Source organism: Platalea leucorodia, assembly GCF_965183815.1.
Source record: "Platalea leucorodia genome assembly, chromosome: 17".
NCBI lineage: Eukaryota > Metazoa > Chordata > Aves > Pelecaniformes > Threskiornithidae > Platalea > Platalea leucorodia.
The window spans coordinates 6,097,103-6,164,970 of record NC_138839.1 but is presented as its reverse complement, the minus strand read 5'-3'; the positions used below and the strand labels follow the sequence as shown (position 1 = coordinate 6,164,970).

The 67,868-nt window shown below is 49.7% G+C and overlaps 1 protein-coding gene across 3 annotated transcripts; it reads right to left on the bottom strand.

Annotated features, from left to right (window-relative positions):
- Window positions 1–18,274: 18,274 nt before the first annotated feature.
- DISP3 (dispatched RND transporter family member 3) lies at window positions 18,275–62,821 on the bottom strand. 3 transcript variants are annotated; one of them, XM_082329047.1, is made up of 21 exons: window positions 62,739–62,821; window positions 40,222–41,158; window positions 38,720–38,939; window positions 36,946–37,082; window positions 36,377–36,511; window positions 35,992–36,152; window positions 35,486–35,625; window positions 34,555–34,751; window positions 32,887–33,048; window positions 32,297–32,458; window positions 31,742–31,864; window positions 30,987–31,123; window positions 30,120–30,301; window positions 29,533–29,663; window positions 29,250–29,422; window positions 28,092–28,218; window positions 26,784–26,929; window positions 26,262–26,421; window positions 25,778–25,891; window positions 24,619–24,785; window positions 18,275–23,886 (listed from the first exon to the last, which is right to left on the bottom strand). In XM_082329047.1, the coding sequence occupies exons 1-21, from the start codon at window positions 62,787–62,789 to the stop codon at window positions 23,524–23,526; spliced, it is 4,125 nt and encodes a 1,374-aa protein (XP_082185173.1). In that variant the 5' UTR covers window positions 62,790–62,821; the 3' UTR covers window positions 18,275–23,523. The 3 variants fall into 3 exon arrangements, with proteins under 3 accessions (XP_082185173.1, XP_082185174.1, XP_082185175.1); XM_082329048.1 differs by having other exon boundaries at window positions 29,250–29,425; window positions 34,555–34,700; XM_082329049.1 differs by having other exon boundaries at window positions 34,555–34,700.
- Between the last annotated feature and the right edge of the window lie 5,047 nt (window positions 62,822–67,868).

Sequence of the window (67,868 nt, the reverse complement as noted above, 5' to 3'; positions counted from 1 at the left end):
AGCTTCACGCACAGCTCTTCTCTGCAGACGGACTCTCAGTAGAAGCACAGACCTGCACTTCAAATTGCCTGCAGTGCCACAGCATCCATGGGAACTTTCCAAAAACCTGCAAAAACCTGACAGACCCCAGGAAGGATGCACGCATGTGGAGGGAGCTGGGCAGCAGCAGAGCCAGCTCTACAGTGACTCGCACAGCGGCCGCCTCACCAGCCAGCTCCAGCCAAGTCCCTTTCCCCAGGGACCGATGTTCTGTGATCACACAAACATGCTGAAGCCAGCAAAGTTCAGGGCTGGGGCAGCTCCACTAATACAACCACGTTCTGCTCCTTAGTGACGGTAAATCAGAACATTAAGGTCCCCTTGAAGAAATGTCACATCCTGAGTGGTTTTTATTTACTTGCCTGCGAGCCATTGGTTGTTTAGACAGACATCCAGCTTCATTTGTTTACAGTGGTACAACTGGAGGCATATTTCTTTTGTATTGATGACTTAAGTTAAACCTCTTATTTCTTGGACTTTCTCGTTTGCGTAAAGAAAATGACACTTGCTACATTAATACACAGAATGAATTCAATTTTGTGATCGCACAGAAGCGCATTCCCCCTTCCCCCCCCCCCACCACTGTAACACTCCCACGCAGCAACCGCAGCGACAGTGGAATAAGAGCCTTTTGTTCCCACAGATAAACTTCATGTAGGGTTTATACACTGGGCCCCAACTCAGAAAGCACCCGAACCGCAGGCCCAAGGGCATGTATTTGAAAGCAACATGGCATGGAGATGAACACCAGTGGAAAGGTTGGCTGCACGATTACCAAGGTCACAGCACTACATTTGTTTTTAAAATGATTGACTTGCATTCATACTAGTTGTTGAGGGCAACAGGACTGACTTGCATGTTAAAAGTGAGTAGCTTTTCAAATGCCCTGCTGAATGATCACATATATTTCAACTTAGAAACGAGCACCAGTTTGGAACAGCTCCCACCCAATCTACTGGAGATAAATGTTTTGATTAAACTGAAGGTTTGGGTGATTATTTTCATGATGGAAGGGATTTATTTTTTAGGTTCAGTTCTAGAAAACATGAGTTTCAAAAAGAAAAAAAAATGATGATTTGACTTCCATTTGGAACAAAATAACTTAAAATACATGTCTCCGTTTCCTGTGAAATTCTCTTTCCCACTTTTGACCTACTTGAATTTGAACACCTTGCTGGCTTTGCTCACATTCACCCACACGCTGCCTGCAAAGCCTTGTGCTCTACTTGAAAACTTTTGCCAGGGAAGCTAAATAGGTTACAGCTGAGATAGTTCAGCTGCAGAGGTACAGCAGTGGAAGTCTGAGGGGCCCTGGCACAGCAGCAAGAGGGACCACACACAAATATAGCTGAGCCTACTCACAGTAACACTCAACATTTAGTGTAAGCTTGCATTCAGACCAGGAATAAAACCTGACTCTTTTAAATCACATCTGGGGTTAAAGGGGATGAAGATTTTTCTTCTCTTCAAGTCATTCTGACCAATTGTCAAGAGCCAGCATTACTGGGGGAACCTGGCTCCCACCTGGCCTCTCCATACATTGAATTTTCACAATAACACTCACTCTAGCCTGGCAACTACAGCAGAGCACTGATTGAAGCCTTTGCCTCCTTCACCCCATAACAGAGCAACCCTTGATTCAGCAGCAGGGACGAGGTGCTCCAGCTCAGCTCATCAGACAGGAGGTCAGGCCCCAGGTCCTTCAGCAGCAGAGCCGCCAGCCAAGTCCCCAGAGAGAGCCACTCCTGGGCTCTGCTATTGTTCTCACCCCTTTTTGCGTCTGTTCCTCTTGAAGCAGGATCAGACTCCGGCAGCAGCAGCGCGACAGCTCTACACCTCCCAGGGAGACCTTTCCTCTCCCCTCCTAGAAGAGGTCACTGTTAGCTGTTCCAGGGCTGCCAGCCAAGAGTGCACCCCACACAAGGCTCTACACCGCTGAAGGGAAAGGGTGCATTGTTTACATGAAAGCCTGGCTCAACCTTACATTTCAAATGCTTTTGCTCACTTTCAACAGGCTACAAAGTTTTTCCCCTTTAAAAGGGTAGCTGTTACAATAGGAGTCACCCCAGCTGACATCGAGCCAAATAAAGCAGGCTATGCGCTTAAAGGTCCGATTCCCACCAGGCCCCACTTTGCACAGTATCAGATCGCAGGCTGGCTCTCCAGCACCACTCGCTGTAGCACCAGGCGGATGCCAACCTTGGCCTTTACACCAAAGCTCCTGACAGTGCTTTCAGGAGCTGGACTTGGGTAAGGCACAGTGTGTTCAGCACAGCTCCCACCAGCCTCCTCCAAGCACTGAAGGGGAAAACCACAGAACAAACCTTCCTGTCCTTACCTGCTTCACCTCAGCACTACAAGGAAGGGCCAAAAGCATTTTGATTATACAGAACATTTGCAAAGCTCAAAGCATTGTTATTACCTGTAATTAAAGTGTCCCATTCAGCCCACAAGGACATTCTCTTACGTGCTTTAACCAGTGAAAGCGTGTTTCTAGAGGTGTCTCTTGCCTTACTAGACAAGGACCTTTTAAAAGCTGTTATTTGCTGAATTCTCAATTAGCACATCATTCCCTTCCAAAGCCTTGCTGGAGCCTCCTGAAGCAAAGCAAAGCCCAGTAAAGTCCAAACAGTATATCAAGAGCTACCACAAACAACCCTTCCAGCTATTATAATGCAGGTTTACATTCTGCACATTCAGCAGAAACTGCATTTGCTGTGAAGGTTACAGTTATTAAAATATACATGCATTGTCTATTTAGAGCCCTGAAAGCTACAGCCTTGACAACTCACATGCAGTCAGATGCTTACTGCTGCTACACCAGCACCGTGCTGGTGCCACCCTAAATTTTAGTATAAAGCTTCCCAGGTATGCCCTGGCATAACGAAGATCAGCCCCCAGCCATGAAGGGAGACAGAACAGACGCAGGTATTTTATTTATAAAGCCTCCCACTCTCTGCCTCCCTGCAAATCACGTATCCTGCAAAGTCACTGCACACTGAAACCAGAATTAAAATACAATAAATTATCTTAAGAAAGAAGTGCTGAAATTTCATCCTCATAACATTTCCACAGACAAAGACAATTGAGTACAGAGGATCCAACTAGGAATAAAGAGAGAAAGGCTCAGAAGAATGATAACACTCAGGGAAGCAAAGCGGCCTTTTAAAGGGCTACATTTGCACACAGAGCACACTACTGGCAGGACAGGGGAGCAGCCTCTGAAGGTGGGACTGCCACCACGAGAAGCAGCAGGCGCTGGCTGCCCTACAAGTGCGGGGGGGATAAAGAGGGGAGCTTAAGCCTAGCTAGGGTCATTCTGGCAGTGGAAGCCTGGACACCCCCACCCCCCCACCAGGCAAATGGGAAAACTGCTTTACCACTAACTTCCCTGGGTGCAGGCTAAGGCCACTCCAGGTTAGAGCTCCGGGCCAAGACCCCAGAGCAGCTCGTTCCTGGCTCTCCCATCAGTCTTCAGGATAGGCTCAAGACAGATGAAGGGCAGAAACCTTCTCATGGCACCTCTTTATGGTGACAAATACCATGTAACAGTGTCTCGGCAAATTAACAAAGCAGAGCCTGCCCAGCATCTCGCTTCCCCTGCACAGTGAGGTTTGTATCTCTGTCCCTGGCCAGTCGCATCCACTTTGAGTGTAATCCTTCAAACCAACTGCATCCTTCCCCTTCACAAGGGCAGCGGGCAGCACAGGGGAGCCCTGATCTCAGCCAGGCCAGAGGAGTTTCCAGAACAAGTAATAATGCTGTAGTCACAAAGCATATTGCTCTAGCAGCAGATGAAACCCCACATTAAAAAAAAAACCTCTTGCAGATCCCACTTGCCCAGAACTACACCAGGGGAACATGATTGCCCTTGAAAAGTCTGTGATCCACTTTGCATGTCGCTCTGGAAGGCTATTCCTCACCCAAGATAAATAACCCTCTGCTCAGCAGGGCATCAAAGTGTTTACAGATGAATTTTTTTCTAAAGAACATCTACTCCATAAAACAACAATTAGCTGCACTCTAAATTTATGAGTGTAATTTGCAATGCTGTTAAAGCATGGGCAGCCGTGGCTTTCACGCAACGGTAATTGTTTGCATTGCTGTGAAGGAGCCAGAACAAGGCACACCACTGGCTTTTTGGGGGGGTGCCGGAAAAAGGAGAGACTGTTGTCCTTCATAGGAGGAAACTTCCACCACCTTCACAGAGGCCCAGGGCACACGCTGGTACCATTATCACCTGCAGTGGTGCAGTGACCACCCCAAAAACATTTTATTTGATTTCCAACACAGAGAGTGGTGGGAAGGATTTTGTTGTGGGTTTTGGCTACCACATTAGTCAGGTTGGGCTACACCAGCAAGAACCAGATGAGGCAACAAGGACCAAAGGTGGAAGCTAAACATTTCAGAGCAGGAATAGTAATTAAAAGACTTCATATAATTTAGAAAGGAAGGAAAAACATTAGGAGTGGTGTCTCCTCCATCAAGCTACTTTAAGTCACCAGAGTCCGATAAGAAGTTTTTAACTTAGATGTCTCCAGGGGAAACACAGGTATTAAGAGATGAGCCTTGGAGTTAATGGTGTTTTCACATAGCCAAGATCCCTAATGAAAGTGAACTCATTTACATATCCAACCACTCAGCACTAGCCTGTGCCAACTAACCAGCAGCCTCCTACAAGAGGTAAAAAAGGACAGAAGCACCAAGTTTCCATTCCACTTTTTTCCTCTCTCCCGAACAGGGGTCTCAGCCATTGCAGCAAGGAGCCGCTCTGCCCGTGACCCGACCCAGTGCAGCTGACCACATGCTGCTCAGGGCCAGCTCCAGGGTACCAGCAGGTTGGCTGGAGCACTGGCAGATGAAAGAGGCAGTTTTAACATTAGTCAGAAAGCCTGTGAAGCCAAAAGGCTGTTTTCAAAAGGAAGGGAAAAAAGGCTTTATAATTCGTAGCTGCAAGGTATTTACCTTAATGTTAAATGACAATTGCTTGCAAAACAATATTGCAGAAACTCCCTGGAGGCATTAATCAGAGGTTGTATCTCACACTCTCACTAAGCATGGAGAGTGACAGATTCTTCCAGATAGCACCGCGGGGCAGGGGCTTTCATTCACAGGCTGCCAGCAGCAAAAGCATCAAATTCCCATTTGGGTTCCTAAATTGGGAGCCTTGGTGCCTTTGTGGGTCTAGACGCAAAGCCTTTCCATGGGTTTCTGAAGATGATGGCCAAGGCTTCAACCACAAGAAATCACAGGTCTGTTATCAGACAAAGCCCCTCTGAAGCCAGGTGCTCCCAGGTCCGTCCCCAGGTCCCCGCAAGTGTGGTCTGCTACGGCAGCAAAAGGCCCTGCAGCTGCTGGAAGAAAACGACGCTGCCTGCCAGATCACTCCCGTGACCAAGGGAGGGTTTCCAACGCAGAAAGGAAACAAGTCACTCTTCCCAGCCATCTGCAGGGAGAAATGATCAGTCTGACTCCACTACAGCTGCCCAGGGTAATGGGAGGGGGTTTTTGTTTGGTTATTTTTTTTCCTTTGCTTCTCCCCCCCGCCTCCCCTTCAAGTACCAAGACAGCAAGGAGGCATGGGGAACAGCAGCATATGGGAGCTGAAGCCCTCCTCCCCGGCCCCCCCCACCCCTCCTGCCTGCCAGCAGGCTGCACCCGCAGGAACAGATGGTCCCTTCAGGTCACAGCTCCTCCAGACTCATAGTGTGCCACCAAAGCCAAGGAGGCAGCAATAAATAGCATGCAATTTAATGGGAAAAAGGAATTTCATACAGAAAAGGCCAAGCCCCATCTGGCCAGAGGAAACACCAACAAGTCGTGGAGCACTGCTACAGCCAGCCAGCACCAATGTGCCTTTCTGCAAGGAGGGTCGGGGCTCCCTCCATGCCACAAGGGTGGCATCGTTGCTTCTTGCTTATAACAGACTTCAGCAGCAGCAGCAATAAGTCTGCGCTTCGAGTCCTGCATCCCTCCTGCCCCGTGCAAGAGGCACGGCACTCGTGGTGGCTACGTGAGGAAGACCACATTGCTGTGATGCCAGAGATCTCACCCTGAGGTCCTTCCAGCCTTCTCCTCTCTTGCCACCCTCCCATCCTTGCCCTGTTTTGGGTCTCTACCTCGAGCTGCTGCTCACCTCCACTATCACCATCAGCCCACTTCGCTTTCATTTCCCACCCCTCATTCCACCTTCTCTCCCCAAACTCCTCTCAAGATGTGCTGCTATATCTGCTTTCCTGCAAAATACATACAAAATAAAGTCTATTCTACCAAGATGAGGCTTTAAATCTTTATTCCCTTCATTGTACGCATCTTAAGGCATCATTTTTAAATGGTAGAAGCATGTCTACAGATTTATGTGCATCTTTAAGGTTTAATTTACATAAAAAACAAGTGCAGAGTACTTCTTAGCCCCAGGGCACAGCAGATACAAGGATAACACCTAATGAATTAAAAAATGTTTGGATAAAACTTATACAAACTCTTACATATGCTAATAAGATGAAAGGCTATAATTACAAGCTGAATTGTGTACTGACACAAGTAGCTCTGCGCAATAAATGACAGAATTTCAGTGTCCTTGAATCCAAAATAACATATTGTGAGAAGACGATTTCCCATAAATCTATCTCTGTAGGTTCTTTTCAACACCTCTGGAAGCACAGGCGATGCTAAGGGATGCAATAACAACTTCTCAGTTGGTATAAATTTCATCTTTATAGGGATCACCCCCTATTTAAGGGCACCTTTCCACTTCCTAAAGAGCGCTGATAGAAGGTAATTATAAACCTTATCTCGCACGATTTGGATCATCAGCTGGCATTCATAGGAAAGGTACATCTAAATGAGGTGTGTATGTGCATGGAGGGGGATATTCTCACCAAGTTTCAATATACTGATCTTTTCATCCAACATAAATTTTTAATGCAGGAGAAATTTAATTTTGCAATACAAAGCTTGGAAGCAATAGAGTTTGTGTAAACAGCCAGCCACAGGGAGACTGCACTCCACAAATATGTACTGCCAACAAAATCCATTTCCACAGCCGTTTAATTCATGAGTTACCGTCCGTTGTGCTCAAAACATAATTCGGCACTCAGCCTTTCCATCCATGGCACAGAATAACAACGCCCAGGGCACTGCTCAGGGTGTTGCCAATTTAGACTGTAATCTCTGTACGGTGCTGTCCTGCCTCGATAACCTGACGCTGCGAAACACACCCATGTAAAGTGGGGCTTGCAGAAAGCAGCACCACATCAACAGGAGGGAAGCCCCTTCTTCCCTCTCCTGACCTCAGGCGGGCATCTCTCCCCATGCCAGTTACTCAGCCACACGGTAGGGACGGTAGCTCCTCATCTCCCAAAGGAAGAATTCATTAGCATTTCTTATGCCTCATGCATTGGGGTGATGAGACACAAAAAGCCCAGATCATCAATTTATTAATGCCAGCACTACAGAAATGCTAACCAAGCCAGTGGAGTTGCTCCAACATGACACCAGTCTGCACCTCCTGGCAACTAACAGTTGACCAAGCTGAGATATCAATTGCTGACCTTCTGCTAGCACCTCAGGGCTCTGACCTTAGCTCCCTGGGCTAATATACACAAGCCAGTCAGGCCGTTCCCTAAAGTATTTACAACCTTTGCAGGCAGGACGAAATGACAGAAGAAGAAAAATGAGGGCAAAGAAAGTCACATAAAGATGGAAGCTGACACCAGAGTGATGGCAAGGCTTAAGACGGGCGTGAGGGCCAAGCTTGCAGCCTGGCCATCGCAGCAGCAATGAGAGCACTTCACCTCCCACTCGGGTTGGTCTCAGACTCCATCGCCCCACTTTTAATCAATTTGGAGACATATTGTTCCCTTACAACTATAATTAGAACTCAGCTGAATATTTTTTCCAGTACTATGAACTGCAATGTTATTTAACAATACCAAATCAATTGGCTACCTTAATGTACCACCTGGAGTTAACGTGTACCAAAAGAAAGTTATTATACAAGAAATATGCAAAGACTGCAGTCTTTCCCAGAGTCCTTTCCTACCCTCTCTTTGCCACAGTGATGGAGACAGTCAGCACTTTTTTTTTTTTGCAGATCAATACTGCACTTGAATGTGACCACCACTCCAATTATTGCCTCAATTACAGAGGCATGAGTTTGCTCCTGCACACCTACCCCTTTATTGAAAAAACACCATGCATATGCTGCCCATTGAAACGATACCTGTGGGAAATCATTAACCCACTAGTTTGAAATCAATTTAAAGTCCATTTGCTTAATGACATGAGCACTGTAAATTATCTATAAATTGTTAATTTATGAGAAAATGACATCAGAATTTTTGTTTTATTAATTGGCTTTTCCAGATGCAAGTTATTTCTAAAGCTTTATAATCCATGTCTCTTGGTGAGCAAACATTAAAACCTGCTTAATAAGACGCCTTTTATGCCAAGAAAAAGAGTAAAATGAGTAAACCCGCTCTTGTGAACACTTCAGTATAAGGGTTTATGCATTCATCCTAGCAATTAGAGAAGGAGAAGTCATGGGGAGAGTGAAAAAAAGGTCCTTTGAGTGTCTGTTCACGTTCCTGAACAAAATTGGTTCCAACCACATTTGCATTTTTCAGAGGCAAAACTCCTCTGAGTGCAGAAACCAACACCAGCCCAGGTCACCTCTCCCATCATCCTTGTGCCTCCTTGGCAAGGACTCAGCCAGGCGCAGACTGAGCGAAGAACCTCACCTCTCAGCAAATATTTGAGCGACAGACTTGCTGGCCAAAGCATTAGCAGGAAATGATTGTCAAAGTCTGCATCCAGGGACCAGGTTGTGATTTCTCTACTGATACAGAGGTATTAGAGACTAACTTTTCCTAACAACTCTAGTGCATTTACTGGCAATGCAGAGTCCTTCTTCAGATTATTTTCTTGTAATATCATGTACCTAGGTCCACAAAAGTAAAGTATCTAGTCAACTAACTCCCATTTCAGTCTCTCACTCCAGCTGGATCTGTATCCTTGATCTCTCATGCAATACTCCAGGTCCTGAATTTCCCTCCTACGCCATGCAGCTGCTTGGGACTTGCTTGTACACCCATAGAAATCAAGTCCATGCAGTTTCTCTACCCCATGGTAACTAGGCAACATGACTAATTTTCAAATATCGATATCCACCAACAAAAACACAAGTGTTAAGAAATTGAGGTTTGATTTACCCAAAAAGCAAATGCACCTCAGGAAAATGCAGCCTGCTCCCGGACAGTCACTGGGCACAGATTTATTGCAGATGAGTTTCTTGGTCTCAGCACTCACCTTTACTGAACAGTCAGAAATAAAATCTCCAAGTGCACCAGGATCTTGACAGGAACAAAAAAGGGAGCACAACGATTTTGGCTGCAGTCAGATGTCCAAAAAATCTTTCAGCACTGGATTCTCCAATTTCAGTACAATTTTAAGGGAAAAGACAGCACTTGAGCGAGGTAATGGGAGCTCAGCAGAGCTTTCCTTCAAAGCCCCAGTTTCCACCCAGGGAAAAAGTCAAAGCCACAAAGTCTTTCCCAGATAATGTGTCCAGCAGCAACTTGCAGATCACCAGGTCAGGCTGCTTTCAGCTATGTCTGGACAAAGCCAAGCAAGCCCCAAAGCTGGCAGCAACACCGCTCGTTCCACCATGGCAGACACACATGAGGCATGGGGTAAGCCAGCTCCACTCCCTCTTTTCTCTTCCTGATCCTTTTAGGACCTGATCCAAAAAAAAACCCAAAACAGCATGAAGACTCTCAGGAGTGCTTGTGTGCACATCAATGAAAGCTCCTCTGTGCAGGGACCAACCACCCCTGCGCTCGAGCAGCAGCCGGCACACACAGAAAGCTCTGTTCTTGCCAAAATAGAAAGCTGCAGCCTCAAACCTTCCCTCTTCCATTAATGATCTATTTAAGTCTGTCTTTGAATCTGCCTGGATTACAAACCCACCTCCTCTCAGCAAACCCCTTTCCCAGACAGCCCTCCCCCTCTTCTCTGCTAAATAGATACTAAATATAAATATATACCAGGGAGAACTTTTTGGGAAAAAGAGGACTGGGATTTTTAAAAGCTCCCCGCTCCTTCATCTACTCCACAAACACACACCAAAACAGAGCTGCTTTGTTGTTTGCTTTCATGGCTCCCAACTGAGAGCTCATCCCTCCGCCACCATTCATTGCCACAGCTCCTGCTGCAAGAGTGCAATGCAATCCCCTTCCCCGGGGATATGCCAAGCCCCTCTGCTGCTCTCCTCTAGCAGACCCCAGCAATGCCCCAGCAGGTCAAGTGATGAATGCAAGCATGCTGAAAGAAAAACTGGCAGCTGAATGCTGGCCCTATTCCCCGATCCCCTAGTGAAACCAATCCAGTCGGAAGAATTCCTGCCTGCTGATATGCTAATATTTTAAATGAGCTTTAATTGGTTTCCTAACACTACCCATGTCACTCGCACACCCATGCCAGTCCTCATTGCTGTCAGCCCTGTTGTGCTGCATCTGCACCCCGCACTGCCACCCATACAGCCCAAAGAGAGGAGACACTGGTTCCCATGGGTCTGTTCTGCTTGCCCCACTTGTGCTCTGAATATATTTATTCTGGTGTGAAATCACAGCACCACCTGTTCTGATCATTTCATAGTTCCCATTTAAAAGAAAACACCCTCAGAGTAGGGGAGAGCAGATAAGAAAATCCAGCAGTCCTTGTGCTGGCTGCTCTTAGAAACAGCACGAGGGGAAGGGCGCGTGGGTGAAGGTATGTGTAGGAGATTAATGAGTCACACGCCATCTTTAGCCAGCCAGAATTCCTCTGCAGCTCTTGCAGAGCTTGATCCAAGAGTCCATGGGTATCTCTGCAGCGACCGAGTTGTAGGTAACATACCTGCACGGGGTTGAGCTTCGCTGCTGCAGCTGCTCAGAAGCAGAGGTAGCTGATCAGACTAGCTCATCTCCTTTCCACTGAACACAACTCCTCCAATTTTGTGCTGGCATTAAACGAGCATATCATTTGTTCCAGTTCTCTGCTCAGAGAGGCTATGGCTTACAGTCCTCCACGCAAGTCACTTGAAGCAGCAGGATGATGTGCCAGGCCCTCTGGAGGACCTTGTCCCCACTCCCCCCCTCCCCTCAAGCCATAAGCTTGCCCAATAATACAGCCCTGCTTCAGGCTGGATCAAAATGACACTGTTCAACCTGTACTGCCTTATGATCAGACAGCAGGTAACGTTACCAAGGACAAGACCTCCACAGTGTTCCCAGGGAAGAGACCAGTTGTCTTCAGCTCTTGCTACACCCCATGTTTTTGACCAGCACCTCCTCCTCTCCCTCCCCGAGTTTCCTCCCCCAACCACCACGTCCCTCCCAGCTCATCCCTCCTGGAGAGGAGGCAGCAAAACCGATAGCCTGATGCAAAGGCTCTTGCAGTTAAGGCACCAGAGAACCTCAACACTGTCTCTTCCCAGGTACAATGTGAGGCCTTGCCTAGATCCCTGGGAACATCTTTGGTTTTATGTTTATTTTTCAGTGTGATCATCAAGCAAGACAGCAAAGAGACTCATCACCATCCATCACGAGCTTCATTGTTTAGTAATAAGATGTATTGCCCGCTTGCAGCAAAATAACACTCCAGCCAGAGCTCCCATTTGTTACGATCTGGCTGACTGGGACAGCTGTTCGTGTCAATGCTGTAAACACTCCATTTGGAGCAGAGACAGCAAATTTTAAGCACTAATAAATGGGATTGCAGGCTGCCGAGCGCGCATGAGGTTAGCGGCTGGTCACCATTAGCCTTCCCCAGCCAGGCTCCTTGAGCAGCTCCAGTCCAGCGCTGCCTGCCCACCCCAACTACCAACCCCCTTCAAACACAGCATGGGGAGCACGGCCCTGCCTGCCAAGCAGTCCCAGCTCTGTCCCACACGTCCCCGAGCCCCTGGTTAACCTTGCTGGGAGCTGCCACAGCACAGCTACCATCACAGAGTGCCCCCAAAAACCAGCTGCAAGGTGGGCAGGGAGGGTTTGTTATCAGAGCCAGGAGGGTAAGGTGGCTTTCTCAGCTCGGCAGGAATGGGATCAGAGCGGCAGTGCTGGAGGAAGAACTTACTTGTCTTCATGCGCCAGGGAGGAGCCGAATCTGCTTTTCTGTAGTTAGCTTTATTAGAAATGGCCTCAGCAGATCAGACAGCAGAGAGAAGGCTTTCTAGAGAGCACTGGTGGACTTCTCCGGTAGCACACGATGATAACCTGCAGAGGACAGAATTAATGCTTAGCTGGGTGTCTCTGACCTGATGCTCTCTGTGCTTTCCAGGGTTAGAGGCATGCTCTTATCTCAGGTTTATTACCAGCTGCACAGACTGCTCAGCCCTAAAGCTCCAAAGCAGCAAAGGGCCAGCAAAACTCAGCCTCTGGCAGCAGCAAGAACATCACTGCATAGTGGGAGGTCAGAGATGATCTGTCACCACACCAGATGCCTAAACACACGCTGTGGCAGTTCAGAGCATGCTTTCTCTCCCCACATAAGCACCACTGCGGCCAGCGTAAGCCAGGCCCCAAGTAAACAGCAGCCTTCCTGTATTCCCAGCTAGCGGAAAGAGCCCCAGGACACCGTGAGGGTGCCTGCACAGCGGCCGGCTCCGCAAGGGCAGAGCCTCTGCAGAGCAGCCTTAGATGATGCATGAGGGCCTTCTGGCAGCATCCATCAGTGGATTTCACCAAGATCACAGCCTCGCACATTAGACACAGATGTCACTTCCACTTTTACATCAGGAAAAATAAAGCTTAAAGTCCTACAGACAAAGCACTCGCAAGATTTCATGATTTATCATCACTGTCATTCCAGGCATTCACAACAGCCTGGGTTTGCCCTTTGGCTCCCTTATAGAGGCTCCTTTGAGAGGTATGTGAACACCAGAGGCAGGGGACAAGTCTGCTGCTCGTTCACACCTATGTCTCTGACAAACTAGAACCCTCAGGAAGACTGCAAGCGTTTAAAAAAAAAATAAAAATAAAAACCAGCCCACCACCCTCTGCAGCCAGCCTGAGAAACTGTCATCAGGAGCAGTTTAACCCCAAAGAGCATACAGTGGAAGCACTGCACACCATCCAGAGCCAGTCAATAGCACTTGCAGGAAAAATAAAAAGCTGATCTAGTTTTCACAGAATTCAGTCAGACCCCCAAAGTGTTTCAGCTGTCTGCAGGCAGCACAGTGTCACCGTGCCAGAGAGCATGGATTGAGTCTAAAGATAGGAACAGGTAAAGGCAGCAAACATGACCAAAGCAGCACCTCACCACCACCTTCCCTTGAGCAGCCTTGCAGCTTAAGAGCGAGTTTCTTTTGCCAGAAACTTCCCCTTCTCCACACAAAGAGCTGGAAAGAAAATACCACAGGCAGCAGATCCTGCAGCACTCTTGGGCCGTGTCTCATTCAGGAAATGACCACAAGCCCAGGTGACACTCACGGAGATGAACCGCCACTGCTTACCCTCTAGTGACAAAACTATATTGCCCATCAAACAAAAACTTGAAGCAAAACAGAGTAGCTGTGGCAGGCAGCAGCAAACTCATCATGTTCTTGAATGCCACCGAGGGACAGCTCATGGCTCTCATCACTCCGCATAGGATGGAGCTGTTCTGACAGGCAGTGCTCAATACTGAGACAACAAACTTTGGTCCAGACTCAGACAGCCATTTGTGGGCTATCAGCTTATGCACCGACTGCTTGATCAGCTCGTCTCCTCATTTTTCCAACTCCTTTGTTAGCCTGAAAAAAGCCCAGGGGAAGCCCAGGCCATTGCATCTTGGGAAAGGCTCCCAGGAGCCTGCACAAGCCAGCCGATGGGTTTGGGAATGAGTTCGAGAGAGAATGCCCAAGTCCCTGCTGCCTCTTCATATGCCTCTGTCCAACACAACACAGCCCTGGGAAGCTCAGCTGGACAGAGGCCACCACCCAGAAAGGATTCAAAATCCTAGTGCAGATGCACAACCTCCCCTTGCAGTCATCTTGCACTTCTCACTCAGCACCAAGAGATTCAACTGAAAAGGTCATTAAAGTTTAAATAAAAAAAAGCCACCTCTGCACAGCTGTTTTAAAAGCTCACCCTGAGTTTGCCCTGCCCCAGGCTGTAAAGAGTCCCATCCCTTCTGTGCCTGCACTCTCTGGGTTCAGTCTGGTTAGGGAAATAATCTCAGATCACCTCATTTAATGTGGGAACTTCTTAATCACCCAACACCCATCACCTGCAGTGCTCCAACAAGGCTGCAGAGCTCTTTGGTGATGGGGAATGAGACATCAGTGCCCACACCTGTAGCTAAGATGAGCCTAACACAGAACATAAGCTAACAAGCATTAAAGTAAAGGAGTCATGGCATAGCAAGAGCTGCTTGCCTTCCTGGCAAAACCAGCCAAGCCACAATGCTCTCAGTGCCACATTTCAGCTCACCCCTTCAGCAACTGGATGTCCTCACACTCACCCTCATTCTGGGGACTCTGAGACTGCCACATCTTCAAATCAGCCACCCAAAGCAGCACCACAACCCTTCCTCTGAGACATAGCCCCTCTTGGCTAGTCCATATGCAGGAGTAAGCCATACCTCCTCCCTGCCCTTATTCACCCCTTCGCAGCCCCCATTCTTGCCTCACAACCTCCTTTTCCAGAAGCAGAGCCTTTCATGTTTAAGATGGAGCACACTTCTACTGTCTGCCTAAATCACAACCTATTTATAATTTAATTCAACCTCCTCCACTTCCCACCACAAACGGGTGTTTACAGTGCTGTTTAGCAGCTGCTGCCTTTCAGCCCAGCCATGGCTGCACTTCACCAGCACATTAGTCAATCCCCCTAGACTGACACAGGCACAACCCTGCCTGGCAAAATAGCTTCTCTGCTTCAAATCCGGGTTTGAAACCAAATCTTTGGCAACCTTTCTCATCCCAGTGCAATACACTTCAGGTCTTATTCCTGCCCAGGCTCCTTCATTGCCTTTCTCTTTGCCAAAACACCCATCAAGGTGCTACCGAGCTCCCTGGCCCTCCCTACTACTTATTGCATGCAGCAGTCTGAAATGTGTTTTCACGCTGATCTGCTGGGGCAATGAACTTTCTCTAACTTAAGAGAAAAAAAAAAAAGGCAACAAGAAATAGGCATCATGGGCCAACACTCAGAGAAGCATGATCCAAACCTTCCAAGTTCCCACTGTTTTGGGCTCACTTCAGCTCCTGCACTGGCTTACAGTGAAGGAAAGCCTGGCACTCAGCCTCTCTGGCTTTTGCTCATCACCATCCTCAGGCCTCGGAGAGCGCATAATAGCTGAATAAACAGCCATGAGGATAAAAAACCAGCATCCTGTAGGCACAGCTCCCCACAGGCCTGCCAGAGCTCTGTTCACCGCTTGAGGAACCACTAAGATGTGTCATCTGCAGGGTGACAAATTGCTAGGGAAGGGAAGAGAGTGAGTCATCCTCTTCGACTGACCTTTGTGTCAATCATCAGAAGGAGAAGACTGTTCCCGAGCTACTCAGAAATGGGCAAAGAGCCATACAGGGCTACTGTTCAACACAGGGCAATGCCCCCCCCAGGCACCGTGTGCGGGGCAGGGCGCTTGGGGGGGGGGCAGGTGAGAGACGGCGAGCACAGCAGAGGGGAGAAAACCACCAAGGAGCAAAAACCATGCTCAAGATTCAGGGGGGGAATAAAATTTAAAACCCAGAAGACCCTTGTTTTCATCAGCGTGGCTGCGTCAGACTCGTGTAAGATTTAAAATCTCCCCGTCTGTGCTAAGTCACTTGCAGCTGAGGGGAGGGGGGACAGGGACGGCGTTAACGATGGAGCGGAGGGGACGGGGAGCGGCGCTGCTCCGAGGCGGGGCGAGACGGGCTGCCGCTGCCGCCCGGCACCGGGGGCTGAATCCCCCTCGTAAAGCGCCCCAGAGCTGAGGCCGCCCCGCAGCTCCTCACGGTGGGGCCCTGAGGGGAGAGACACCCCCCCGCTTACCTCCCCGAGCACCGCCCCACCACGGGGAACCGCCGCCACGGGGAACCACTCACCCGGGCCAGCGGCGTGGCGTGGCGTGGCGAGTCCCGTCCCGTCCCGTCCCGTCCCGTCCCGTCCCGTCCCGTCGCCGCCGTCTCCCCTCAGCGCCCTCCCGCAGTTGCGCCTTAACGGCGCCCTGACGAGGTAACGGCCGCACCTGAGCCCGCCCGCACCGGTGGCTCGCGCCGCGGCCGCGTGCGAACGCCTCGTGCGAACGCCTTGTGCGAGCGCCTCGTGCGAGCGCCTCGTGCAAGCGGCCTGGTGCAAAGGCGGGAGGGCTCGTGCCGCCCCCCTGCACACACCCACGCCCCCCGCCGGGATTTTCAGCCGTTTTAGCACCTTCTCGCCCCCGACATGAAGGGCGCTGAGGAGCCCGGCCCCGCTGGCGCTGCAGGGGGGCACGTCTCCATCTCTCCGTCTCCCCCAAAAGTCTGCCAGGGACGGGAAGGTGACTGAGGGCTGAAGGCACAGTGACAGCATCCTGCAGAGGTGGAAAGGGCAGGCTCTGACATGCATTTTTTTCAGAGAGAAGGTGGCTTTTGCCTTTTAAAGCCACAGAATGGGGGCTTAGGGTTTGGTTTCGGGGTGGGAAGGAGCCTGCGGGAGAAGGGGCGCAGGGTGCAGCTGCTGCAGCACCCTGGGGTGCACTGGCAGAGCCCCTAAATGCTGGCAGGGTGCTGGGGAGGCAATGGAGACCTTGCTGTGCCACAGTTTGACAGAAGACTGGGGGGAATTTCCCGCACATGATGAAGACTTCACACCAGACTCACTCACCTGGAAGAAGGGATGGGGCTCTGCCAGATTGCAGGCAGTGGGTTTCGGAGCGTGGACCGTCGTGTTAGCACGGGGCTGAGCCAGCAGCCCTGCATGGACAGGCTCCCACAGATGGCAACGCAATTCCTTTCTGCCTCTGCCAGCTTGAAACGAATAGTGAGCAGCTGTTGCCCCATCTAATCCATCCTCTGAGCCCCTTCCCCTGTGCCAAACCCTTCCCCAGCCCAGCAGCCATTTTCTGAAGAGCTATGGAAACCCTGCCCATCTCTGCCTGTGTCTGCAGCTGCCATACCCCAGGGCACCCCCTTCCTGTGCCCCCATCCCCACATTGGCAGCCCTGGGCACTCACCACTGCCAGGTGGTCCCACAGTCCTGCAAACTCAGAGAAACGCGTGCCTCCTCCGTGGCCTGCAATCTGCACACAGCTCCCTGCCAGCATGCAAGAGAGTGCCCATTGCACCTGCTCTTGGGGCAAGGGGCTGAATTTGCAGCCAAAACCAACCCCCTTCCAGCCTTCCTTGCTTGGCGATTTCCCAGCAGCAGGTTTGAGCATAAACCCTCCCCTACCTGCAATCCCCAACTTCCCATTAAAGGGGCCACATTCCTCCTTCCTGTGGATACTGCGTATTTTTCTTATTTGTCAGACTGTGACCCTGAGCCTTCCTGGTATTTATTACAACAGAGGTTTCACCAGTAACTTTGGCCCCATCTGTAGAAGTGAGAGCTTGAAAACATGGGAGGTTTTTGCCGCAATGTGCTGTTGGTGCAGTCCTTCCCAGCAGCGTTGTCGCTGGGTGCAGCGTGAGCACATCCAAATGAGAGGGTGCAGGGAGAAAACCTTGCTCAGCACAGCTGCAAAGAGAGGTAAATGCTTGGGTCCTCCTCCTATTCTGCGGCTGGCCTCCGCATGCGTTGGTTCAGCGTGGTCTCGCGAGGTGCAGAGTAGCACTTTGCTCCTGCAGCACAGGACGCAGAGACAAAATGGTGACCAGTTGTTCACGCCAGGCATTGTGCGTTGCGAGAAACTGCGATGCCGCAGGAGCAGGCAGATGAACCCCCTTCTTGTGGGGTCAGCACAGAGGTGCAATCTTCATGCACTCCAAGTAGCACAGTATGGAGTGGAGGAATAGAAGGCCTCCGCAAAACTTGGATAAAGCTCCCACTCGAGCCAGCCCTCTTGCAGACCTGCGTGGGATCCTGGGCTGGCTTTTCTGGACTGTCAGCTTTTCTGGTTGTGCTAAGTTGCTTTCAAGGGGCCCGATTTCAGCAGCAGGAACAATCCTGTGCACGTTGGGAACCGGTGCTGTGGCCTCATCCCCACTGCGTTACACACACCACACGTCAGTGCCACTCCGGCCAGCACCACGCTTACATTGCAACAGTGACACAGTGACGAGTGAAGGATCCAAAGGTGCGAATGTCAAAATTTTTTATTTACAACAGCCTCCAAAAATCAAGGAACACTGAAAATAGTGAGGGTAGGAGACGACTTACAAAAGTAACACGTGTACGTTACGTCAGGAATTGTGCTACATCACTCTGAGAACCGACAACCTAAGGTCTGCACACGACATGGTGAAACGGCAGTGCCCTCCCTCCTTGGGGTGTTTGCACCTCTTCTCCCCTTGGCTTTTGAACCATCCTCCCTCCCATTTGTTCTCTTCTGCTTCCCCCTGCAAACTTTTCTGCTCATCTGCTTGTAGCTCTGCCTCTGGTCCTGGCCATCGCCCTCCCGTCTCCTCCAGCAACTGCCCAAAGGAGGAGCGGAGAGGAGAAAGCCAAACAGCCAAACAACTACGTCCTCAGGATGGAGACAGGATTTGAAAGACTTTTAGCTCCGCAACCCTGGGTATTAAGCCAGAGCACAGCCGTAAGCGGAGACCTTTGAAAAAGTGCAACCTGTGAACTATGGCTTGTGTGCTATCTGGGGTGAGGAGTGATTTCGGAAGAAATAACCAAGAGACTGTGAGTTTGTCCTGCCTGGCTGCAAATCAATCAGCACAGCTTCCTTGGTGGACAGCATGGGAGGATTTATACATGTCACAGGGTTAAATAAAAAGCCTTTTATAACCTTCCAGAAGGGCAGGCTGCTCTGGTAAGAAAATTCAGTGCAGGACAAGCAAAAAGAATTAGATGCTATGTCATAAAGCAACATCCCAGTTTGCTCCAGCAGAGACAAAGCTGGGGGTCTCTGGAGACCATTGCATCCAGACGACTGTATCAGCAGTCTCAGTAACTCTGCAAGCATGCCACATGTCCTCTTTGGGGATATTTCCCCGGCTGGCTTTGCTCTGGCATAGCTTCAAATCTAGCAGGGATTGAAAAACACAGCCCAGCTCAGCCACTGATCCCCTCCCAGCATCTGCAGCTTTTGAAATTGCCGACGTCGGTGGCCAAACCTGACGCCCCCGTTGCCTGTACAGACCTGCATGAATGCAGCACCTCAAGAGGCACCACGACATAAGGAAATAAACAGAGCGAGGAGACCTGGGTCTATTCCTTCCTCTGACACTGATCTTTGCAAATCACATCCGCTCTGTTCCTCCTCGCTCCAAAGCTGATTTTGACAGGGCTGTTGTGAGCAGAGACTCTCTCCTTGAGTGTGCACAGCCATGGGGAACCTTAAACTCAGCAGCTCCACTGAAGGCAAGGAGCAGCAACACCAGCTCTGTGCATTTTTCCCAGTGCTTCAACACTGGGGAGCAGTGCCCTTCTGCGGCTGCCCTGGGCTGGCAGGGAAAGAGCTTCTGATCAGGACAGGACCCACTCCACTTTGCAGGAGACTGCACACTTTCAGAATGACCTCCATCCTGAAGCATTAACATCAACTTTTCAGAACATAACCTGCAAAACAGGATTTACTAGAAATAAAAGGAGTGGGCAGTTAACAGAAATACTCCATTGCAGTGTGCTGTAACTGAGAACTCGCCTAAGTTTCTTTTTAATTGCAGCAAGATTGTTTTGAAATGAAAAATCGGAGCATTCTCTTCCAAGCAAGGCTGGTCTGCTGTGTTCTACTGTTTAAAAACATCAAAACTGACAGCTCCCTATGAAGCATTTTAACTCCCTAGCTTCCTCTGCCTGAGAAATTCTCACCGAGACAATCTCCAGCCACTTTTAGTCCAGACTCTGTGACCATCTTAGGCATGAGCAGCTACCACAGAGAAGGCTAAACCTTGCTCAGCAAGATGACAGAGCCCAAGAGATGGTCTGGGAAACAGAGGAGTCATCAGAGAAAGAAGATAGGCAGAGATGTAGGAGGAATTAATTTAGGGCGAGCATCTGCTCCCGGAACAGCGCCAGACAGGTAAGGCCTTGCTTTTTATTGCTACAAGCATCTGCCTCGGAGCACTGATTCCCAGCAGGGCTATCAGCCCCACCTTCGCATTTGCTCAGATAAACCCATCCGTTTTCTTACCTCTACAATTTTATGAATATTTTCTAATCCCAAGGAGATTAGAAAATATTCATAAAATCCTACATGGAGATGGATGTACACATCTGCTACTGATTTATTGTCTCCACAGATGCTTGGGGAGCTCAGGGTGCTGTAAGCATTCTGGGGAAGGCTGGGCCCCACCTCTAAAGCCTCTTTCACTCTACAGCACATGGAGAAAGCACCAGCCACCCTGACCACAGAGCTGTGCAGAGTGAAACGGTGATGGAGCAGATGTCTAGTTAGATCTTAAGGCAAGTGTCATGACTATGTTTAATCAAGTTTTCAGCTTACCAACATACAGTGGGTCCTTGCAGTGAAAAGCATCACCTAGGATCACCTCCCGGCTCTTCTGCCATCCTACTACAACCTGGAGTAAGTTCCTCATCCTCTCCTTGCCTCAGTTTCCTTGCTGGAGGGGCACAATCTCCTCCATATGCCTTTGTGAATCATCTGCTACAGCTCTGCACTTATCTCAGTCTCTCATTTGCCTTTTGGAATCGCTCCAGCCACTGCTCTCCCAGTACCACCTTGGACAAACAGGGGCAAGGTGATGCCCTGCTCCTGCTAGTACCAGCCAGCCCTTCTGCACTGAGTGAGCCTGGGCTGGCCAGAGAGGAGGAGGGAAAATGATAGCTTGTCCTTTCCCCTGCCTGCTCCAGAAAACAGGACAGATCCTGTCAGGTGCCAAGAGCTGTTATTTTTGTCTGCAGATCAGACACTGCCAGATCAGACCCAAGAGACATAAAGGGTTTTCCACTACTTTGAAATTAATCCTTGCCTTCCAAGAGTCACTGAATGAATGGTCCCAGCATGGCGTGTCCAGAATCACTCTGGAGGTGGGGGGCTTACATAGCCTCTTTATAGTGAGCACAAACATAGGACGCCAGGGGCTTAAATGAGCTTTAAACTTCGCAGGATTCAAAGCAGATCTATATCTTGCCTTAAAGACCTTTCAAGGCTTCTTCATGCTCACAGAAGGAGAAACTTCCTCTAAGGGTGCACTCAGCACCTTATTCTCTTGTCTGGTGACCTGGAAATATCCATCAGCTTTAATCACCCCAAGGAGTCTGAAGCATTAGCTAAATTCAGGTCAAGCCGCCAGCCAGAGCATCCTTGGCAGCAGCACTAGGGCTACCTTGCTCTCCCCTGCAGCACCCACACAGCCACGTGGCTCTCATGGGGCTGTGTATCATCAGCACACTGCCCTCTAAGCTTGTTGCCACTTAGGAGTGCTCAGGGCACCACCAGTAATTAAATTTGGAGAACAGACATAGGGAAAAGCATGGCTTACAGATCAATATTGGGGCTGAACTGTGCACAGCAGCCATCAAAGCAGCACAGCTTAAGGATAGTCAAAAATCCTTTCCAGAACCATTTATTCATGGGCACAGGGTTCATTCTGAAGGAACTGGTGCAGATCAGAGGTAGGTGCCAAGAACATTTAACATTCTGCAGAAAGGGGTAACTCAGCTGCACCATGGGATGGTGAGGAAGAAACCAGGTCTGTTCTGTTCACGCTCTCACCACCCTCACTGCCTGCAGCAGGATTGCTCTGGATTTCCCCTGGCATCAATGAGAATCCTGTCCTAGCACTCCTCTCTCCAGCTGACACCTTGGGGAACCTACTTTAGGGACAAACATTTGATCCAGTTTCACAGGGATGACACGATGTGAAGCTGTAAGACTGGCAGGGATCAGAGCAGGGTTACACTGAGCCAAGCAGAAGCAGCTGCTGGTCTGTCTCAGCAGCACAGTCCCCAGAACTTGGCTGGCAACGGGGATGGGCTTCCTGGAATTTCCATCTGAAAAAGGGGGTCAGTCCAGACAGAGAACACAAAGCCACAAGGGACACGGTATCTCCAAACAAATGGAGTCAGGCTGATTTCTGGCCAACCCCCTCTATTGGCATCCCTGTAAATAATGTTTAATGCATCTCCCAGTGGGCCCAAGCCCTCCCCTTCTGCCGAGGGCCGGATGTGCTGCATATCAATGCACACACTTAGCTATTTCAATTTTAAATATATGATAGAATCAGTGATGCTTAAAATGTACTTGTTAATGGCACCAGTTTGCAATTTCATTTTACTTTAATATAAATCATCTGAGCAGGCAGCAGCCACAGGCTGAAGCTCCGCTGCCCTCATGTCTCCACAATGGAGGGTGTCTCTAAGCTGTCACAGAGGATGCACCACTGTTTATTCGTGCATGCCACCAGGCACGGGCTCTACCTGGCCCCAGCAGTTCGCTCGTCCTCAGGCTAAGAGCTGACTACCATAACCAAAAGGCTCTGCAGGGACCTCAAGGCTGTCTGTTTTCTCTCCACCATGAAGAGCAGAGGCAGTGACTGGTGAGGTCACACACTGAGCAGGAGGTGGGACTGGGCATCGATACTGCCTTGGCCTCACTACTGCGATGAGGGAGAGGATGGCAGGCCACTGAGGGCACCGATTGCATTCCTGATGGCTGTTCACAGACCCAAGAGATCCCAGCAAGAGGTGCGCTGTCCCTTCAGAAAGAAGGGGAAAGCCGTGTGTCCTGACGCCCCCCATGAATGATGAAAGCCGGTCACCACAGGTGGTGCCACCCAACATCTCTAGTTTGGATCCCACAATAAGACCCATAAGAGCTCCTGTGCAGCAAGTTCACTGCGGGTCTAGCTTGGGCACAGGGCATGGCAAAGGGGTCCCGACAACACTATTTCCCAGGCCTGTCTAACAGCTCACTGCTGTTTTCAAAGGCTCAGAGAGTGAGGCACAGGCTTGGCATGGGGGTAGGACATCACCTCGAGAGCCATCGTTGCAATGCTGACCCCGGCCCAGGGGAGGGGAGGGACAGAGGGAAGGGTTTTGAAAGGGATCAGATGGCCTTCCCAATTTCTCCCCTTTTAGCTTTGTGGTTCCAGAAAGCTCTGTTCATTTAAAAAAAAAAAATAAAGGAAAAAAGAAAAAGAAAAGCAGAAAGAAAATTGAGAGGAGACCTCCTCCCCTCCTACTCAAGGGCTGAGGTATTCCCTGGGCAGCCCTCACTGTCCGTCATCCATCCATCACTACTGAAATAAATACAAGTTTAGAGCAAAACCCATTAGAAAATAAAGTGCATCTGGAGTTGAAAAACTTCTGGAAAAAAGGGATTTTTTTCCTCTTTTTTTTTCTTACAAAAAATATCCTTTAAAAAAAAAAGAAAAAAAGAAAGAGAGCAAGAGGACAGAGCATGTGGCTCTTGGCATAGGGTCTACAGGGCTGTCCCATTAGGCAGAGGGATCTTAAATCCACTCTTCAGCAGGGTGAGGCAGATGCATAGACCCAGCAGGCCAGCAAGAAGCACCCCCACCACAGCCTTGAGGCACGAAGTCCTGCTGCGGATGAAGGTGCCAGGCCCCATGATGCTCAGCAGGGCTGTGCTCACAGTTAATGTGTACAGGATGGAGACTCCTGTGTTGAGGGCCACAATCTTCCCAAACTTGGCAAAAGGGGCAATGATGCAGAAGAACAGCGGGACGGTGGCAATCACTGTAGTGACGGCACTCGAGACAATTGCCACACCCACGTGACGGACTGCTTCAATCGTCCTCCACTGGCGGCACGCTGTGGGGTCCTGGCAGAAGGGACAGCAGTGTTAAGGAGGAGTGGGGACAAGCACAAGGGTCTGCACTGATATTTTAGCCTTTGAGAGGGTGGCTTAGCTTATGGGGTCCTGGTCCAGGACAAAGATGCTGTGTGAGTGCAGATCGGACAGTTAATGCAGTCTCCGAGCACACTGGGCAAACAGCCATGAGGTTAAAACCCAGTAGAGGCAAAATCTGCTGGATTTTGTGCCTCCTTCCAGCCACATCAGACTGACTGCTGGGCCTATACAACAGAGGCACTGCATGCAGACACTATACCTGGGATTGGAGATCCCCAAGCTTTTGTGCTCTCCTTCTTCCCAAAGAAGGAAAAGACGTTAACAAGGCTGGAGAAGACCTGGAGGTCCAGCACAGCAGAGCAAAGCAATTTGCAGAGGTTACAGAATGAGTGTAGGGCCACTCCAGCACAAGACCGTCTTCACCAGGGCACAAAAGGGGGTTGCTTTCGACACAGCTGTGGCCAGTAAGAAAGGGACAACCATGTGGGTTGGACCCTCAGTTGGGTTTACTGTACTGAGGTACACAAGCTCATATCAGTCTCTGATCAGTCAGATGGACAAGCAGCAAGCATCCCAGGCATGCTGTGAGGGTGGCAAGACGCATCCCCTTTGCCCATCATGCCTTAGGTCCTGCATCACAGCTGAGTGGGACAGAGGACCCGAGGGGAATGGATGCAAGGCTATAGGAAGAAAAGAGCTCACCTCTGCCTGGTGTAGTGGCAGGTTTTCCCCTGCCAGCAGGTAGCCCTCCACCAAGTGCACGCAGTAATCGACAGAGGAGCCAACGAGGATGGAGAGGGAAATGGCTTCTACAGCTCCCATTTCCCAGCCAGACCAGTACATGATGGTCACCACCAAGCAGACCACCCCTGTGTGAAGAAGGTCACGTTAGGCAAATTTAAAGGACTCTCAGACTGCTGCCCAGGCCTACTGACAAGTCAATCACTGGGGAGTTTGAGATCATGCCCCTGCAGATGTGCACGCTAGCCAGTCTGAATCTTGTACACACTCCCTCCCACCCACACTTCCCTCACCTTCCACTGGCCACAGGGACCATTCAATCGGGTAATCAGACCTGCTGGGGACAGTGAAGCACCTAATTAAATATTAGCCAAACTGACAGACTGATGCCAATCTAGACTAATGCTTGCTAAATGAATCCAAGCCCAGGCAAGTGTGCATGTGTGTACACAAGCACTACAGGAAAGAGGGCCCTTTGCTTGCTGGAGTTACACACAGGCTGAGTGCATGCACAGGTTTTTCTTAAAGGCAAGAGTGATGTTTGTTTGTGAGTCATGTGTGGGAGACTAAGAGGTTTTAAAATGATAGATTTGATTTTTAAACTGAGAAGTTTAGCAACACACTTAGTCCACAATATCGTCAAATCACCAGCCAGGGAGAGGGAACTATTTACAAATTTGCTCCAAATACTGACAAAACCACTAAAATATTCAGCTTTTAAAATCTCCCACTGCTTGGAAACAGCAGCCTTCGTGCAGATCCTTGGGAAGTAGTGCAATTGTTATTCAGAGCATGTGGGACTTAATCACATTATTATACATAACAGGCAGGGATGGCATTTGTGTAGCTAAAACCCTTATTTAAACAAATAGAAGGGATTGTGTAGATAAAACACACTGGGAATTAGACACACAAATCTACTTTCCCAATGAAGTTCCTGTGCATTTGTTGAGAGTTTCTCCCGCTCACCTAGGTATATGAGGACTGGCTCCTGGAAAGCCAAAAGGGTTTACACAGAGTAAGAGCAATTCAGTTCAAATCACCAGAGACTCAGCAGTGCCACAACCCACCAAATTTCAGGCAAAGGGAGAGCTTAACACATTGGAATTGGTGTTTTTACCTAAAATGCTCAGCAGCACTGGCAGCAGGAGGAGGATGTGAGTGGTAAACACCGCCACTGCAGCCACACAAATAACCAGAGAGAGGACGAGACCGTACAGGGCACTCTGCACTCCTGTAAGAAAAGAGCCACCCAATTTGACTCCTGGAAGGTAACAGCTGGGATGAGAATGGCACTGTGTCCCTGCTAGCAACAAGGCAGGCAGGGACTCACACTAGGGGAGATGGGGAGGATGAAAGCAGGTTATCAACTTCTTGCCCCTCATATCAGCAGGGCAGAGTCCCTTCCCTTCTCTATTTCCTTGGGCTCTGCCTAGGATTTTGACAGTATACACTGCTTTGGGCAGAAACAGGCTTTGGGAGTTTGCACAGCAATGGGAAGGGACCGAAGATATAACACATGTCCATCAGATGGGACAGAGTGTGCTGTGAAGATGGATCAGAGAGTGTGGGCTCCTCAGGAGAGAAACATGGCAGTCACTTGCCTATAATCTCCATGAAGATCTGCTTCCAGTGCTCACAGGTCTGGAAACCGTGCCGGAGAGCAGAGCCCTCTGGGAAGAGCTGGAGTTGCTGCTGCAGGAATGTCTCCCATTTCAGGTAGTCAGCATATGTCTGGAAGGAAGATTTCCCTTTGTAGGTTGTCTGTAAGAAGATGAACATGTTATTTTCATGCCCTGCTCTTTGAGGCAGGGTATGCATGGCAAGGGAAGAGGTAGAACAAGCCAGCTGGAGTTGCAGCACCAGGCAGAACTGGCAGTGGCAGATGGGCAAATCTGCCACCAGCTCTTTGCCTGAGCTCTCATGGCAAGAGCGCATTGTGGCATAAGCAGCCACTTCTAGCAACTTGTGAGTAGAGGCATCTGTCTGCAACAGGACACAAACACTAGCAAACGCTAAATCATGGCTGCAAATGAAAGTGGCCAGTGCAGAAAGAGCAGAGCTAAACCCCCAGAAGTCACAAGAAGAAACTGTCACAAGGATAGATGGCGATGCCATGTGCTCACCGATTCAAATGCCATGGAGATCCACTGTACCTTCCCATCCTTCACCCCCACTGCCCCATGAGAGAGCTGTCCGGGCAGCAGGTTTGGCTCAGGGATGTTCTTACACTCAGGGTGCAACATCTGCAGAAAGGAGGAGATGCTGTAACCTGGAGGGAAAGAAAGAGCAAGGGATGGAAGACAGGACAGGGAAAGGAAGCACATTGGAGCAAGGCGAGGGAAAAAAAACAAGAGAAAGTTGCAGGCCCTGTTTGTCAGCAGCTGCTTCCCCTTGCAACTCTGACTTGCCAAAGCCCTTGAGGTCTCAGCAGCAGAGCTCTCAGCTGATGCTGGCTTGAAAGGGCACTCTGTGCCATCAGCACCAGACAGGACACTACCACAGCTGTTTGTCCTCAGCTGTCAGGAAGCAGTACAAACAGCAAGCGCTGAGGAGCTGCCTGCCTGGCCTGGCAGGGATTTTCTCCAGGCATGAGATTGGCCTGAAGCCAGTATACACTTCCTAGGCTCAGCTCCACAAATTTGTGACCTCTGAAGTTGGAAGAGGCAGTCACTGGTTAGGTATATGAAGCCACAGGGGCAGTGAGTAGCCTCATCACAACGAGATCAGGTGTGCTTTGCTGGTTATTCAGGAGCTACTAAGAAACTATTTACTTGTCCAAAGATTTTAAGTGTATCACACGCAATATCCGTGACTGGAAAGAACGGATGCAATTCTGTTCTTATCTTCAGTGAATTAAATCCTGAAGAATATGCTCAGTGTCTTTGGAGTTAGAGACCATTTCTCTTTCTCATCTCCCAGAAAGGATGACCAGGAGCATGTGCTAGAAGGGTAAAGCTGCCTTGGGAAGAAAAGGAGGCAACAAGAAGCAGTCACCTTTTCTGGTTTGCTGTTGAGGACCCCAGCTCAAACACACACTGCTGCAAGCAGAGCTGCAGAACAGGAGTCTGATGTTCCTGTCCCACTCACTGCATTTTTCTCATCCCCAACATGGTTGGCACAACACACAGAAATATGAGGTGAATGGCCCATGGAGGTGGGAGCTGTGACTTAAGCCAGGTGGAAACAGGCAGAGCTGTGCTGCAGCCAGGTCAGGAGAGCTGACTGCTGAGAAACACCTCTCCTCCCTGCACTACCTGCATTTATCACTGACTGGTACCTCCCCTTTCCTTTCCCTGCTTCATCAAGCTGGGATCTGAAAGCTTAAAAGCCCTTGGCAGCTGCACTCCTCAGACTGGAGGGTGAGAACCAGTCTCCACCCAGGGACCCAGGATCACCCCAAGGACCCTGTGGCTGGCATTTGTCCTACCTACCAGACGGCAGGCACTGAGCCCCTCCTGGCTTCACCAGGTCGGCGTTGCTGGCAATGGCTTTGCAGAGGCGGCACAGGTTGCCAATCTCTTTGAAGAGGTCGAAGCTGTCATCATAGATAACGCTGCCCTTTCACAAGGAGACACAACAATAAGAGCACCACACGTGAGGCACACACACAGCAATTGGCACAAGAAGGCAGAAGCTGAGTCCTCTCCTGGCTACACAGCCTGGGACTAGCTTATACAGACCACAGGTTATATGGTAGAAAAACCCACCAGACATCTTTGCCTCACCAGATAACCCAGGAAGAAACTACATGCCCACCACCCCCACCCCCCGCAAAAAAAAAAAAAGAAAAAAAGTCAGGCAGTGTGACAGAAGCACTGATAAACAAATAGCCACCATGCCATGCCCAAACCCACTAGGGTCTGCCTCAGGAGCAACTCTGAATCCCTAGCAGTGCCCAGCACGAAACTCCAGCTTTCTGCCCACTCCACTGCCTGCATTTTGTGCTGCCCCCTCCAGAGGCAACAGGCAAAGGCTGATTCTGCACAGTGCCCCCAAATCAGAAGGCAGGAAGAACAGCAGAAAGCTGAAGTGCATCTGCCAAGCGACCAGAGCTAAGCATAATTTTTCTGGGGAAAGGCTGTGAATGTGTTAAGGTATCAGATCTGGGAGATAAGCTGTTCCTAGAAAAGTCACATTTAGTAACCTTTCCCCGGAGTAATTGATATGTATTTTTTCACGTTAATATCTCATAACAAGACAAACAATTATAGAAAAATATCAGTTCCCTGGATCTTGAATTTGTAGTGAGATTTTCATACTGAGCTCAAGATGAGTTTGCTTCTAAAATCCTCAGGAAAGCCAGATTTAGATTCAAAATTAGAAAGTTAGATATTGCACTCAGAAAGGGATTTTCTGAAAAGTCTGAAGTGATTTCAGTAAGGGCTTCCTAATCTCTATTATTTGTGAATTTGCTAAAACAGAAATGTACTTTTGACTCATGGCAACGCTACCATCTCTGCTATTCCATCTGTTTAGACCGCTGGACCACACTGCATGGGCTGTGGGGATTAGGTAAACACCATCCAGGGAGACCATCCTTCACTCATCAGCCCCCAGCATGCCTGCCCAGCATGCCAGGATGTGTGTACCATGTCTCCAATGACGTGGTTGTCCGGCCGTCTTGTGCGATTAACACCTCTGATACCAAACACTACGAAAACCATGGCTCCCGTGTCTACCAGTGGCCGCACCGCTGGCTTCCCGCAGCCTGTGTTCATGCAAGGATTAAATCCAGAAGTGGCTGACAGCTTTGCTTTGGGTGCTGCTGTCAAATACAGAAGAAAGGTTCGTTATATCAGATGGTAGCAAAAAAAGGTCTGACCCTCTGGCCCAGACAGCCAGTTACGGCTGAACAGGTCCTCATCAGCTTACCTCTCTCGCTGGGAACATAAAGGATGCCTTTGGTGGGTCCATCTGGGCTAGAGCTGAGAAGACAGCCAGGAGGTGCTACACACACTCGGCCATGGTAAGGGGGCTTGTGCGACTGGGCAAAATACAGTTTCCTGTGCAGCAAAGAAAGGTTGTTATGGGGGACCAGAGGCAGTAAAGATGATGTGTCCAAAGCATTACATGGAAACAGATGTTCTTAGGGACAGAAGGAAAGGAAAAAGGTGAGCAACTCCAGACCTGGATCCCTAGCCTTTGCATATTCTGTGCTGCCTGTTAAGGCCAAGAGTTCAGGTGGGTAAGGGCAAGACCAAGATCAGCAATGTCTTTTTGCCACCCAAAGAAGGCTCCAGTCACAGTCCTGCATGTGTCAAGCCCTTGGCACATTAATGATGCTATGGGCTTGCAAAATAACTTTGCAAAGATGGGGCACATTTGCAGCAAAGCGAGTCCTAGGACCATGGATGTCACCAACTGAGGGCAGGACTGGCACTGGACATTGGGCATCCCATATCAGCCACTTGGCTGTGCTGTTTTTGCTGCCTGGCCCTGAGTGGGTTTTGGAAGGTTACCGTGTTCGCTGCTGCTCCTTGGCGGCCACGTAGAAACTGAAGTCGAACTTCCAGCCTCTCTTGGTGTCACAGGACAAGGTGGTCATCATCCACTTCCTGGGGCTCGTCTGCTTAAGCAGCCCTACTGTGGACACACAAGCTGTCAGCTTCCTGGTGAAGTTACCGAAAGGCACTCTATACACCTAAGCAATGGATTAATGAAAACAGACACTTAACTCCACAGGGTTGCAGCCTGTTGCACATTAGCATCACACACTCCCCTCCTCCCTGAGCACTGGCACAGCCACACAGAATGAGCACTGCAGGCACAAATCCAGCCAGCCCCCAGCCTGCCTCCTTCCCAGCATTGGCCAGCGGGTGATGGGGCCCCTCACCACCCCCATTCTCTGTGGCCTAGGCTGAATGGTGGCTGCTCTGTCCAGGGTGAGGGACATCTGAAAGCGAGTCCCCCTGGGGGGGTGCGTCCCCAATATGGCCTGTGCACAAGCAGTGTTCCCTGCTTGCCTGTATCTCTGGATGAACAGGAGGAGGCAGTGGGAAACCAGCTGTCTCAGTTGCGGTTTCTACTAGAATGAGCTCAGCCGATGATGCCAGGCCTCATCTGATCTCCACAGACACCTACACTTCTGCTCCCATTGCTGACAGTCACATTGCAACAGCAACAGATAAGTATTGTGGCACTGTCAGGCATAATTTCTAACGATGCCAGGCACAATGCCCTCCGTGTTAGCTACCTTACTGCAATGCCCTGCAAATTTCACCCTGAGCTACCTAGGACCCTGTGAAGAAACAGGAGGAGGCTCTTGTGCTCACCTTTTGAGTGCTGCACTCTTGATAGAGGGGTCCAGCATTCCTGGACTGACTCACCTGGAATGAGGGCACCTCCCCGTCTCCCGGTGACACCATCTGCCAGGGGGCAGGGACACTGGCATTGAGCGAGAATCTGTAGATGGCTGGCCTTCCCTTGCTTCTGGACTTGAAGATATACACAGTCCCCTGGAGATCTGAAGAAAACAGAGGGCATGAGGGCTAGTGGTACTTCTCAATCAGCAAATCCTACAGACATGGGCAGCAGCAAAGGAGGGTTCTTCTGGTGTGCCGTCTCCTCTGGGGCAGCAGGCACAGCCTCTGCCTTCTAGCAGCACAGCACACCTTTCAAAGGTCTTCACAAATATGTCCTGAGCTGCAGTAATTCCTGATGGCTTATTGATTCATGTCATCTCAGGACCTGGCCCAATAACTCTTTTATCCTCAAAATCTCCTGCAAAGCAGGCTGAATTTACTCTCCCCATGGCCTGCCAACAGGATTGTGACACAGGACCGGGATGCAAAAAGCTCTGAGCTCCTAGCCTGGTACTGGTACTCAGACCAGAGCGATTTGTCACTAGACTGTACTGCCACCTGGGTTATAGGACGATGTCCTAGACAACAGTAGACATTCAGGGGAAGGGGGATTGTAATGATGCCCCTTACATCCATCACCAAGTTAGGGCTCAGCAGGGCAGGGTCTGAAGAGAATTACTCCCCATCAGCTATTCAGAGATCATATGATTTAGTTTTTACCCGACAGTATCTGTGGGCCCCAGACCCAAACGTGGTCAGAGTCATCATGCCCCACTTACCTTGCTGCCCTGTATCACTTATGCTCCCTTTGCTTCCCCAAGTTGACCCCGAGCCCCTCTTCTTTTTTTCCAAGGAGGTTCGGATGTTGTTCTGCAAACTATGGGGCTTTTCCTGAAACAAACCTGTCCCACAAGGTTAGTCAGGGAGGAAAGAGTGAATGGCATGACAAGGGACCTACCAGCCCCGCACACACCACGGACTCTGCTATTGAACACCAAACCCTAGGCAGGGAACACAGAGCCACAGATGCCCAGCTGGTCACTGGCATGTGACCAGCACTTATGAGTAAAAGTAGTCCATTTTCATGGACCATAAAGGAATTGCTCTAGCAGAAACACTCAGGCAGTTCCTGGCTAAAGCAGGAAATACTTTTCAAAATACTCCACTCCTACAGGCAATTCAACCATCCCACTCCCAATGTGCGCCTCCCCTTCAACAGAGTCCATCCAGTGAAATATTTGAACAATGTAGGCCTCTACCTCACATTTGAGCTCCTCCAGCCCAGGGCTTAGGCCAGGCTGCAACCACCACGATCTGGGGACCAGCACTCTCACCTGAGCAGGTAATGCAGGAGATGCCTTCAGCACTCAGGTTGTATTTCAGGTCTAGCAGCACCTGGATATTAGTGTCTGGCCGGAACAAGACTGGCGCACGGCTAGCTGGATGGAGGCGGCTAGCGAAGAATATGGACAGGAGCAAAACAAGGAGAAAGAGCCCTGCAAGGAGAAGCCCAGGTAAGTGTGTGGGACCCTACATGCATCTTCCACTTAGGGCATACTCAGACAGCAGGGGTGTGGCAGAATTTTCAATAATTTGATGGTATTTTCAATAAGAAAAAGGAACAGCCCCTAAAGCACACTGGCAGCTGGGCTTTCTTGTAATGAGCCCCATGCCTGGATAACCCCATCAGGACTTGCCATTTCAGATCTGAGTGAAAGGAGAGGGATGGAAAAGTCTCAGTGTTCCTCATGCAGTTCCCTTCGGGACTGACTGTTCCGGGGACACTCTTCCACCGAGTTAGAAGCCATCTATTATGTCGCTTTTCTCAATCTCTTCTCACTAATAATCAAGGCTTGGGGACTGACTGAGATGCTGTCAAACCCTCTAAAATCCATGCAGATGGAATACCCCCCTCCTGCCTTACCCACAATCACCCATCTTCTCTTCACTGCAGACCACAGCACCCAGTGTTCCAGCAGCTCCTGCAGATGAGTTATCAAGTGACCCCGGTTGCTCTTCTCTGCAGGGAGCTGCAGATTTTCTGGCATCACAGATACCAAGGGGACATCCCCCATTTCCAGGGAGACTAGAAAGAAATCAAAGGCAGTCTCAGTGCTCAGTGTCATGAGTGTCTCTCTTCGCTTTCTGCTCTCCTTTACAAGATCTTCTGCAAGGTGCTGTACAACTCAGGCTAAGGAGATGGAGTAAGACCCAGGCAGAGGCAGTGACTTGCCCAGGATGTCATAGGAAACATCTTTCTCAAGTCACTGCCATGTGACAGCCACACTTCTAAACCCATAGTTCACAGTCCAAAGCCTATGCTTCAGGCTATTCTTCCTCTGCCAGATCCCACTAACATTGTCCATATGGTCACAGGGACACCGCATGCTTCTTGGGCCAAGCAAAATTTGTCCCTGTCCCACTAAGTATGCCTTGCAGCTAATTACACACAGCTGACCTCTTCATGGCAGCAGCCTGGCTCCTATCTGATCTCTTTACTGCAGCTCAGGGATGCCTAGGGAACTGCCCCCTTCTCTACAGGTGAGAAGCGGGCACTTGCTGTAGTGGTGTCCAAGTGTGCCTAGCCTGCTGTCCAGCCAACCCACAAACCATGCTTGGTCACCAACTGGAACAAGCTGCTTTGCTTCTTCACAAGTTACCTGATACCCAGGGGCCCCTGGAGACAAGCATCTTGCTGTTTCCTCTGCTCAAGGGAAGGGAAGGAGTTATTTCCATACATCACCATTGCATGTGGCTCCGGCATACTAAGGAGACAGGCTCTTGCAGCATAGTGCCAAAGCTTAGCTGCCTGCCTATTAAAGGCAGCTCAGAGCCCGCTCTGCAGGGAGGGGATCTGCACACTGCTGTGGGATTGATGGGCTGTCAGCCATTGATCCATTTGCCTCCAGTTCCAGTTTACTGCTAGGCCTGAAGGCTACTCACTGCCCAGATGACTCCTGTTGTGGGTTTTAAAAGAAAGAGATCCCAGCAAGTTTTAAAAGCCAACTACAACAGAGCATGACCCCGTAAGCACCCTTATCTTTCATCAGGGCTATAAGAATTATCTCCTGCTAACAAGAGATAGGAAATTTCTGGGCTCTTTTTCTAGATTGCTTATGTGGTCTCAGGCAAGTCATTGCCCTCTTCTTGCCACGACGGAGGACACGCCCTGAAGAGTAGATGCTGGAGAATAACAAAGTACTCTTTTGCCTGCTTCCCAAATGCAGTGCTCTGAATGGCAGGGAAGAGGGGAAAACTCTTTACTGAAAGGTAAGCTGTCCTGGTGCTACAGATTAGATGTTTCATGGCTACATCCATGTCACCATCAGTGATTCCAGCCAGAAAGTACAATCCACATTAGACTCAAGAGGATTACCGAAGTAGTTAGAAAGCATGTATTGACACCCACTGAAGATCTCAAAGCAACTTACAACCATTAGTGAGTTCAGACTCCTACAACCTCCTGTGACAGCACCACCTCCAGCTTAAAAGTAAGGAAACTAAGGCATGGACCAGTGGCAGGGACAGGAAGAACCGCATGATGAACAGGGCAGTGTGGTCCCTGTGAAGGCATTACACAGCAGGCACGTACCGGGCTCCTCCTCCACACTAAGCAGTGGGATGTCATCATCGAGATAGGGAAGCGTCTCTCTGCCTGCTCTGGAGGTGGCCTCCGAGGCAATGAAGAGATCTTCAGCCAGGTGCAAGGCACTCTTTTTGGTGCACTTCTGACTACAGCTGGATTGGAGCAGGGAGGAAGACAAAGGCATCAGTTTTAAGCCACATACCCTGCAAAGAGTTACCAGTGGGCTCCTTCAGTGACAAGGAGAGCAGCAACAGCCTGCTCCAATTACTTGGAAAGACAACAGGCAGTGCCATGAGCAATTTCCATTGCTAAGTGCTGAGAGGTCAGGGGCTGAGCTGCTATGGTGAAGCAGTAGCAGGCTGGGCTGGATACACAGAGCAGGGCTGAGCCATGAACACTAGGTGCTGAGTGATGGAAGTTTCAGCAGTTCATCTCCCTACTAATGAATTAAATCAGGCCAGGTCATCTGCACTGCTAAAGAGCAGGGGAAGGGGAAATGTGCTGACTTTCAAATACAAATCTGCATGCACTGCTTGTGCTCACAGGCAGGAGCAATGTTGATCTATCTGCCTTGCAGGGCCTGTGTCTCCACAGCTTGAGGATTTAGCTGTGCAGTAAGTGCTCTGAGGACACAAATGGCTCCAATACTCCATGGGATTCAACGAAGAGGTATGACTGGCATTGTAGAGTCTGGCTCCTGGGAGGCACCTGTGCATATACCAGGAGGAATAAGACTGGGACCTGTCCGTTCCATTCTTCTCCAGTGTGGAGAAGAAGTTAAATCTCCCTTCTGTTAGAGATCAACAGGGAATGGCGAAGCCAAGCTGCCTGAGGGGGGGTGAGGATAACTGAGATGACAGAGCAGGGATTTGCACACTGCCTTGGCCATGAGTTCCACAACAACTTCCCACCCACACAAGGAGGCTCCAGGGCTTACCTGGTTTGGCAGGAGCTCTCCAGTGGGGACACATAAAGGGTCCATATTCCAAGAGCAGCTGGCATGGTGAAGAGCACAGCTACCCAGCAGCAGGACACAATCAGCGACATAAAGAGTCCAAAGTCATGCACGGCTGGGATCTACATGAAGAGAGAGAACATGGAGTAGGGATCAGCTGGGATAGGAGACCTGGAGAGACATCAGGCCAGAAAGAGATATCTGGAGGAACCCGAGAATAGCACATGCTGACCTCAGTCATGGTAGTCAGCAAACCTGGTAGGTACAGAGCTGAGCTGATTAGTGGCACAGGAAATATTGCCTTGGATGCTGATACAGGGAGAGTGTCCACTGCCTTAGAGGAGGTAAGGGACAGCCCTCGAGGGCAAGCAAGTCCAGCATGCCCCTGTGATGGAGGAGAGGGCAGAAAGATGGTGCTGGCAGCTTCCCTCTCTATTAGGGCCTCTGGCAGAAACAGAAAGCCCCAAATCCCAAAGCTGCAGTTGTACCTGAGAGAAGATGTTGGCAGCATATGCTGCAGCTGTGGTCAGGGAAGTGAAGAAGGTGGCCTTCCCTGCTGTCTGGATAGTATGGATCATGCGCAGTCGCAGGTCCTTGAGGTGGGTGGCTTGCCGGTAGGTGTTGATGAAAACAAAGACATCATCAACCCCTGGGAAAAGAGGGGGGAGATTTTGATACTTTGTTCACAGTAGGGACACATGCTAAAAATCTTATTTCCCCTCAACATCTGACCTGCAAATATTTCACTTACAGGTAATGGAGGGAAAGGCCTTGAAAATTCAATCTGCATTTGCCACCATCACCTTTCTCTCTCCTGCAGACAGGAGTTATGGCAAGGCAGCACAGGTAGGTTTTGAGTAAGGACATGCTTACCAATCCCCACAATGACAAAGGCAGCTACACCATTGAGTATACCCAGGTACTGGATCCCAAACACGACATGGTACAGGAACAGAGCCACCAGGCAGCTTAGCCCAATACTGGCAATGCCAAAGAATGACAGGAACACTATAGGAGAAAAGGAACATGGAAAAAATAGTACTGCTGGCCACCCTGTGGGACAACAGACACCTCCCACCTGCCCTGTCAGAATACTGGTTCCCTGGAGTGTGTTGGTGACAGAGAATAGCTCAGGGCTGCCAGAGTACCCCTTGCAGACCCCTTCCCATGAGACCCATCCATGAAATTACACCAGCTTTACACCAGTGTTAGTAAGATAGGAACTTGCATCTTATTCCTGTTCTCCTGTCAGCCTTCCCCCCATCCTGCCCACAAATCTCTGCTCTGGAGAATCAGACTTTCATAACCTTCTGCATGCTGCTGTGCCACAATGGCAGGCTGGTGTCAGGGCATCAGACCCTCTCCTGGGGCTTGCACAGACACGGGGAGTCACGGCATATTTGGCTTTGTGTAAGAGCAGGGCAGCCGTGACTGCAGCCTACCTGAGCAGGAGGTAAGGATGTAGACCAAGACAGCTATGCAGCTACTGCTGATGAAGGCCAGCAACATGTCATTGTTGAAGGTCCTCCTCACTTCATAGTCAAACAAATCCGTCCCTCCGTACAGCACCTGGACTTTGCTAAGGTGGGAAGATACAAAGCAAGGAAGAGGAATAGACAGAGTTGAATGTAAAGAGAGCAGAGTCAGGGGATTTAACAAAGCAGGGGATTTAACAAAGCACAAAGTCTCCCCCAGAGCCAAAGGAGGTCACTGCTCTAATAAACTTGGCAGTTCTCTGAGGAAACAGCTCAGAGTGGTGAGAGCAAGTTGAACAAGATTGCTGCTGGAGGTGAAGTTCACACAAGAAGGGAGATAAATAAAAAAGCAGGTCTAATATTTTTAAAATTCCTCAAGTGCATGGTGGGTCTTTGGCACTAACAGACTTCTTGCTGTCAGCAAACAGCTCCTGAAGCCTCCAAAGCCAATTCCATCTGGAATCCTCATCATTGCTTATTATATTAACCACAAAGGTAATAACCAGCAGATGCAGCCAGAGTGAGAGCTTATCGGAAACCATATGATTTACCAGCTTCTGCTTCTGGAAGCAGGCTCTGAGCAGAAGTAATCCAAGATAATTTAACCAGGAGTACAATAACACTGCACCATAGGAGGCTATCAGGAATCCAAGCTTCAGAACCAAGCCTTGGCCCCAATTCCCTTTCGGCTTCCCATAACTGCAACCCACTCTGCCAGCCCATTGCTGAGAACGCTCTGTGGCTGCCTGCTTTCAGGGCTGACAAGGGCTGGCTGCATTTCACTCTGCTTTTGAAGACTGGTATCCCTTCGTTCTGGGACCTGTTGAGATTCAGAGCAGTAGAGAGCTGGAGACTGAGAAGGAACACTGACTGACTGGGACTCATTGCCTTCCGTCAGCTGTCTGGATACTGGGCTGCGCTTTCAGCCCTTTTAGCTCTATTTTACCATCTCCCTCCCTCAAGCACTGAGCAAAGCTCTATTCAACCAAAATCATACGGACGTGGTCGTGAAAAAAGCCTGCATTTCCTGAAACTTACCCTGCCCTGAAACTCCCCTCCCCATCTCTCTGTACAAAGAGCAAATACTTCTGGAAGGAATTACACTGGCATGAGCAAAAGCAGAATCGGACCCATGGGTTGATGCCTTGAGTAAGGACCCTGGATCAGACCAACTGGGGCCAAATTCAGACCAGGAAGGCAGAGAAGCAGCTCTGTTGGAGCCAGCGGAATTGGACTTGTGAGATGGAAGCAAACAGATCCAATGCCAGAGAGGGGCTGAGTGGAAAGGCAGGCACTGGATTCAATCTTTGGCTTCCTTTCATTGTCTCTATTGATGTCTCTGGCGTGTTGCCGCAGTAGGAAGTGACATTAAAGGGAAGCATATGAGTGGTTTTCTGCCATATGCTCCCCACCCTCATTCACAGCACTGTGCCTGAGCCCAACTTCAGAAGAGATGCTTTTTCTCCTTCATGTGGAGCCACTGTTTGAGACTGACCAGCAGTCTGAGCTGGCATGCCAAGCCTTCTGTGCACTTCAGGTGAGACTGAACGCTGCAGGGCTATCGGAGCAAGGCAGGCATGTCTGCCCAGCGCAAACCTTAAGACGGTGTTTTTACACCCTGAAGGGCCTATTCCATCCACTCCTTTAGTGCAACAGAAAGCACCATCCTCCCCAACCTCTGCCTTTCCCTGCTCTTGCCCACTCCCAGCAAGGCACTTGCCCTGTCTGCACAGACCCTCACCTTGTGGATTGCTTGGCCAGCATGGCCACGTAGGTGATGACAAAGTTCTGGAACTTGCGGCGCTGCTCCTCCCAGCGGTCCTCCACCGAATAGTAGTTTGGCAGTGGTGCCCCAAAGAGGATTTCGCTCCGCAGCAAGGAGCTTTTCATGTTCTCAGCAGACAAGCCCTCATCCACATACCAGTAGAATTCGGGGTGGGTCATAGCCAGCTCCAGGGACCCTGCGGAAGAAAGCAGCGCCACTTTTGTTAGGTCCTGCTTAGTTGACTTGGCAAGGCACAGGGTCTAGTCTGACAAAGGGAAACTGGGAGGGATCCTGTCTTTCATCAGAGCGATGCTGACTGCTGCTGCCTTGCAGAGAGCAAGGAGGGCTGGAGAAACCTGGATTGCAAAGACTCACGTTCCACTTCTGCTTTGCGACTCTGCTTGCAGTGTTGCCTACATGCAGCTCCCCATCAGGAACGCATCCTTCCGCTTGACTGATCTGAACCACAGGTCCCCCAAGCAGCAATGCACACAACATCCCCACCAATACTCCCACTGCTGGATGCACTTAGTTCTCATACACTGGGCCAGCATTTGCTCCATCACACTGGGAAGCACAAGAGCTAAACAACACCCATGGAAGATGAGGAGTCCTGGCTTTGCTGTGACCTGGTACCTCTGCCAGTTGATGGTATGAGGGATGCAGAGATGGAGGCACTCAGCTAGTTCTGAGTAAGAGACACTGCCTGTCGACCCCCAAAATCCCTTGAGTTCACAGCAGAAAGACCCAGAAACTACACTCTTTCCTGTTTTGGTAGCAGAACTGTTACTCGCACTGGAGCAGATGGAGTTAATTCTTTGCCTGCTCCCTGTATGGCTCCTGGACAGCTATCATGTGCAGCCTGTGCTTGGGAGACAGATGGAGGCTTCATCCCACAGCCACATCACACCCACAGACTCCTCATGATTCACCTCTTTTTCACCATCCAGAGCCTCTGCTCTACTAGAGGGGCATAGTACAGGGTACAGAGCTGGGAGGAGGAGGCAGGGCCTTCCTCCTCCTCTCCTTATAGAAGCCTTTCCAGCTGGTGACTCACAAGCTGCCTTTCAAGCTCCAGAGCAGCCCACAGACCTCTTTCATCTGCTCCACTGTGCAGGGAAGTTCATCCCTATTGTCCGTCCAAGACCTGATGTTCCTCTAGTTAACCAAATTTTTTTCCAGGGGACAAAGGTCAGTAGAAGGCATCTGTACAATGCAGGACTCCCCCTCATTTGTCCCTCTTGCTTGCCTGTTGGGTCCTGCGTGACCCATGACTGGGGTTGCAGGGGCTTTGCTGAAAGGGTAGAAGAGTGGCCCTAGCACAAAAAAGACAATTCCTCAAGGCACAACATGGCAGCATCTTCCTCTCTGCACAAGGCAGTCACCTGTCACACCACCACACCCGCAAGTGACTGCCTGAACTTGCAGGAGATGCACACCTTAAACATGCCAGCCCTCGCCCACGGCCCTCAGCTCACCTTGGATGTCAGCAAGGTCTTGTCCCATGCCATCATAGTAAATCTTCCCTCCTCTCTCCGTGGGGAAGAAGTAGGTCATGAGGGAGCTGGGAGGGGAGCAGTAGGAATAGGAGCCCAGGGGCAGGTCCTTCAAGACCTCGTGGGGCTTCCAACAGAACTCCCGGAAGCGAGGGTGGTCCATGATCTTGCGCTCGACCTCATGGATGGTAACCAGGCGCTCAGTGGTGAAGATGTTGTTTTCAGAGTCCCCCCGAGCCAGAAAAATGAGCTCAATGCGCCAGTGGGCATGTGTCTGTGTGTTGGCGCTGATGTAAGTGCTGGAGTAGTCCCAGCGTGGAGCACCCCTCCCAACTCGGGAAGTTCGGTTTCCTGGGTTCAAGTGGGCGTGAGGCTTGGGGGAGCTCGTCCTGCCCTCCGGGGTGCTGCGCTTGACCCGTGCACTGACCCCGAGATGGGAAGCATTGAGGTGAAGCTGCTGGAGCTGCTCAAAGATGAGTCTCTGCAGGGTTTCAGAGGTGAAGTCAGCCAGGTCCCGGCGGTTCCTCCCCCATGACCCAAACTGGGACTTGAGGGCCAAGGCAAGTGCATCAAAGCGCTGAGAGGACTCGTGGTTGCGGATCTCGAAAGCATTGTAGGAGATGTCAATATCCAGGGCTGGGTAGTGGAGGAACATGACAACAGCAAGCACAGCAGGGATGGCACAGCCCAGGAAAAGGATTAAACCAGCGCAGTATGGGTTGGTAAATACCCAGCCAACCATATTCCAGAAGCCAGACCCAGGCAGCGTGACACGCAGGGGCCTGACTCTGCATGGGCTTTTCCCACACAACAGAGGACCTTCCTGCCTCTTCCGGGAGCTGAAGGCTACCTCTTCATCTTCCTCATCTAGCCAGGCATCCTGTAACAAGGGGTCATCCTCTGTGTCCATGTCCAGTGCCTGCACAAAGGGGTAGAGAAAAGCAGTCAGCAAGGCCCAGCACTGGGTGTCACCAGGCACAGCCATGAATCCATAGCAGTTGCCCAAGGGTCTCAACAGCAGAGCCAGGGAGGGAGGCACACTCCAGCTCCCTCAGCAGCAAAGCATGACTCCTTTCAAACCCTACAGATTTGCTACAGCCACTGAAAGAACAGGCTCGCCATGGGGTATCCCACACCCTGCCTGGTAGAAGAACCAGAGAGGGAAGAAGTTCAAACTACAGTGCCAGAGCTGAGTGCTGCAGCAGCAAAGGGCTCTGCATGGGTCCAGGAACAGCAGGCATGGAGATTGCGGCAGCAGGAACATTTAATTAGCTAACCTGGGTCTCATGCCTAGGAAGAGTTCATGCTACCGGATGAAAAATGTAAGGGACCCTATTTTCCTCTCCTTAAAACTGACAATAGATTTTCCCCCCACCTATTTATAGCTGTACTCATCTTCCCCACAAAGCGTGCATGCGCGTGCACACACAGAACCAGAAGCACATGCACCCGTGCCTGCAGACACACACGTATGCATGTACTTCCACACACTGACCCCCACAGAGAACTCACTGTAACCCTGCTCTAGTCCCTGAAGGGCTATCCACCACCAGCGTGGGACAGGAAAGGGCTGAACAGCCCTGCTTTCCTTCTACTCCTTCAGGATATTGTTTGTGGAGTGAGTTTTCCCATATCCTACGGAAAAGTCAGGAAGCAAAAGCAGTCACTGCTCCCATGGAATGACAATGAGGAAACTCTCCCTGATCAGCCCATGCTTGGGCAGGAAAGAAAGAAAGGGAGACTCCCTGTGAGGTGCTCTCCTTTGCAGGGGGCTGCCAGCACACACAGCTTCTTAGACTTTCCCATGTGCCCCTCCTGGGTGTTGCATGGAAGCCCCTCAAGCCAGGAAGCCACAGGTGGTGGTCCCTGAGAGCAAAGCCCAGAAAGCCCAGACCCTACAAGTGTCACTCTCTTTCCCGGCTCCCGGCAAAGCCTGCAGCCCCCCCCTCACTGAACGAATGAGCAGATTCAGTTCCTTGCTTGACCCTGATAGCTGCAAGCAATTTACACACAGGCCAGAGGCAATTTACGAGCTTTGCTCCTAACCAGAGTTTCTATTTTAACAGGACTTCTATCAGCAGGAAGATGAATTGCCAGCACCCCTTAACCCTAGGTCCTCAGAAGACCTGGGAGCCACCTGAACTTGGACCGAGAGGAAAAGCAATGGGGCAGAAATGCTCCCTGGCAGAAGAGGGATGTGCAAAGGAGCAAGGGACACAGCTATCTCCCTGGTTCTGGTCAGCCTGGGTGATGCCTGTGGCCTTGCTCACAGGGAGCTCAGGGGAGCTACAGCAGCTCCCATGGGATTCACTCTGGTCTGGAGAGCATCTGTGCTGGCAGGCTGGGCAGAGCACTCCCAGTGTCGCAGAGCCTGTGGAGAACAGGGAACCACTGAGCTCCAGCCTCCCTGCTCCTGCGCACACCAAGGAAAGCACAAATGTTGATCAGTGGCTTTAATCTGCAACTGGTATTGTCTCAAAACACCCCACCCTTCCTGTCAGTGTGAGAGCAGGGACTCTCCCACCCCCTCGCCGTGGTTCGGCTCAGGCAGCTGGCTCACCACCGCAGCCAGGCTGCAGAGAGCTGGGCAGGAGGGCATGTATAAGCCTGTGCTGAATCCTCCTGCTCTGCAATCTCGCAGTCCAAAAACAGATGGGCACCACTGATGGCAGATGGCCACAGTCCCTCTTCTGACAGACCCCCAAATCCTCAGGGTGCTAAGAAATAGGGTGAGGAGAGGGCAGCTCACAAAACTCTGCTGTGTGTTTTCCCCTTCACATGTAGGGCTGTTAGACAGCAAGAACAAAGCAAAGCGGGGGTTGGGGGGTGTCTTTTCAAGTCTCTGGAAAGGTTAGGAGAAATCTAGCTGGTTTTAGTCTCCATTAAGATTTCTTTAATATTCAGGATGCATAATTCTAAACAGCCAGGGAGTGACTGAGTTTCCCTGAACAGCCATGCATCACTGCAGGAGTCTTGGGCCCTGGGGCAAGGCCAAGAGCATACGAACAACGCTGCCCAAGACAGCTACTGGTGCGAGGGTGCTCCTCCGCCTCAACTTCATGGGCACGCGTACCCACATGCTCTTCTGTTGTTGCTTACAGAGAGCCTTACTTGCATCATGACAGGGAGGAGGCTTTCCCGGTCCCTGAATCTGCACATAAATCCTCTCCCAGCTGCTCCTTCCTGCAGTTTTGCCTTCTCTCCCACACTCCACACTCCCAACCTCTCCCCACAGAGCAGCAATAACCCCATCAATGCTGACAAAGCAGTGGAGGGCAGTGACATCCCCCTATGTGTCCAAAGGCTGCTGGCACGCCAGCCCCCCGAACACAGCACAGTGCCAGCCCCAGCTCACAGCTTGCCCCACGCTGGTCACCTTTGCAGACAGACACCCTCAGCACATGCAAGCCCTTGGCCAGTGTGTAACTCCCATCCATTGCTGGGCTGACAAGTACTATCACTCTTCTGCCTCTAAGAGACCACCAAGCTACAACTTCAGCTCACGTTAGCAGTGCAGATCAGTGCTGCATGAATGTAGGTGTAAACCTCACTCATCCCATCTGGGCAAGTTGGTGTGTACGTGCAGTTACCTCCACTCCACCCAGCTGCCCTTTCTCCCATTGGCATGGGCTCTCCTTCAACAGAATGGAGTTACTGCAAGACCTGATCAAGCATATGTATTCTCTCTTTAGAAAGAGAGGTAAAGAGCCATAATAATTTCCCATTTATTGAGCTACTGAGGAGAAGGATGGAAAAGATTCTAATCCTGAAACAGAAGAGCCTGCACGTGACAAGAAAGGGAAATGAGAGAGACTGAGACAGTAATAAGCCAGCAGAAAAAGGATCATACCATCTTCTTTTTTTAACCAAGAGCTAAATCCTCAACTCAAGGAAGGGATCAGACCTTAGGCATCTCCCTCTGGCTCTCCCATCCACTCTCATGGTTACTGGAAAACCCACCTTATAACAGATGGGCACCCACAATGTATAAAGGCCAACGCATGCTACCCTCTAGCTAAAGACTGGTACAAATTCTGATGCTGGTGTAAACCTGGAAAAAAAACCCAAAAGCTGGAAAAGCCCCAAAATAATATGCACTCACATGAAAATTGAGTCAGGGAAGGATCAAGATTTGGTCCAGGCGGAAAGGCAAGGGCAGGCAGGGAGGCACCTGGGCTGTGCTGTCCCTGATGGTGACAGCCTCCCTCTGCATGTGGGGCAAGCACGTGCGTGCATCCTGCCCTAGTTCCACCACAGCTCTGAACTCCCTTCAAAAGAGAGTTTACTACATGATTCGGCTGCAAAGCCAGACACGGCTCACTTAGCATTGCCCTTGGGACTTGTCTGGCTTTACCGCCTTCGTCAGATCCTGCTTGGGTCAGGATGAAAGCTTATCCAACCCAAAACACAGCAAACTGAATCGGCGGGGGAGATAAACCCTGAAATCAGCCAGAAGGGGAGTGAAATGCATTTTTTCTGCTTGAATTCTACTTGGGGGCTGGCCTGTTTTCCCTCTACCATTTCCCATACTACCCAGGGACTCCCAGCATTGAAGCACGGCCCAGTTACTTTTTCAGTTCCAGGATATGCACAGTGGACCTAATCCTGCAGCCCTGAACAAAGCTCTGCCTCACTTCTGTGCAAGCTTATCTGCTCCAGACTGGAAGGAGCAGAGGATAAAAGCACTCCTAGGAGCCCTGGATCCATTTCTTTGGATAAGAGGCACTGATTCAGCCTGTTGAGGTAGGCATTCGGATTTCTTGGGCTTCCCTTTGTCCCTTCCAAAGCAAACAGGCTTCCTCTTGGTTCAAAACCAGTCAGGACTCTGTAGGGTGGCAGAACCTCCTGTAAAGAAGGTTTCTGGCTTAGATTTAAGGTGTTGGTACAGGCATAAATTCCATTAAGTCAGAGAAAGGTAAAGGAAACTGGGCAAAGTATTTAGTAAATAAATACTTTAAGTGAAAACCTCCCTCCACCACCACCTCATAGCAGGTCTGCCTCACAAAATACCATCTGCTTCCTGAGCCACATGCTTGGCCACACAAAGCCAGATCTTGCAGGAACCTACAATGCCACATTACAGACAGCCCTGATCCAGACTGCAGGCAGGAAGCAAAAGCCACAGCTGCAGTCACCATGGGGTGCCTCATGTCAGGGACACTGTCCCACTGTCCTGATGCTTTCAGGTTTTTCCACCAGGAACACACAAGCATTGAATAGATGTGTGGTGAGAAGGGCCTAGGCTGCCACCACACACCCAGTGAAGGACAGACCCTGAACCAGCTGCTTAAGCAAAAGCTTGAGCTCCTCAAGCCTACCCACACAGCAGCTCCTGCTTTCTGCACAGCCATGCAAGGGCAGACTGTGGGGGCAGGCTGTGCACACTGGACAGCCAGCTCAGACAGAGCAAGACAACGGCAAAGCAAAGGGCAGGCCTCCCCAGGGTATCCGACACGGGGAAGATGTGGGGTGTGGGCCCCTTTCCCTTCCCCACACTACCATGGTATAGATGAAGTTCAACAGCAGGGTTGCAGAGCTGCAGAGCTCTGCTGCATAGCTCTGCTCTGCAGAGCTGCTTACAGAGAGTATGCTGCAAGTGCGGACAATCTCAAACCTTTTGCCTAATGGCTGCATAGAAACCACAGAACCTGCATTCCTCTGGCAAAGCTGGGCCTACACAGTTCATGTCCAGCTCACCCACCTCCTAGCCGGGCATCGGCACACGTTCATCTGCACTGCCTCGTTCCTTCAGCCAGCCAAGAACCACTTGGGAAAGGGGAAGGGGGGAGAGGCAAGTGAGCTGCTGACTCAGCAGCACAGCTGAGCTTGGAGGGACCTTGTAGAAAACTAACTGAGCTGGAAAGGGAGGGGAAGGGAAGGAGGAGTCTGTAGTACAGTACATAAACTCTCCTCCCTTTGCATTCAGCCTTCAGACTGCCAGGTAGTTTCAGCATCCTCCCAGGATGAAGATCCTTCCTGATCTGAAGATGTGACTTCAGAAAATCCATCACAGTGAAGAGACGTGTGGCCATGAAGAGACTCACACCTTCCAACCCTGTGCTGGTACAAAGACACACATCTTTATGGAAGGTACCAATAATGCCAGGATCTAGCTGACGATCTTGTTTGCCTCTTCACGGCCACAGCAGCACAAAGACAAAGAAGGTCTCCTTGCCAAGGCTATTTTTTCAGTGCCAAAGGCACTTCTGTCTAGAGGCTATCTCACATCAGATCTGAGCCACCCCCCCAGCCCTGCACACCAGACACCCTGCAGCTGAACCGCAGCACCACAGCCATGAATGCTACCAGAGCCCAATGGAAGAGGCTCACCCCTTTCCTCCCTGGATGACTGTCACAGATGAACCAGTGACTGGCAGACTGGGCATCCAAGCCCCTCAGTATTTGCAGCCCCTTTCAGCAATTTAACCTGGGCATCCTCCATGTCTTGCTGCAACTTACCAGTCCGACTGGAGCAATGAATTAAGCACTTAAAGCACTGCAGGGATACGGAGCACAGGGTAGGAATGATTCTGACTCCTGTGAGCCTGACACACAGCAGAAAAGAAGGGACAAAGCCAAACCTGGGAGACCTTAAGATCAGCAAGAGTTTTGCCCTTGACTGCAGCAAGTGGGATCCAGCTCAGACCCCAACAGCCCTGCAGGTATTGTCACTCACTTGCACCCCAACCAGGAAAAACACCCGTGCAGCTCCCACATGACAGAGTTCTTTCTTTTCGGTGAAATTTAGCATAGAAGAAAGTCATTGATGAGTTGGGGAGAAGCAGCAACAGATGAGGAAGCTAATTACACCCGACCTGACTAATTAATGCTGACTTTCAGATTAAAAAATCCTCACTAGTGTTCCATTTCAATTACTCAGTTGTTCCTTCTTACAGGAAAAAGGAAGCCTTGTGCATCAGCAAGCTAGAAAGAAAAAAGGAAAGAAAGCACAAGGCTAGAAGGGGAGGGAAAGACAATTTCTGTAATAGGGAAGATTCCTATCGACAAAATAATTAAACTTCACATTCGTTTCTCCCATGGGCAAAGCTTTCAGAGCAGAGCTAGCAGTTGTACGGTCCTATTTGTATTCCTGAAAACTCTTAGAGTTTCTACCAAAGGCAGCTTTAGGTCCCTCCGTTAGCTATGTGAAGTTCTTCTAAGAGGGAGAGAAATGGGCTTTGTGCTTGCAAAATCATTCTAAGAGCACCCAGCTCCTGCAAAAAGCCACCTCTCTGTAACGATGCAGAGTTGATAGCAGGGATGGACACAGTGCCTCCCAGGCCCCATTATGCTGAAGAACACCGTACACAGCTCTGGCCGTGTAAAACAACTGGAGGGCATCATTAATGTATACCCACTCTGAAGCAGGGCTCCACAGTGACAGTGAGACTCAGGAGCAGAGTTTTGCCCTGCACTTGAATCATTGAGACCAGTCTAGAAGTATCATTTTAAAAAACAGCCAAGAAGGGCTTTCTCAGGTCCCTGCTCTCCCTTTATCAACACAGCTGTAACCGAGTGCATGGAGTAAACCATGTGTTGCCCTTTGCCACTGCAGACAACTCGTACTACCTTTTGTGAGTGGGAAAAATGAAAGAGTAAGGAGGAACCAGATACAATTTCTGGGCCCCTAATTGGAGGTCCAACTTTCAGAGGTGCTGTGCTCCTTGAAAAGCAAAGCAGGCCCAGGAAACCTTAGACTGGGCACCTGAGCCTGAATCTCCTGCAATTCTTCTGAAAACACTGGCTTAATTCAGCCATTGACCAGAACCTGTGCCTGAGGATACAACCCAGAACATCTTTCAGGGGGATACAAACCCAGAGATGCACATGGTGCTTAAAGTCACTGATTTAAACTGCTGGCTGGGCTGGCTCCACCATTATTAATCAAGCAGGTCTGCTTTCCCGGCTGTACAGCACAATGCAGAAACAAGCCTTTAATCTGTTTTCTTTCTGGGCCCCTTGCATTTCCCTTCGCACTTGCTTTAAATCCTTTGGAAATGTGCACAAAAACACTGTCAGACCCCAGGCACTTTGCAGATCAGAATGACATCAAAATGCCCCAGCAGCACAGTGCTGTTGGAATTGCAGCGCAATGATGTAAATATGTGCTTGCTGGGAAAAAAGTTCAACAAAACGATTTTTAAAAAATGTATATATTTCAAGCTCTATCATCTGCAGTTCCACTTACCCATGGGAGGCAAGACAATAGATAGGGCTGTATACAGGATGGAGGATTGTCTGATCTCCCAAGCTTTATGAAATCAAGTATGTGCACGCACACTCCCTCCTAACTCTTTCACTGCTAACTGTCCTACCCTTCTTTCCCCTTACAGGCACTTTTACACCCTGGCTAAGATAAGAGCAGCTGGAAACGGAAGGAACCAGTCAGATCTATCGACCTGCTTTCAGAATGGACAAAGGCTGGTTGGAGCACTCTCAGCCTACGCATCGAGGATCTCCTGCCTGCACCTGCCTGCTATTCCAGGTGTCTGACAAGCACTGATTAGATCTACTCATAATTGCATGCCAAAAACAGCATGGAAAGATTAGCTGCAAAGTCAAGCACTCACCAGTCAGGAAATGCCAAATTCAGGGCTGACACAGCATCCTTAATTTGCCCCCCTTCTGTAAATGCTTCGCAGTGCAGTTTTTCTTCCAAGCCCAGTGTCCAAAGCCAAGGACTCTGGCCTCCACCAGTGCGAGCGATGGATGATGCTCCCTGAACCCAGCAGCTATTCGCTACCTTGTTCTCTCCTCATTGTTCAGCGTGTGGTCTCACGCCTCATTTCCTGCACGCTGCTCATGCCTGGCTCAGAGGCAGAATTATTAATTTCCTCATGAGCTTTTCAACACTGCCTGTCACGACAGAGTCTGAGGGCTGAACGAACAGGACTGAACTGAATTTTCTCCTAGCATCTCTGAGAAGGAGGGGGTGGTGTAGTCCGCATCTGACAGATGTGGGAGCTCAGGAGATCAGAAGGAAAAAAATAGACACTTATTTTGGGTGCCTAATTTAACACACACAAGGATACCTAATTTCTTAGACCGCACAGAACAGCACAGATGGGGGCTGCGTGCAACAAACTGCAAACTCCGCTTTGTTCTGTGAGCATAATTTGAGCTGCAACATGAAGCTATGCTATGAGAGAAGCCTGCACACAGAACAGACCAGGAAGAAAGTGGACAGAAGAACTAGGTAACCTTACAGCAGTGATCCACACAAGGATGTACAGCAAAAGCTTCTGCTTTTGTTTGTTGCTCTCAGAAATCAGCAGCTCTACTGTGCTTTGCTAGGAGTAAGATGCCTCCATATAAGAACTAGGCTCAGCCATCCGAGTTTCCTCTTTTAACATGACACTTTTCCTGAATGTTTCCTATATAGGAAAAAGATTGATCCTGCAGTCTTGGATCAGGGGGAGACCTTCGTATGGCACTAGTTTGGGAAACTGAGGCAGCCCCACCATGGCTCCAGCAGATACCAGCTGTGAGGTCTGTCCTAGAGTGCTACTTCCTAAGTGACTCCAGGAAGAATCTGTATGCTGACAGATTTAAAAAAAAATCCAAAAGAACACAATAAATTGCCCCAAAATACTTGCTTCAAAGTACTGACACTGGCACTTTTCAAAGAGAAAGGTCACCAGAATTTGTTGGCATCAAACCATGCATGTTCAGTGCCCTGCCATCCCAGGATTGCTGCAGAGGTAAACCTACACAAGAACTTCGCTAACATGCATGTCATTGCCAAAGAAATTAATTTCCTGATGCAATAATTTGCTCCTGGTTATTGTAACTAATGATTGTGGGTGTTGGAAGACAGCTGCTTGGTTATAATCTCACAAAACATGCCTTGCAGCCTTGTGCCATGTTTACCACTTGAGTTACTTGCTTGTGTTAATGATAAGGCCCCACTGTCACTCAGGCGCATGGCACTTACAGGTTTCTGCATACAGGCGCCAAGCAAGCTGAGACTCTGATATCCTTCAGAAATTACTTACCTAGCCACTACAAAAATTACTTAGATTTTGTCCGAGCCCCAGCCACTTGCTGTTGCTAAGTAAAGGGTTGGCTTCTGGATGAGCTGTGTGCCTTTGGGTGCCTTGACACAGACTTCAAAAGTACCCTGGATCCCACCTGCCAGGGGCCCAAGATAACAAGCTTGTTAAAGGTGTGTGGATTTTCACACTCCAGTGTCTACCCCTGAGCACCCGTGTTCATAGCAAAGCCTTTACAGATCATTAAATACAGATGGCTGCCACAAACCAGGGCCTTGTATTATTATCCCAAGAAGTGTCACTCACTCCAGGAAGGAATCTCAGACCACAGAGAAGATTCACCAATTTCCAAGCCCCTGGAGCAAACAGCCATCCCCAAAGCTTGTGTGCTGCTCTTTATAGACAAACTCAAGCTTCCCACAGCACTGTCACCCTGAAAAGGAAAGCCAAGTCCTGCTGTCAGCCCCTGCCAGTCATTTGTTATTCCACCCCATGCTCAGGCTGCCCAGTTTACATCGCCGTGGGCACTGATACCACTCTATGCTCAGCTGCATGATTCCCAGCTCTGACCCTGCTCCCCACACCTGCTCCTTGCAGCAGGAGGAAGTATGAAGACAAGGGCTGGCTGTGCACTCTGCTCCATCTGCAGCTCCCCAGCAATAGCCTGCTTGTGTGCACACTGTGCTTCTGGGACTAATCAAAACACCCGCTCCTAAAGGCCCCTCTCCAGAGGCTCCCCATAAGCTGCTAGTTCATTACTGGGAAGGAGGAGGGCAATTTCTTTCTCACTGTGTATGTGAGCTGCTTTCTCGCCAGCAGCCTAAGCAGCAGTTTGTGCTGACGGGACTTTGCTGGTTGTGGTTCTGTGGGCAGCAATATGAAAGGCAACGCAGGAATGCTAACCTATGCTGCCAGTCCTTGCCAATGACAGCACAGGCAGCTATTTCATCTCCACTTCTTGCCACTCCAACATAAAAAGTACAATTAAGGTTAAAATGTTGCAAGTACTCCCCTTCACCTGAAGTGTCTGTATTCAGCCAGCTCTGCTCATCATGCTCTGACCTTCCAGAAAAAGGAGGTACAGGTAGAAAGTCCCATCTGCACATGTGTCAGAGTCTTATGGGTCAGAGTGCCTCACTCCAGAGGCTACCTACACTCTGATGGATCTAAAGGTCTTGCCTTTTTGCTGCTATAATTTACTGACATCAGAAAACGCCAGATTCGCAACAGGAAGGCTGTAAGGACTGCAATCTGTGGTGGGGACACAGCTCCCACGGCATTTCAGTCATACTCAGTTCTCCAGCAGGGCTTTCCACATACCAGCATGAAAGGGGACTGGCTGATGCTGTAATCCTCTCACAAATGAGGGAGCAGAAGACATACCCAAGGTCGCTCATGCACCATTCCAGCTCCACACACTGAGCTGAGCTCATCTGTGGTATAGACATGGCCTCTTATTTCTGAGAATGTGAGGGCCTGAATTTTGGGGAGGATTCATCCTCACAGTCACTACAGCTGGCTGGGAATAACTGCAGTAAACCTTGCTCTATTGTCACCCATGGAAAACTTACTACTGGATCAGGAGGGACTCACAAAGCAGCTTGTAGCTAGCTGGCTCTCAGCAGCCTACGAAGTGGGATCTGAGCAGGTCTGTCTTTCTTACCTCCCACACTTCTTTCTCCCTGAAACGTATGCAGCTAGCCGCTCTCCTCCCATGAAAACCTGGTGCTTCTGGAATTAGATTAATGAGCACTGCTTTTTCATCTTCCCAGGATCAGTGAGAAATCTGGAAGCAGAGGTGTACAACCCAGAGGCTGGAGAGCCTCTAGTGCCACAGCTGACTGCTCCAGAGCAGGACCTGGGTGAACACAAGGCTTTTCAGAACAGAAGGAAAACTTCCTGAGGAGGAAGGGGAGGATGTGGAGATGAGACAAGATGCCTCAGTGCCTGAACAGCACGTCAGCAGAACCCCTGCCAGTACAAGGACTTACTGCCAGCTGGACCAACCATGCAGAAACTCACATTAAATGTTACCACAGCTCAACGAGCACAGTCCTGCAGCCTGTTAGCAGAGGAGGGGGCAGGGTCTCAGAATAAGCAAACAGGCTTTAATGACACATTAATCTCGGGGAGAGTCCAGGATACTTCCTAATACAGACAAGAGCCACTAAGAGCTGGTTCCTGTTAGTCCCTGTGCAAGGGAGGGAAATGGTGCTGGCAGCAGCTCCCAGAAGCTGCCACTGAAGCCATGGCTATAGGATACAGATTTAGGCCACCAGGACTGAGCTGAGACAGCAGCAGCATCCCTTCTCTCTCCCCTCTTCTCCTCTCTCCCAGCACAGACCCTGAGGAGCATGATCTAAGCCTAGCACGGGAGCAGTTCAGTAAGAGGCAGACATCACCCTTGTCCCTATTCCCCTTCTACCACCAGAGATTCAGAGATTATCAGCCGTGCGAGCTGCATGAGCTCAGGAGCTTGTGAATGGCAATCATCCAACCCAAAGGATACCAAGGGACTGCCATCTGGCAAAGGATCGAAGCATTTCGGGCAATGGTTCCCAGTTCCTTACCGCATCCCACACTTCTCAGCCAGGCATTCACAGGCTGAGATGTACTTGTGCTAACTGCAGGACCAAGTCCTGCAGTTCAAACACAAACAAAAATGAAGGAAAGATTTGTGGCTCTGCTATCAGTTTTTCTAGCTTTCCTGGGGCAAATCACACCATCTCCTTCCGAATGGCTCTCATATTCTGGAGTCTGAGACCCCATCTTCCATCTTTTCACAACATCCTTTGTCCCAAAACCTCCTGGGATCGCCCTCCACAACCAAACACAGGCTATTCTTGCACAGACATTTGTAAATTGATTTTCAAAGGGACACACTCCACTGCCCTATGCTGAAGTAGAACTGTGTCTGGCCCTCTGGAAACCAGGCCCAGTTGGCTGAGTAAGGGAGCAAACTCACTGCAGGCACTCCCTGAATCAGCCAAAGGAATGGAAATGCAAACAGTACCAGGATTTGCAACATAGCCGAATAGACGGGAATGTAGGCAGGTGGCGTACACGCAAGAATGAATTTGGCTGCATGGGTGCCAAGATTTGGATCCAGAAGGAATGATCTCCCCCACAACACATCAGAAATACAGGAGAAACACAAGAAACAGCAAGAGGTCTGTAACGGAAATGCCATCACAGTCTTAACTTAATCTGTCTCTGCTACGTACAGTATAGCTCTCTGTTACTGGAATCTAAATAAGGTCAAATGCTTTACTGTACCACTTACACAGAAAACTATGCTATGAACTCTGCAGTTAGTGTGAGGTACCTTTCACCAAGGAATTGGTTCCATGTAGTAGATTTACAGGAATAAGGCTTCTTTTCTGCAGCTTAAGCAGTGCCACAGGGGATGAAACGTTTACCTGCTGATATATCTTGTTTCCAGTTGTCATAGGCTGGTGTTTTATAGCTCCCTATGATCCTGCAGCATTTCTACCATGCTCTGTGCACAATTATTGACATCAGTGACAAAAATGAAAGGGACCAAAGAACACCAAAGACCACAGCTTAGTTGCCCAGTTGCTGCCTGTCTCAAAGACCCCCATGTGAAGTGACAGAGCCGAGATGTAAGGTCTAGGATTGGGAGAAAGAGAAGGGGTGGCCTTGGAAGTAAAATTCAGTTTGGATGTGGAAAAAAATGGCTCAAACCATATACATCAGATTCTGAGACACTCCATTTAAAAGCATGTCTATAGATTTCACACTCAGGCGAGTCCAAGGCACTGACAAATGCTCAATGGGTCCTGAAGAATCACAGCTTGCAATGCCTAGGCCCGAGTCTGGAAACCGCAACTTGGCAGGAAGCACCAGAAGGAGCAGCTTTCTGCATGGTTCAAGAACCAGCCCAAGCTTCCCAGCAAAATAGATTTAGCTTTCAAAACAAGCTGTTGTCTATATCGTCCAGACTCACAGCCCTCAGTTTAAATGGAGCCCAGTGTTTTATTGAGTCACTTTCATGCTCTTGTGGACCTGTCCACCTTTCCATTTCAACTCAGCCATAAAAATTGGCTTGGAGATTAAACTTGGCGCATGAGTTGTTAGCTGGAGAGCAAGTGGGAGGGAGGTGGTGGAGGGAAAGAGGTGGTAGAGGAAATATGAAGACAGAGGATTTGGCCAGGTTTGATTTCCAAGCAGAAGCCAGGGTTGCTTTGGGCTTATTTCAGACACATGTAAAATGCCCCGTTGGGCTCTAGTTCAAAGCTAAGTTTGCAGCCCCGTCTTCTTCAGGAATTCATTTGCTTTGTTAAAAGGGGGAACAAAAAGACAAATTATTTCATTCAGGGAATCAAGTGTGCTGCATGTTCCTCAGTTCCCCAAACAGTAGAAAGGCTTAGGATTTTTGTTTTCCCCAAATTGTCTCCACAGACCTTAATACAGCACTCAAAAGCAATTCATTCTCAGCTCCTCGGTGTAAAACAGAGTCAAGAAACAAGTCGACATATAGCACATCCCCCTAGGAGCAAAGAGCACTTTGCGCTTGTGCGTCATATCAGCTTCTATCAGAGACTGCATACGCCCTTTCCGAACACCTATCGGATCCAATTCCCTTATTCCTCTAGGGAAATAGGTCGGATTATATGCAAGTTTACAAATGAATTAAGCAAGGCTCCACAGTCTAGCTCCAGCTCTGCTGGAATTCAGCCATTACTTTTGCTGACTTTAACAGAAGCTAAATACAGACCAGGCAAGTTACAACGAATATTGTTAAGTGGACTCTGGTTTTAGTTGCCATTTGGGGAGCAGCAGTGGTACCTACCGCTCCAGTTAACAGTGACACAAACTGGGTGCCCAGAAACTGAGGCATCCAAAACCCAGTCTTTTTTGCTACAGCGACCTTCCAGATCTGCTCAAAATCACAAGATTTATGGCACAGCAACAACAGGACCCAGCTCTTCCCAATCCTCTGCTTTGATTACCAGATGCCCCAGCTCCTCCCATGCTCAATATCATAAAGTGGAAAGAAGTTAATACCCAGCAGAGGCCTGCGATGCTAACACATGAATTTCCTTCTCTGCTATTAGTCTGCAAATACACAGATCCTTTAAGAACATGGGAAGGGAGAGGGAAACAGGGCTCCTATCATACATTTTTGTAGATAGACTGTGAAAGAAACAATGTATTGAGCCAAATGATCCTGGAAATGACAGTGCCGGTTTAACGCAGGGCATTATTATTATTTATTAAATATGTATCACCACATATAGGTGAAGAAACAGAGACTCTGTGACTCATGAGCCCAACATCAGACAGCCAAGCGAGCTCAGAGTAAAACTAGCAATCTCCTAGAACCCTACTCTGTATTCAAGCCAAGGAAATTTCTGCTATGCAAAAGTAAGATGGGAAGAAAATCTGTGGGAGCATCAGACAGGATGCCTTGAAGCCCATACAAGCTCGTCCTTCTAGTCATCTTAGCAGGTAGATCCTGAGCTCACATTCCCAGTAACAAATCCAAAGTGACTTCACTGACATGACCGCATTTACACAGAGTGAGTGAGATCACAGCCGGAGAGCCAGGCCCCAGAAGCAATAGCATCCACGCCCTGAAGTCCAGGCAGAAAATAAATGATTCTCACCTCTGACTCTCCCCATAAAAAAGTAGAGAGTCAAGACCAGCAGCAGTTTAAGAACCAGACGACTGCCAGTGTGTCTTTCACCTCCTGCAAACCCAGTGGCCTTTCCCCCTTCTCCACTATTTATGTAACATGAACTGCCTTCTATTCAGGAGGAGTCGTTCTCTATTAACAGAGCTTGGCAAAGATCAGGAATTAACTGTGCCAACTTTCTAGCCTGCTGCCTTAAGGCAGATGGCAGGGAAAGTATCCCAGCCTTGTTCCCCAAAAGTCTTCTCCCAGCAAGCAGAGATAACTCAAAATAGGAAAAAAGGGTCAGGTATCTGTGAAGCCCTAATTTCAGTGCAGGAGACAGCCTATGTCTGGGGTGCCCTGCTCTACAATGGGCATCCTTGCCTCCCTGTGGATGAGCAAAGCCTGCCGCGCTGCCAGGAATTGCAGGCTGAGAGCAAGGGCACAGGTTTCACTGGAAGTTTTATACTTCCAGAGTTACAACAACAATGAAGAGATGCTCTGCCCCTCCAAGTCAATGATGCCGCTACCATCGAAAAATCAGCACTGCTTACAACTAGTGCTGAACTGTACCTTTATGGGAAAGCAAATCCCTCTTGGCCAGCTGGAAGGACAGGATTCCCACAGTTACTGCAGACCCACAGCACAAAACAAGAGCTGTGGGCGCAGAGCATCCTCTGCTTCCCATCAGCAGAAGATAGCTGCTCTGCCATCCCCACCACAACGGGTCTCCCAGGAACGGTTCCAGTGCCTGGGGGTTCAATTCACCCCCATGCAGGCGGACCGCGCTCAGCCACTGGCAGGAGTAGACACAAGTGGACTCCTGAGCTGTGAAGTGCTGAGTGTCCAGTTCTGGTGAAATCCCTATGACATGCAAGTGCCTTGTTCTTGCAATAGGAGAGCATCATCCCCAGCTCTCAGCAACCAAAATTAAACCTTTGTAGCTTGTTTTGCCAAACTTTTCATGTCTATATTTTCTCCCATTAATGGTGTGACACTCCAGTTATAAATCTTTTCTGTTTTTCAATACTATAAAAGCATGGCTCAATAGCAGTGCGGAGACCTCAGAAAACTTCTCTCATGGTGCTGCAGAGGACAGCTCATGACAGTATGACAGGCAAGAGGGTCATCATATTCTGCTGGGTGCTAATTCAGACAGCTGCTGTAGCTCATGCCTGAAGCACACTGCCATCAATGGGACAACTCACAAACTCACAGTTAAGCTCATGCTGAAACATATTCTGGACTGGGGTCAATGGAAAGTCTCTTGCTGACTTCACCTAGAGCTGGATTAAGCACTTAACTCTTACACTGTCTCCTCCATGTTCCTGAATTATTCATTAAGGGCCAGGCACTGCAATCCATACTCACACTGTGCTTAATCTGTCCTTTAAATTGATTTGCATTAGTCTGAGTCACAGGCACCATAGCACCTTACTCTTTAAACAGTCTCACTGTATGCAGCAGAGCTCTTCATGAAATAAGGTACTCCTCTGCAAGAGGAAAGGAGGCAGGATCCAGCCCTTAGAAAAGACATCAGTAAGGCTAGACCTCAGAGAAAATTCACCCTGATAAAGCCACATCAAGATGAATGAACTCAAGTAAATCTGTGTGAAATCAATCATTTAAAGAGATAGCCTGTTCTGTGGTATCACAGGAGAGACATAAGGGAGTGTTAGAAACTAATATTTCATTGTTCAACTTCATCACCAGGTCTGGAAACACATTCCCCTGCCCCTGGCCACACATTCACAGAGCCGAATGGCAGCTTGCGCACACATCTCGTGAGGACTGGTTTATCTTTCTATATAGAGAGAAACAGGGAGGTGCGTGGAAAGGAGGAAGGCAAAAAGATAGGTTCCACTCCTCTTGACTGGCACAAAAGGAACAAAAAGTAAATGGGACTGCTTGTCACCAAGGAGGTAACAAGTACCCACACTTACCAGCAACTCCTTCCTCTGCCAACCTTGCAACTTCCAGTAACCAAGCCTTCCAGACATTACCAGTTCTGATCCTGAAATCCCTTGAAGCTACTTAAACAGCAGAAAAACTGAGGTTACAGGAGAGCCAACTACCTTTCACCACTGAGCCCAAATCTACAGTCAGATACTTTTAAACAAACAATGCATAAAAAAAAAAAAGCCAATCAGGTAAGTGAAAGGAGAGGTCTTGTGTACTACATCGAGAAATACAACAGGGTTTGATTTCTTAGAATGAATTGATCTGTGCAGTTCTCATTTATGTCAGTGCTTGATAAGATTAGAGGATTAAACCAGCTATATGCTAAATGCTTCGTGCTAAAGAGAGCCTTGCCAGGATTTACTGCATGTTGGCATGCACAGAGACCATGGCAGCATCACCCAGAGACCCTGGGACTCACAGTAGGACCTGTTCAAACTTCAGAAATAGGAATCACAGCTTATCTAGATTTTTGATATGCCATCAGGGTATGAATCCTATCCCTCTCCAGTTTCAGTCAAGCTTACTTATTAAGTACTTGTACCCAACAGGCAAATCTTTGTATAAGCAGCACTTATCTCAGAGCACTGGCATCACAAGAGGATTTCAGATGTGCTGTGTTTTTTTGGATGCAAAATGTTAAGACCGTATTCATATCCTCCCCCAGTGCAATACCAAAATGCACACACCCTATCGCTCTCATTCTATACAGTTACATATACATACACACACAGCGCAGCTATCCCCAAAAACTCCTGCACAATACAGCTTGTTAAAAACACTTCTCATTGACAGTTCAGAAATGACAGATACAGAAGTGGTCAAAGTTCTCCTGTAACTTAACCACTTTTTCTATTGGCCTGACAAAGGCGTTTGTGGTGTTTAGTTCATTAATACTGAAAAAGTACAAGATCTTGGGAGGTGTGGCCAAGGACCTACTAGGTACTGAATTTTTAGCACCTAGCAAAGGCATTTTCCCCAAACACCTGAAAACTAACAGAGATTTCACCAGTGCAAAATCCCTCATTTCTGTGCCCCCAAATTACACAGACCCAGTCAGATATTGTCACCTTGACTCCCTAATAAGTGCCTCACCCCACTGTTGTAAAGAGACAGTGCGCACAACAAGGGTATTTGTCAATATAGCTAAGAACACTAGAATATAGCCAGGGAGGTAAATCTAGATAGAGCGTCAGTGACTTTAGGTGGTGGGTTTTTTTTTTTTCACCTGAGGATGAATTTGCCCCTGTACATTGCAGAAACTGAATCACAATCTTCACCACAGTGGGTGATTTAGAACGATGCTGATGCTACTTCCCAAATGCCAGTCTGGTTCTCACATATTATACCGTTACATGTTGCTTTGGGCCATTTGTCTCTTAGCTCTTCCCCGTGCGTGTCTAGGTGAAACAGTCACAAATACTGATGGCTAGTTTCCCCTTGAATCATTTTTCTATTAGATGGGCATTCTCCCTCCCTAGTGGAGTATTTTCCCCATGGGAATACAGTAGGTATTCACAGGGGCAGCAGGAAGAAAGGAGGAATGGATCTTTTATCGTATTAAGCATTTCCACTCCATCTTTGTTGTCTTTTTCACTAGCTCAGGTCTGTTTTATTCCAGGCTCCAAAGGGGTAAAGAGACTGGCTTGATGAGTCTAACCTCTGAAGATGCATCCAGTGTGATAAAAGAAGTGTAGCTATTGAAACATCTCCCTTCAATACAGTTATAGTGTTGCTAGGTTTCCATCTAGACACACAGCCTAAAAGAGCAATCAAAGGAAGCTGATGCTGTGGATAGTATCTTTATCAACACAAGGTTATTGGGGAGGAAGAAGGAAAAATTGTCCCCGAGCCAAGTTTTACTGGTGAGAATAGAAAGCTGATTTCAAAAGTTCACCCAAATTTTCATGGGAAAATTGTTTTTAAAAAAATGAGCTTTTAGGGTAGCAGATTTTATGTGTATGCACATGTGGCTTTGTGAGCACAAAGTCTGTGTGCTTATTCTGTCATTTGAATTGTAAAAGTACTTCTCCAATATACAAGTCCTCATCCCACTTAACTTGAGTGATGTCTTGCAGCCGCAGAAGAGGGCATACATCAGCCTTGTTTTAAAGGAACTTATTTGCTTGCATATTACATTAAACCCTAACAGACTCAGCACAGCTGTCAAAACACTATCCTAATAATTGCATAAGCTAAGGTTGCTAACCAGCACGCTGCTGTGCCTGTGCGCAAAACAAAGTGTCAGCGACAGAGGATACAGCGGCAAAGGCAGATGCAAGGTCCTACACACGCCCGAGGGACCTGCCGCTTTCATCTTACTCTCTCTGTCCCGGAGGTTTTCAGTTATACTCAGCTCCTAGCAGCTCCCACCCTTCTCAAGTGCCTTCAAATACCTGGGCAGTGGCAACCAGCTCCACTCTTTCGGTTTGATCATCACATCACCAAATAGGAAAGAACATGAAAGAGTTCATTATCTCCAGGACACAGGCTGTTTTGCCGGCACGTCTTTGGAGACCACCTGGAATAGTAAGGGCCCAGGACTGGGCTGCAGTTGGGACTGTTGCTAAGCAATGCAATTCTGCTACTAAGCGACCCGGGGTTTTTAGGCAGGAAAAGTCAATTCCTACACAAGCCAGTATAAAACACGAAGGTTACCTTACACGTGCCAGGTACCCAATTCTCTTTACATCTTCTAGACAAACATCTGACAGCAGCTGCTGTCAGAGATGAGGATCCTGCCTGGCTGGACCTGCTAACACCCCTGAGCATGGAGCCTCTGCTGGCTCCCCTCCTCCTCAGGGAGGCAGGCCAGCCCTCCGTGAAGTCGGGGACACAAAGCTGCTCAGTTCTGGCGCCCAACTTTTCCCCCAGGAGAACAGCCCTGCTGCAGGCACAGCTCAATCAGCTTATTATAGAGGCAGCCTCCCCGGGAAACGCTCTCCTCTGTGCATATTCATGAACTCTCCAGAGCTTCCAAGGAGAGTTGGCTAAACACACAACTGAGGGATGCGTCTGCTGTATTCGCAGCAAAAAAAAAAAGGGGGGGGGGGGGGATGGAGGGCTCAAATAAAAAGTAAACAGCGGGGCGGGGTGAAGGGGAGCGACTGCAAGCGGTGCTCTCCTCTAACCACCGCCTGCCCCAGCGGGACCCGGGAGCCCGACCGACCCCCCCGGGCCACCCTCCCCGGCAGAGCCGAGCGCCAGGGAGCTGGCGGCGGGCAGCGAGGAGCCGGTACAACGGGAGATGGCTGCGCCCCCCCCCCGCCCGGGGCCGCTTCGCGGAGCGCAACACTCACCTCCGCCCGGCCGGGCGGCAGCGGCCGTGTCCTCGCAGCGATGCCGGGGCAGGGCCGGGTACCGCGGTGCCGGGTGCCCGCCCTGCAGCGCCGCGTCCCCCCGCCCCGCAGCGGCGGCGTCCACCGGTCCCGCTCCCCGCAGCCCTCACCCGGCCCCGCCACCGCCTTTTAATGCCGCTCCGCCGTGCGCCGCGGCCGACTACTAGCACGGCCCGCCGGCCCCCGAGGGCGGAGGGGCGGGCGGGCGGGCGGCCGCCAGCCCCCGCCGCTGCGGTGCGAGCGGAGCGGTGCGGAGCTCCGCGCCCGGGCGCGGCCGCTGCCCGCTGCCGCCGCCGCCCCGCCGGGCTGCGGGCGGCGCTGCGGCCGCGCTATAAACCCTGCCCCGCGCTCGGCCCCCGCCCGCGCCGGCCCCCGGTGCGGCGGCGCCGGGGAGGCAGCCCCGCCGAGGCAGCCCCGCCGCGGGGGCCCGGCCCCGGGCGGAAGAGCGGCCGCCTCCGCCGGGCGCGGGGGGAGCGGCGCAGGGCGCTCGGGAACGGTCCCCGGTGCCTGCCCTCCCCGTGCAGCTCCTTCTCGGAGAGGGCGGGGGACGGGAGAGGCCGCCGAGGCCAGGAGCTTGGGGCGCACTTGGATGCGGGCCCACCCCGGGATTGCCCTGCCCCGCCTCGGAGGGAGCCTTTGGTTTGCAGGCTGCCGTCTGAAGAGCGACGGCAATGCCCTGGCTAACAAGCTCCGGACTAGGGGGTGGGAATCCGGCTCTGCCAGGGCAGGCACTGCGACCGCCCCGGTACCAGGCGCATCTTGGAACAGAAACTGCCAGAAACTTTTGCAGCAACTGGCCAGTGCTGCAGGTCCACCCCGAGTTAAGAGCCAGGGCTCTGGGAAGGACTCATCTGGTTTCCTTGCTGGTACTCTCACCACTAGACAAATGCTCCATATAGGAGACATCTATACTCATTCAGTGGCAGCGCTATGCAGCAACAATCCCTGAATTAAGTAGGAGTCATTAAAAGGGAGGTGGCAAGGCATTAACTAGGGTGGTAGGGAAAATCTTTTTTATATTCACGAGGGAAAATCTTTTTTATATTCATGCTTGCCCCTTATGCAGCTAGGCATTCTGCACAGCTGGTCATCTAACTTGACCACGGACCCTTGCCTTGGCTTCCAGGAGTTGAAAGAGTCCTGTTTATGATAAAGGCATCCCTGAGTACAGGGGCTTTGCTCAGCGTTGACAGGGGTCTCTAATGACTGTGCTGGATACAGCGGTCTTGCGTTTGTTTATTGTGCACTCTTCTGTGACTCACTCCAGTTTTGGAGGCAAGGAGAGAACAACATTCCCCCCACCCTTGGCCCTGTTTACTGGGGTGACCTATGACTACAATGTGGACTCCTGCAAGAGCAGGATTACGTCTGTAAATTGCTGAACGAGTACCTGATGGGAATGGCTTTTAATCAGGCTACATTACAGAGGTGACCTAAGAATGTTTTTCCTAATATTGTTGTTTATTTGAGTGTTGATGGTGCCTAGGAAAAATATCCCCCACCCCAGTTTTTAGACAGATTTGTCAAGTCAATAACAAACAGAGAGCAGCACAGTAACATAGGCCCATCACCTGAGTCTGTCTCCAGGCAGGCGGCTGTGTCAGAGGCTCTTTCTGATGCATCACCCAAAGAGAACAGGAAGCCAGGCAGACAAAGCCAGACCATCATCTTCCTTGTGGGGCTCCAAGGAATGCAAATTTAATGAGGCTCCTGAAGTAAAATTGCATTCCACCAGCTTTGCGCATTTCTGCCAGTGATGGAGGTTTCTGCAGAGAAGGTGATGGTGAGGGTTAGCAATTTTGTTGAAAACTGCAAGTGTACAGTTAAAGGAAAAATCACCTTTTCTAACTTTGCCAGTGATGCGAACAGAGCCCACGCTGATGTGAGGGACAGCGCTCAATCAATCACACAGCAGAGCCCAGCAAACTGTAGGGAGTTATCAGTCAGCGCTGCACACGAGCACTCAGAGGATAACACGGTCCTCCTCGGCAGCGCTCCCGACAGCCCTCCAGGCACAGACAGGCACACGCGTGTGAGCCCATCGTCGGCCCCCTGCTCCCCTCTTCTCACAAGCATGCCGTGCACCGAGTCCTGCAACGCACACACGGGCAAACAGACACAAAGTGATGCCGACACACCTGCTCACGGACGAACTGTACCCATCTCCTCTCCGCACGCAGAAGTACATCAACTTGACAGCTTTAGCTTTTAAAACTTGTATGTGGTTTTCCAACAGCATAAACACATGTGACACCTTCCTTCACCACGCACATGCCACAGAGCTATCCTAGCCCTAGTTGAACTAGGAGTTTCTCTTGCTACGTTAGCACCTACAATATACACATGAAGAATACGCCTTTCCCTGTGAATACAGAGATACGCAGACTGCCACATTCATCTGTTTGTTAAACATCACTCCACAAACACACAGGGGTCCGCACAGCACTCGAAAAGCCCCGTAATGGAATACTCACCTGGATGGGAAGGGGTGACTCGGGGGTTGACAGTCCAGCTCTATGGCAACTTCTGTGATTTCAGTCTCTTTTCATTCTGCATTGGAAGGAAATAAAACATTTCAAATATTTGGGGACGGGAGGGACAGGATGGTGCATAGTGGAAATCTTCACAACTGGCTTAACATTTTCTTCTATGCCCCCCTGTGCTCGGAGACCATCAGCCTCTGACTGCTATCGTTTCTGTCCCTCAGGCCTCACAGAAGTGTTCAACTAAATAGTATGTGTTGCCAAAATGAATAAATAGTTCATTATTAGTTTAAAACAGCAACACTGAACATGTTTTACTCGGAGGTTAGAACTGTCTACATAAGCAGCAATATCCATGCACATAAACAGAAACTGTATTAAGCTGTACCTACATTACTTGCACATACCCATACGCAAAGGTTTCAGTGCTTTACTGCAGACTCCACTAACAATGCAAATGAGTTTACAAAGAATTAGCATTATTTGTGGCCTTTATTAACCCCACACATGCACAGGCAAACAGCTAGCACGCAGACTGATGTGCTGCACACCGCTGTTGTCCTCATTAACCACGCAGGTACACAAACACACGCGTGACACCAAGAGACATTAGCACTGTACTGCAGTCTTCGTTAGTAAGCTGCGTATTCAGAAATGCCTGGCCACATGCACAGAGGCACACAGTCACAAGCAGGCAGGAAAAGGATTGCTACTGCACCTAAAGCCATTCCTGGCTAAAGGATGCCTTTTGGAGTTGGGAAGCTGAAGGAAAACATCTTCCCCTTTATTCATGAGCTCTAACCTTCTCACAGTCTCGGCACGACTGCCTTCCATGCCAAAATCAGGTACCATCGGCCATTCCGCATGCTTATATTTATGGCCCCTCTTTGAAATTCTGACTGCTCATCTATGCAGAATAAAACTACCCAAGCAATCTTTCCTGTTCAGGTGCTCATTACTAAAGCGTTAAATAATGCCAGGCGGGCTCTCTTAGGCCTTGTAAATTTTATCTGGGGGACTTTCAGCTTCCACAATGTCTATTACTGCCTGATTGCCTGAAAGGCTTTCAAGTTTGTACCAGACAGCAAGCCGTACAGCAGAGAAGGCTGGGAACAACTGAGAACTGAACTTCTATTAAACACCATCGCTGGCTTGGGAACCAGGCTTGGGAAGGTGAAATGCCTACATGTGAGTGCGTACGCATGAGCGCACGCAGAGCCTGCCAGCGTGTCCCTGGAGAATACACAAGGCTACCAGTGTTTGCGTAAATGAATGTGTGTGCTTGGCTGTTAGAGAGAAGCGTGAGTGAGTGAGCAAGGTTGTGGGTGCGTTAAAAAGGAGTGGGCTTATGTCTGTGGGCCTGATCTCAGCTACACAAATGTCACTGCAGAGTAAGTGCTTAGGAGTCAGTGGGGTTTATGGCGGCACAGCTGAGAACAGAATCAGGCTCGGTGAGGTCAGACCTTTCCTATTTGAGCAGCTTTCTCCAAGTGCTTGCTGTTAGCCAGGGCTCAAAGCAAGGCTGTTTGAATACACCAGTAAGCTTAATAAAGTGGGGACAAAATAATGGAGAAACCCAGGAAGAAAGGGCAATAGCCCCCAAAGCCAGAGAGGTTCTGTTTCATCAGTTGCCAGCTCAGTGTCCCAGGAGAATCTGCAGGTACATCCAACACCCCTCAGCTCCTGGGGGCAATCCCTAAAGGATACTGAGCCGCAGATAAAGCATATTTTCAGAGGAAAAGAATGGGGAGTGGGGACAAAATGCTCAGTTTAGAAACATCCCTCAGCCTTTTTGAAGTTGTGCTCTTTGTTTCCTACTCTCTTCCTGTCAGAGAACTCAGACCTTTCCTCCTCGTCTTTCCTAACCCAAATATCCTGCTTGACAGAACATCAAAGAAAGGGATATTTCCTACCTGTCCACAAAACTAACAAAGCCACACCACAAGCTATTTCTATGTGCCATGTATTTATAAACCTCAGCCCTGACCTAATCAAGCAAAACAGCTTCTAGTTACCACTGACTCGGGCCTGAATTCAAACTGCCAGCCTATTATTTCTTACTCAGGCAACACTAGTACTCAAAAATTATGTTAAACATTTCCCAGATGCAGAAACAATCCCTTCCCCAAAGAGCACAGAGGTGAAGGCACACAGCCAGCCAGCCCCCTCTTTTATTGGATAACATTTCTCATATATTTCATGAGAGCCAGATGGCACCATCTGAACAGCAGTGAGGCTGGAAGCCTTCAGCCACATGAGCGAAAGGGAAGCGTGACCCAGCCCTGCGTGCACAGCGGCTCAGCGCGGGAGCCCGCTCTGGCTCAGGCAGCGGGCAGCTGCAGGCCCACGCTGCCTGCCGGCAGCTGCCTCTGTTTGGGCACAGGGGCACAGGACAGCACAGGAGGGGCAGGCTTTTTTGCATTCAGGCGACAGCGTAAATTTGCACGTGGAAACCTAAATTGCCACTGCTGACAGGTACAGTCCTACACCTTTCAGGACAGGAAGAGTTTCCCCAGTCCTGAAGCTCTCTGGGAAAGGGAGGCCCATCTGCAGATTGCCTGAGAAAAAAAAAACAGATGTAAAGAGAGACAGAGTGTATTCTAAACCCCCGCTGCATGTGGGGCCTTTTCTTTGCAATTAAGTGAAGCTAATGGTTTTATGGAAGTTGTTCATTCAAAAGGTCTTCACTGCACTGTTTAATGGAGTTTCACCAGCATTCCCCAAAGGCTTCCAGACTGCATTAGTATCCCACAGCTCGCACCCTAACCAAACAAGCCTTCTCGCCCTGACGCCTCTACCCAGCATGTATGGCGTGTAGGAGTATCAGGGTTGCCATGCCTCCTGTGCTCGCCTTTCCACTGGAGTCTTGAAGCCCCAGGATGTCATGAATATTCATGACATAAACATTAGCAATAAGTATTGTGCAGTTTGGACAAAAATACATTTTAGGCAAAGGAACTGGGAGAGAACAACTGAGAGAGAATCTTTACTCCTGAGCTCCAGGAACTACTGAATAGCATTTTCCTGAGCTGTAACTGGTGGTTTTAAAATGCAAATCAGTCTTGGGTTTTTGAGAAACATTGTAAAAAAAAAAAAAAAGACCCATGCAGCAAAGCTTTATTGTATTGTAATGAATGCGGGATTTGCAGAGCTGCTTCGTGCCAGTGAATGCACAGCGGATGCAGGCCAGGGACTCAAGAAGCCCTGAGGCTTGTCCCCAGCTACCTCTGCCACTGACTCACTATGCGACCTTGAACATGACATCCTTCCCTCTATTTCAGTGTTCTCATCAGAGGACATAGGGGAGGGGAGAGCGATGAGGCCATTTCTGTGCCTCGTGGTGAGGTTATACATTATAGGCCACTCTGAGGTGGAAGTCAGCAGAACAAATGTAGCAGCTGTCTCCCTGCTGGGACCGATGAACAGGGCTAGTGTTGCCCTGTTCATAATGGTCTTCCTCTGGCAGATGCTGCTGAACCCCTCCTATTCCTATTCCTATTCCTATTCCTATTCCTATTCCTATTCCTATTCCTATTCCTATTCCTATTCCTATTCCTATTCCTATTCCATAGTTCATCTTTGGCCCTTGTGTCTCCTTTGTGTTTTTCTATGGAGCTGGTCCCTTCCTTGAGCCCCGGAGCCTGTAGAAAGCCCTCTGCAATTGTTCAACTCTCCTTTTTCACATCCACTTGTAGAGCATCTAATACCATTTTACCTGCCCTCTAGTTAAAGAACTGTCCCTAAATAGACTCCACCACACAGATCATAGTAGGAGTTGAACATAGAAGGGAAGGCATAAGTGAACTGTTACTATAGCTAGATTTTCTTCAATTTATTCATGGTATGAACATAAATAATAACAATCTATAAAGAGGCAGGATGTTCTGAGGCACATCGCAGTCCAGAGGACTCCTCTATTCCTGGACCCCCAGGATCCACTCTGGGATCTTGAATAAGTCACTCTGGGTTATCTCTGCCTTGGCTTTCCGCTAGCCTTCTGCTCCCTTCTGTGCAGCCTGGTGGTGGAAGAGGTTTGGGATGTCATTTATTTGTCCACTGTTGCCTCTTCTTATTAGCTGCTTTCACCACACTCAGACCCCAGTGTTAGTGAACTCTGAAGGGTAAATTGGTGATTTCTAAACTTGCCTCTTCAAAGCTGCACTCTCCACCCACAGCCTGCACGTACCTCCTCCCACCGCATCCAGCAATGCTCTCACC

What these genes read in the sequence shown, in the direction of transcription:
- DISP3 (XM_082329047.1), bottom strand. Translation starts at nt 62,789, where the DNA reads ATGCATCAGAAAGAGCCTCTGACACAGCCGCCTGCCTGGAGACAGACT. An exon ending in AGACCTTGCTGACATCCAAG is followed by an intron (nt 38,940 to 40,221) that starts GTGAGCTGAGGG and finishes TTTCTTCCGCAG; the next exon opens with GGTCCCTGGAGCTGGCTATG. An exon ending in GATCTTCATGGAGATTATAG is followed by an intron (nt 25,892 to 26,261) that starts GCAAGTGACTGC and finishes CTTTTCTTACAG; the next exon opens with GAGTGCAGAGTGCCCTGTAC.